This window comes from Rhyacophila brunnea, unplaced genomic scaffold (genome assembly GCF_057557595.1).
Source record: "Rhyacophila brunnea isolate RB1 unplaced genomic scaffold, BYU_Rbru_1.0 scaffold_14, whole genome shotgun sequence".
Classification (NCBI taxonomy): domain Eukaryota; kingdom Metazoa; phylum Arthropoda; class Insecta; order Trichoptera; family Rhyacophilidae; genus Rhyacophila; species Rhyacophila brunnea.
This window is the reverse complement of record NW_028232796.1, coordinates 21,837,808-21,909,896: the sequence shown is the minus strand read 5'-3', so window position 1 is coordinate 21,909,896 and position 72,089 is coordinate 21,837,808. Positions and strand designations below refer to the sequence as shown.

Sequence of the window (72,089 nt, the reverse complement as noted above, 5' to 3'; positions counted from 1 at the left end):
ATTTTTTTCTCGATTTCGACAAAATATGGTTTTATCGCTTTTTGTAACTAGACGCCTCATATATTATATTTAAGCAAAAAATTCTGATTTATATGCGAATGTATGTTTCATCTCAATAGCCATTGTTTGGTCCACTTGGATCTGGAGGATTTATTTCTCTTTTATTAACCAATGAACAAAAGAAAAATGCTTGTGACAAAAACAAATCGTCACTTGACGACATTGCTGCGATTCCGAAAAATGTTTTCACAACGACGACTTCTGTCGTAATGTAATGAGGTTTGCGCAGTTTTACTTGTGCCGTGTGGCCACGCGAGAGTGTTCCGTTTTTTTTGCACAGGCAAAACCGCACGGTAAGTCGCTACCGTGTGGCCGGCGCATATGGGGATGTACAGTTTTTACACCAAATTTTTCCACAAGTTGTTTAATTACCCATAATTGAAATTCGGCCAATATTTTTTTGCTACCTGTTTCAAATTTGAATAAATTGTAAGCATTTAATAAATATAAGTCTATTATGTGGAAAGCCACCTTCTTGTACCAATTAATAGACTTTCGCATGCACGAAAGACTACTGAGCATCATATCCACTTTGTCCAACGTCCCCATATTTTTGTTATAGTCCAACACACACTTAGGTTTCATGATGGGTTCCCCTGTCCTAAAATTAGTTTTTCCTGTTGGTCTAAACGAGTCATCATGAAGCGTGGTTAACATATGGACATCCCTCCTATCGTGCCATTTAAGGGCCAATAATGGGCTTTTTGATATGGCTTCCGTCTCTCCCCTTTTCAAACTTTTAAAGCTTGGCATCTCCTTCCGGTTCTTCCTAACCGTGCCACAAGCATTAGTTTTATTAGTGTGGAGGAATTTAAAAAGAGCTGGGCTGGAATACCAATTATTATCACACCATAAGGTGTGATCTTTTCCTAATCATTTAATAGCGTCGTTACCACCGCACCAGATATACCCAAATTTTGGTCGTCCACTATATCTGTGCCATCGCCACAATATATAATAAAATCAATTATATAGCCGGTCTTGACATCGCAAAATACAACCATTTTTATCCCAAAACGATGCCATTTTGACAGGAGAAATTGTTTAAATATGAGCCTGCCCTTTAACAATGATACTTTCGTCAATATACAAGTTTTGGTGCGGGAGCATTGTCTCTCTAAAAAATTTGCGCGTGTGCTCCAGAAGTAAACGTATTTTGACCAGCCTATCTGTGGTGGTCACATTCGAATCATAAAAATGGAGCATCTGTAGGATTATTTGGTAGCGGTCTCTTGGCATAATTTTACCAAAAACATCAGCATGGAGGTACGGATCGGTGCTCCAATGCTCCTCGATCGTAGTATGTTTATTTCTGGTCATCAGCAAAGAGACAGCAAAAAATGTGTATAGTTCCGGCACTGATGTATCTATCGGTCCAGTTATGTGACCGCGATTTCGGTCCCAGGGCAGTTGTAGTGTAAATATGTGTAAAAAAATTGTTCGTTTGTGTCACTATCTCTGACATTATATCGTCTCTGTTCTGGCAGAACACACTAACTGGAGAATATTAGTTTTGAGTAATTTGACTTTGAAGTTGTTAAAATGTTTGAAATGGTCTATCATGTGAGTTTATTAAGTAATCGTAAAAAGGATGACTTTAAAATAAAGACTGTTTATTTATTAAGAAGAACCTATTTTTTTGAATTCGGTTATAAAATATAAACGTACTTGTGTATCCAAAGTATCCATGCTGCCGGAAGTTTTCGCTCCTCATTTAATACTTCATTGCATCATAGGCAAACCATGAACTCGATTTCAAATCATCCCGTCTGCTACCGGTGGTTTTGGACAATGATATTTTTTTTTTCACGAATAAACTGCGAACGGTGTGTAATTTCGCCTTTACTTCCTTTTCTTGGCAATTTCAACACATTGCCAATGTCCTCCTACGCATCGTTTTTCTTTGTTTTGTTTTTTAGTCGCGGTTTGACGTGTTCCACAACAATGTATGGCGTTAGTATATGACATATCCTCAGGGTATTTATGGCTTAGCTCAGTTGTGGCGACCCGAGGTGTCAAAGTATTTGTTTTCTTTTCGATTCTGATCCTAATGAAAAGGTGTTGGATCCTTCAAGTAGATTTGCACTTCCGTCGTCCTACTTGGGGGACCGGTTTCCGCGAACCTGTCCGCAAAGTCTTCCATGTCCTTAGTCAAGGAAGCTCGGGAAGCTTCAGGGATCCCTGGGTCCAGTTCTGCCAGAGTAATAGGGCCGCACGGTAACGTGTAACGTCCTATTTGTTTGACAATGAATCGTCTGTCGTTTCTGGTCTCCGAAATGTATACACCGACGCTTCAGATCGATGACGGCTTCCTGTTGTGTCAGCCAGTCTAAACCAATTAAAAGGTCTATGTTCAAATCGTCGAGTGCTAAGGCATTCAGTTCCACGGGACTGTCTCGTAAGTGTCCCCTGATTAAAACGTCGCCTCTAGTGTGTAGTGTTTCACCATCCGCCGTGACAATAGTCTGAGGTATCCCCCTTGTTTCGTAGGGTGAGAGTACCAAAACTTTGTTTTACTAGAGAGCGTGTCGCTCCGGTGTAAATGACTGCCTCGTAACTTCCTGTATTCTGAGGTGTTCTCCACTTGGATGTGAAGTGATTCCACCTCCGGTCAGATATATTCCCGCAGCGGGTACGTCACCAATTACCCCACATTTCGGTCGACCTCCGTCTTGCCTATACCTATTAATAACTACACCTACATTTTTATTATTATCATCTATGTTGAAATTATAATTACCCACCCCCTCGTAAATATCTATATATCTACTTTCCTTACAATCTATACATATTTGCTTGCTATTTCTAATCATATCATAGTCATATTCAATGTTCTTACTATCGAATATAATGTTATCCTTAACTTCGTCATCTAGTATAGGAAGTACTCTTTTCCGGCAGAGTATACATCTTCCATTTTTATCCACTATGCCTTCGTAATTTCTACATTTTTTTATCTGATGATTATCTTCACTATTAATTTTGCATCGAATTTAAATTTATAGTTAATTCTAATCCACAACACAAACATTTATCCGAAATATTCTATTATCTTCAGCATTATTATTATTTAATAAAGTTTCATTACTATTATTGGGAATGGTGACCGACTTTGGCAATACATTTTTGCATGCCTCCATTTTATTCGATCCAACATGACCGGCTTTACCCTTGGTATTTAATAATAATTCTTTCCTACGATTACTTGATAAATTCTTACAACTATCATGTACTAATTTTTTATTAACTTTACCATTATTAATTTTATTGTTAATAATAGTTTGTTTATTATACATTTCTACGTCAATATTACCTACTTCATGTGGTAGTGTTTGTTTATCGATATTAGTGATTCGCTTCTCCGATAATGATGTTATGCACAATGTTTGTTTAAATTTCAATCTTGGCTTGGCAATATTTGCATCTAGACATAGCACCTGCGTCTGGCCGGATGTTTGAAGGGACGCAGATTTATTTTTAGAATTGTTATTTGCCAACGCTCCGTCACATTTCCATAATTTTGCCTGCTCTGAATAATTACGATGTAAGTCAGTTACATTATTTTGAATGCCCGCGTTACTAGGCGGTCATATGTTCGTTTAATGCACCTGGGGGCTGTAAAATATCGCAAATTTTTTTCCGGCGCAGTAGTTTGGAACATTTTACTTACAGTATCAAGTTTATAACATACATAATTTATATCTTGTTCAATAATATAAATAATATCATTTTTTATAGGTATATTTATGCTTTTATCATCCCCAGCGATGCTTTCGCCTTCCAAAATGATTCTCTATTTTTTTTATTCATACCTTGAAGAGGTTTACTATATATGCTTGTCGGAAGGACCTCATGGTGATCACTGACTCTAGTTTTTATTTTTTGCTGGAAGAGGCTGTTTAATTATGTATGCCGGAAGGGCTTTTTTATTAATGTAAATATCGCTAGTTTTGGTTATAAGGTCATTACTCACTTTTTTCTCTAAGATCTCTACAGCAGTATTAGCTCTTGTTGAACAATTATAATCACATACATTCCTCGCTTTACATCCCTCATTTAACCCTAGACTATTATCAGATTTACAATTTGCATTTTTATCTACATCGTCGAACAACGTTGAGCCACTACGTTCTTTGGAGAGTGTGATATTTATTATAGGTATTGGCGATATAGCGAGCAGCGGTACCCTTACGTTAATTTTGTCGTGCTGTTTTGAGACTAGTTCGCTATCACTGGCTATGGTTATACTTTGTGTCTCAACGCAGAAAGTTATCACTATCATGATTCACAGACCTGGAAAAGTGTTCTGATTCTTATAATTAATTATCTACACTATAAACAGGCACTAGAAGCGAATTATGATGATTATCACAATCGCTGTCACTCGCAGTTTCCCGTTGATCATCACTGAGCCGAAAGCGATGACAGGTCTCGGCGGCACCCTTTCACTGCGGCCTGGTTTCCTCCTGTTGACGTCTATCATGTCTTTCAGGGCAGTCTGAGTTGTTATGCCAGCCATTGGCACATATCTGACTGCGACGTACCCCTTGGTCATTTCGATACCCTCCGCGGCCTCTATCATGGAAGTTCCATTGGTTGACGAAGCAGCCGCGTCGGCCGACGTAGGCTCCGGCTGGAGATCCGTATTAAGTTCGGCGGGGGTCTCCCTACTAGTTTCGGCCTTTGCGGGGCGGGTTTCTTGAGTCACTTCGCGTTGTCTCTGTTTACAGGGCTGGTACTGGCCTTGGAAGTTGATAGGCCAGTGCAATTGGTCGAACACGCTTTGCCACTTCCAGCAACCCCTCCAAGGACTTCCAGCCGCTCTGACTGACTCGAAGCTGGTCATGAGGGTTAAGGAGATCAAAGAAGATCTCGGCCAGTTCCTCATCACTAGCTGTCGGCATGAGTGATTTAGCTGAAGCCCGTTTGTTCAACAAGAACAGGAATAGATCCTCTAGCTCCTGTCGCCTGGATTTTTGAGCTCGTTTTCTTGTGCCCGTCTTCTGGTTGAAGACTCGAAATACCGAGCCATCCGGATTTTAAATGATTCCCAGTCATCTTCTGGGTCCACCTTCAAGCTCCAGGTTTTTGCTTCTCCTCGCAGCTGACCAATGGCTAGTCATGTCCAGTTTAAAGATGCTAGCCGCCTCGTAATATTTTTCGCATTCTTCCAAAAATTGGGCCACTCTATGTTGAAGTGCCCCACTGTATATTACGTCTAGCTCGGGTTTGTGGTTCCATTCCTTATGCTTCGGCCGCTCTGAAGCCATGGTTTCCTGGCCAACACTTGGGGTGGACGACTCCGTCCTTGGACTATTCACAAACGCGGATGTATTCGGAAACTCCGGTGTGTATACGGTTTCTTCTGTTGTGATCACTGATTCCAGGGCTGGCTCCAGTAGGGGTGGATCGGCCATATTGTCTATAGGTATTGACTGGTTCCTAGTATGCGATCTCGTCCTCATTAACTTTTCCACTTTTAATTAATTCGGAAGACTATATTTTAGAGCTGAGAAGGGTGTGTTTTCGGGAAAACCATGTGTTTTCCAAGCCTGGAGTTGTGGCGCCAACTTGACATATCCTCAGGGTCTTAATGGCTTAGTGAGGGGCCTCCGAATTCCTGGGCTAGCTCTGGAGTTGGAAGTGGAGGTTCATCAGCTGTGGAGGAACAGGCAGTGGTCTCATGGATGTGGAGTAACCAAGAAGTCACAATATTAAAGTCAATAGAAACTCAATGGAAACTTTCAGAACTCATGTATGTCTCTTTTATTAGTTTAGTCTTACGACATCACATATTATAGTTTTATGGTTAAAGTCACATTAATTAAAAAGTCAAAATCGTCAATAAACAAAATCACCATAATTAAAGTTCAATTTATTCAACTTCCGAAATTCATGAAAAGTTATAAAAAGTTCAATTTATTTAAAATCCGAAGTTCACAAAAAGTTATAAAAAGTTCAATTTATTTAAATTCCGAAATTCACAATTAATAAAATAAATTTGATTATTATTAATTAAATAAAATTAGTTTAATTATTATTAATTAATTTCGTAGATGAGGTCGCACGAGTCACGGGGCACTGAAGCGAAAGGTTGGGAGCCAGGTCCAAAAATTTCCGAAAGTCAAAGACAACTTTACTGTCAATACTATACGCGATCGCTAACTGTCAAAGTGACAGATAGGTATTCAGCGACGATTAGGTATCGCCCCCCCACCAATAGGTATATAATATACCAAGAGATATTTGCGCCACGACGGGTGCCTCAAAGGGGGTGGTGATTCTGACCGGCAGAATCCACAGCGCGCGACTTGAAGCTCTTGTATGGAGAAATAGCGAGAAAATCACTCTCCAGAGTGTCGCAGGGACAGGCTCTGAAGACGCAAAAAGACTGGATATCGGATTTTAAAATCCGGCCCTTTTATTCGATATGGGGTGATTGCATTACTTTGTCCGGCGTTTAGGGATGCAGAATTTGCATAACCGTTTCATTATGAAAATTGCGCAAAAATCGTTTGCCAAATTTTTCATCAACAAGATACGACAAAATAAATCATATCAGGCGTTACGCGCCAAGTGGCGTCTCGATACTGTCGGCCCAAAAATTACGTTACGTACATATAATAGGTACCTCTCGGTACAGTGAAGTGTAATGTCAAGTAGCATTGTTTTCTTGGTTAAGGGTTAACCACGTACAGTAGAGTATCTCATGGCTGAGGGAGAGCGGTTACAGAGGTGGCGGCGTAAGGCGGCGTGTAGGTATCTCCCACCCGAAAGCGAGAATGCTTCTGAGCTTGCCTGGATGATAAGGCGTCGTATTCCAGTGGTCAAATTGGAATATCTGCGGCACCAGGCCTGCAATAGCGCATACCAATCCTTCGGCGGGCTCCCGGCAGAGGGTCGTTTTTACAGACCTCTGACGGTCTGGGTACTCCCCGAACGTCGGCCTCCGAATATACAATCTGTAGGTTATGAACCCCCCTATCGAATAAAAGTATTATAATTATCAACCGGGAAAGTTGATCAATATGATTTTACAAATGTACCCGTCGTGCAACCTTTTCTACCCTTATGCCTACGAACACCGATACCGCCATATGTTACACGTTTATATCCGGTTGACGGATGTCATTCTATCAGCCAGACATATAGGTATCAATAATTGCTTTGCATACGCTCATATTCCATCAATCAAGGATTTCTCGTGCCTTATTCGGGCACTCGATCTACATGAAAGACGGATCAACCGCGGATCCGCCGCTTGGCGCGCATGACAGTGATGCCGTCATACGTGCGAGCGAGAGAGGTTCTCCATCGTTCGATACATTCTGCTGTCTTCGAAATCCATTCTGGGCACACGTGACAGAGACGCCGTCATATGTGTGAGCGGAAAAGGTTCCCTATCATATGAATGGGAACGCCGCTCTCGGAGACTATCTCGCGGATTTATTATCGGATCTGATTGTGATTAAAATCAGTCTGGATCATGATTAAAATCGGATCAACGGTTGCCTATGGGTTGCTCAGACTTTGTGATTGCACATAATGTGCAAATCGCAACAGGTTATGAGCATATGTTTATAATTATTACACCGTATGTGTGCAACACATAGTGATATCGAATTACATATGATTAATATTAATATTACCTTAATTACCATATACAATTAACGCCCATCCATATATCCCACTTTATTATTTATCCAACCCATTGCATATTATATTACATTTACCTATTATATTACAAATTACATTACCAATTATATCATACTCGTATGTTTAATCTATTTTAATTAACCCTTTACCTAACATGAATTTACTTGAAATTTTAATTACATTACCTCATTACCTATATATACATGGTCTGTGACCGACTTTTCTCCTCCACAGTTCACCTTGAGAGGTGGTGGGACCTGGCAAGGCAAACTGTGGGACTCATTTACATATTTAATCATGTTTAGCCTTGTCAAGGGGCAACTGTCGTATGTCCAGTGGTAGATTTGGCTATTGAGGTCAGACCAAAATGGTTAGGTCTCCAACTACTCCACCAGGGGGGCTTATGTTAAGAACAGTGAAACATTTCTCACGTAACTTTATTTGCAGGGAATGTAGCGCAGTTTTTGGGTCCATTAAAGGTCTAAACTCACACTTCAGACATCACAGCGATTAAAAACGATAACGCCAAACCTTTGGAATCTACATCCGATGAAAAACGGAATGACATAGTGCTTCACTCGGAGATAACTATAGACGTACAGAATATCAAACAGGAAATTCTATTACGTAATATACCAAAAGATATTGGGATTATGTTAAGTAGGTTGAAACATTTCTCACGTAACTTTATTTGCAGGGAATGTAGCGCAGTTTTTGGGTCCATTAAAGGTCTAAACTCACACTTCAGACATCACAGTGATTAAAAACGATAACGTCAAACCTTTGGAATCTACATCCGATGAAAAACGGAATGAAATAGTGCTTCACTCGGAGATAACTATAGACGTACAGAATATCAAACAGGAAATTCTATTACGTAATATACCAAAAGATATTGGGATTATGTTAAGTAGGTTGAAACATTTCTCACGTAACTTTATTTGCAGGGAATGTAGCGCAGTTTTTGGGTCCATTAAAGGTCTAAACTCACACTTCTTGACTTGACTTTGGATCATCCTTGATGGTTATGGGACTCACATACGTTAAGCATTATCCCCTTCGTCTCTATTTTTTGGTCGCTGGTGAAGGTTTCTCTGAGTTTACGTGTGTGATTTTACTCCGGGTCTTGAGGAGACCCGTTTATTTTTGGGTCTTGAAGAGGCCTATTCGGGTCTTGAGGAGACTCGGGTGAGGTTTTTAGATCCTCTATAGCAAGGGGTGTTGTTTTAATATTGATTTTAGTTAAAAAGAGAAAGTTCTCAACTAAATATAGATATAGTTCCTTTAGACATTCGCACTCGAGCCGCCGCCCGGACCACCGCTATCCCTGTCCGCACTATTCACCCGCCCGCCGATCACCAGCCGCAAAAAGCCTCCGGCGATTTGCCATCTCGTTTGAAGACGTCAGAGGAGGAGGAGTTTGAGTGTAGCATCGGGGCGCCATTTCGGACATCGAGGAATCATGCACGGGGCGGAGTTCATCATTTAGAGTCCGCCGTGTCAGCTCTTCGTCCTGCCAGTTTTGGCAGGCTCGCCAGCACGCCATTTCAAAAGGCCTGTCATGCTAGTCCCAAAGCGTACACCACACCACTCCAAGCAGTCCGATGAAAGAAGAAAGGAACGATAACCATACGTATCGTGACATATTAAGCCCGTTTGCTCATCAAAATTTGAGCCGCGGTGGGGTGAAAAACTCCGGAAGTGTTTGTGAGACACTCTCGGCCAAAAACCCTGCCGCTGTGAGTTTGATCTGTAAACTTTATTTTCAAAAAGAACAGGTTAGTGTTTATTAGGTCTATAGGTTCGTGAGAGTTGCCATCTTTCACGGGTCCTAGGCCGCTTTCCTCCAGTCTTCCGTCTATGTGAGCTGTTGCAACCGTTTATCGCTCGACTCAGAGTTTTGAGGGCGGATTTTGGTAGGCGGGTCGCGGCAGCATGAGACTGTGAACAGAGAGGGGCAGCTTTGGATCTGTAATCAAAGGTGGCAGTTTAGGTTTGTTATTTTTTCCTAGGTCGTAGTTGTTTGTGTTTGTTGGATCCTGCCTTTATTCTCCTAAGGAAGGATCTGGGTCTGTCATGGTCCATGATGGTATTTTCATCGTAGTCATTAAGATTTTTGATTGATGCGTTTGGATGGTTATCCATTGACGCGTAGAATTTTGTGGCTAGCTTTCCAATGTGCTCTTCTAGCGTTTCCATTTCTAGGTCTCTATGTAGTATAGTGTTGCGGACGTAGTTCGGAGCGCCTGTGATCTATCTTAAGACTACATTTTGTACTAATTGCAGCTTCTTGATGAGATTTGTGCTGCCGTGTGCCCATATGGGGCACGCGTATGTCATGATTGGTCTGATTATCGCTGTATGTAATAGCAGTTTGCCTCTCATAGAGACTTTGCTGCGCCTACCTAGCATTGGATTTAGTCTGGCTTTTACTATTCTAGCTTCTCTGTCTTTTGCGTTGACGTGTTTGAAGAATGTAAGATTCTTATCTAAATGTAGTCCTAAATATTTGACCGTGGTTGACCACGGGATTAATTTTTTGCTCATGACGAGTTGATTTCTGTGTTTGCGGAGTCTATCGCATCTATGTCTGAAAATGATTGCCTCGCTTTTGCTGGCATTTAATTTGATGCGCCACTTGTCGCACCATTTAACTATTTCGTTAGCTGCTAGTTGTACTAATTTAGTGCCTGGTTGAGTTGAATAGATCTGGCTAGATGGCGGTGTCGTCTGCGTATTGTGCGACTATGCAGGATCTTGCGGAGGAGTTGGTTGGGATAGGTATGTCTCTAGTGTATAGATTATATAGGATGGGGGCTAGTACCGATCCTTGGGGGACTCCAGCTTTGGTGAGTCTGGTGGAAGATTTGATTCCGTGGTATTTAATTGAAAATTATCTTCTGGTTAGGAAGGAGTTTAGGATCTTGATCATCGGCAGTTCTATTTCTGCTCTGGAGAGTTTTGACGATCAATCCCTCGATCCATACCTTGTCGAAGGCCTTCGCTATGTCTAGGAACAGTCCTGTGGTGAATTGTCGATGGTTGAGTGCATCTTTGATGTACTCTGTGGTACGTAACAGCTGGTGGTTCGTGGAGTGGCCTTTTCTATAACCATGCTGTTCGTCTGGTATGAGTTTTTTCTCATCTATGGTGAATTGAAGTCTTGATTTTATGGCTCTTTCTAGAATTTTACTCATCGTGGGGAGTAAACTAATTGGCCTGTGGTTCTGAGGGAGCTTTAAGTTCTTGCCAGGTTTTGGCAAGAGGATAATATCAGCATTTTTCCATGTGTCAGGGAAGTACTGCTGTTCTAAGCAGGCGTTGAGTATGTTGGTTAGGTACTCTACGCCAGTGTCTGTGAGCTTTTTGAGGGTAAGGTTACTTATCCCATCTATGCCAGGAGCTTTGCGGTTTCTAAGTCGCTTAATTAAGAATTCGGTTTCGTCTATTGTGACGGCTACCATTGGTGACGGTGGAGGACTAGGTGTGGCATTGACTATGGCTCTGGCTTCTCTGTTGATTGATTTTATGTGTCTTCTTTTATCTCTGAGATGAGTGTCTGAGTCTGAATCTGTGTCTGAGTATGAATCTGAATCCGAGTCTGAGTCTGCTATCGGGTTTGGAGTGAATTGGTCTTCTATACTGTCCGCAAACAGTTCGCACTTGTCTTGGGTAGAATAGACTGGGCCTCTTGGGCCGTCTAGTGGCGTAATGGGACATTTTTTGACCCGCAGGATTTTAGTTAGTGACCAGTAAGGGTGGCTGCCCTTCACTAAGTCTTCTAGTTTTTTTACCCAAGTTTCCTCGGAAAAGCGTCTGATCTCTTTTCTGACTTTCTTCTTCAGCTCTTTGGCTTTAGAGATGACAGCAGGATCGCCCGTGTCCTGACCGAGTTTTCTAGTTCTATTTCTCTCCGTTATGAGGAGTCTAATCGGTTTTGGTAAGTCGAGTCTGTGTTTGAGGTCTGGGCTAATAGGGGTTGAGGCTGCTTTAACCCTTTATAGGGCAAAGCATTTTTTTCTTCATTTCAAACCGATCTCTATCATTTTGCATCAGATATTTAATATCTTAAGACAATTGCAATATGAAAATAAAAAATATCTATCAGAAATTTGGAAAAACTATAATTTATGATGGTTTTTTTATCAACCAGTGCCCATTCAGGTGTTTTTTTTTTTGATTTTTTGATATATTTTTTTCAAATAAAACAAATAAATAATGGTTGTACATATTATTTATTTAATCATAAGAAAAGTTACAATTCATTTTTTATTTTTTTACACCCATTTACGTAATACTTTTCAAAACGTAGTATGCAAAGCGGTACGTTACATTGCTTACAAAAATAAGATATGCGTTTTGACTCTCTAGCCATACTACAATAAGCACATCGACAGCTCTTTTTCTTAGATTTACTCATGAACTGAAACAAAAATAAAACATATTATCGTAACAGTACCTACCGACCTAAAACATTACCATATTACGAAATGACCGAGAAAAGTGGAGTATGATGGGGGGGGGGGTCTTCATCCAGCAGTGGATAGACCCCAGCTGATAATGATGTTACTTCTACAGTCATATATAATACAATACAAACCTATGAAAGTTGCGATATTGATAGTAATTTAGTACTTTAGCATTCAATTGATGTCACAACCAACAAATAAACACCATTTTTTCGCGGATATTTTGAAAACTTTTCCGATCCCAAATATTTTGAGTAAAACTAAAATATATTTATGATATTATACTATATTCACAATAAAACATAACTATACACAGCTGCCTAAGCCGCTTTTTTATTTTTAAAATAATTCTAGAAGTCAGCTGTGCGAATTGCAAATTTGAGGTTATGTACTTCTAGCTTGGCAATAGAATGATGAAACAAGTACTCTATCACAATCTATTTGTAAAAAATATAATGTAAATCGATAAATAAATCCACATTAAATACTTATGTACATACCTTTTTTCACAACACATAATATAAATGGGAACAAAATGACTTGCAAAGTCAAGTGTCACTCGCGAATTCGTCGAGTCGCGACCGTAAACGCGCAATGGCTGATACATCGACCAATCGTCGAAATAGTGTTTTGCGAGCGATTGACATACACTTCATATTAGATGGTTTATTTCATAGCTAGAGAGCGTTCTCGACAACGTCTTGACGCACTAAGGTTGATATTTCCATATTTAGTGTATGACTTATAGCTCATAAATGAGGTGGTCGATAAATAAACCGTTTTCGGCCTTTGCCCTATAAAGGGTTAAGAGCCTCCTGTATAGTAGTCGTTAGATCGGCTATTGCGGTGTCTATTTCTATTTCGTTTGTGAGAACTGTGCGGGGTGTGAGATGTTCCTCCATATAAGCACCGAAATCTTCCCATGATACTTTGTATCTGGTGGAGTCGGGCAGTGTGGCAAAAGGGTCTACTGGGTCTCCCAGGTACAGTAGTACGGGTTTGTGGCCTGAGTTAAGCTCGTCTAGTGCTCGGATAATTGGAATGTAGCTAGTGTTCCTGAGGATAGCGAAGTCCAGGACGTTGAAAGGTTGCCAGATTGTACGTATGGTGGTCTCTGAGGGAGCCACTACGATTGATTGGGTGTCCTGAGTGAACTGAAAGATTTTATTGCCTCTATAGTCGCTGCGCGGGCAGTTCCATAACCGGTGCTTGGCGTTGAAGTCCCCTGCTATTATTGATGTGGGAAAGAGTGGGTCTAGTAGGTCGTGGAATTCTTGGGGAGTGGGATTTTTTTTAGGTGGGCAATATATGGAGGTAAATTGGATCAAACTCACACTTCAGACATCACAGTGATTAAAAACGATAACGCCAAACCTTTGGAATCTACATCCGATGAAAAACGGAATGACATAGTGCTTCACTCGGAGATAACTATAGACGTACAGAATATCAAAAAGGAAATTCTATTACGTAATATACCAAAAGATATTGGGATTATGTTAAGTAGGTTGAAACATTTCTCACGTAACTTTATTTGCAGGGAATGTAGCGCAGTTTTTGGGTCCATTAAAGGTCTAAACTCACACTTCAGACATCACAGTGATTAAAAACGATAACGCCAAACCTTTGGAATCTACATCCGATGAAAAACGGAATGAAATAGTGCTTCACTCGGAGATAACTATAGACGTACAGAATATCAAACAGGAAATTCTATTACTTAATATACCAAAAGATATTGGGATTATGTTAAGTAGGTTGAAACATTTCTCACGTAACTTTATTTGCAGGGAATGTAGCGCAGTTTTTGGGTCCATTAAAGGTCTAAGCAGCCACAAGATTATCCACGGTGTTACGATTGCTAGTCAATCCAAAGTAAAAACTGAGCAGCATTTCTCAGGATGTCACAGTGTCGACGAGGAATCATTGGGTAGCAAAACTCACACTTCAAACGTCATAATGACTGTACAGTGTAATAATCAAAATGATCCCATGGAATCTACGAATACAGATAAATCCTGGGAAGATGTGATACCCTATTACGGAATATACCAAAAGATGTACGAATTATGTTGAGAAGGGTAAAGCATTTTCCACGAAACTTTATTTGCAGTGAATGTAGTGCTGTTTTTGTTTTTGATTTAAAGTGTCACAATTTTGATCACAATGATACGATTGCTAGTCAATCGCATAAAAAAACTTCTGTCATTAGACATAAACATAACAAAACAAGTGTAAAATCGCATTTTGGAGGCCGGCGATCGTACGTTCCATCAGATGAATGGTCTGCGATGACCGATCGTAGGGGCGTAATTCATCGTTGAGCCCTAACTCAACGAGGAATGGGGCCGCCGAGTACTGTTTTTGAGTCTCAGCATAGCGGACCCTCGTAATCGATTCCGACGCATTGTGCCCAAGCTCAAAATTCCAAACTCATTACGTTTAATGATGCATCAGCTCGAAAGATGTAAAAAGATTGTCAAAAAATACCACCGAACACGCAGGATCTGGTATTGTTTTGCTCCCATTCCAAGACTTTGTTCATAGTCAGACAATTGAAAGTCCATAAATGTTGTTTCCCCCCCATATAAAATAAAATCGTATACTATTCCTGACACCCCTGATCTAACAAACATTTTGAATCCTCATTTTTTTGGCTTGTTTTGTTACATATTGGCGTCGTGAACCTGCCCTTGTTACTTTGTAGGGTATCATCATTTCGTCTATCGAATACTTGGTCTCCTTTTCTATTGACAAACAATTATGTCATATAATTGTTAGTAAGGGTCTTACTTTACAATATCTATTGCTCAAATCGACTTTTTCGTTGTTCATAAAGTGAACGAACCGTCGTAAAGTCTGATAACGTTTAAGTGGCATTATATTGGCTATTTTATCATACCTCATATCTTGGGACCAGTAATCCGTGTAAGCAGGTAGCTTTACAATCCCCATGTATAGTTCCACAGCCAAGAAGTCTCTAATTTCCAACACATTTGTATTTAAGTACCGGAAATTTGTGTCAAATACAAGTTAGTATTTGCTACTATAGTATCATAAATATTTTCTGTGAAAAACAATTGAAAATATTCCAGAGGTGTTTTTATATCGTCTGGCATGGTAAAACTATTTTTATTAACATCTACTTTTGATTGGAAGTGGTAATCGGCCCATGAAAAGTTCATTTTCTCAGCACGTTTTACAGAACGCCTTTCACGAGCTGTACTTGTTGCAGTTCTTTTGGCTGGTGAAGTTGTTGTTCTCGATTCCTGAACTATTACAAGGTTGGAATTGTCAGCAATAACTGTAATTTCTTGAGCAACTGCTGAATTATTGATAGTTTCAGTTGCAAACTCAAAATTTCTTGGGCATCTCGGTAGGGGATAGGTAAGCAAGGGGAGTGGTAGGTTCGTCATCACTTGTATCACTTTCAATATCAGAATCAGCTCCTAGTATAGGTACTATTGTTATAATTCGTTGAGTTCTTGATGATCGCCAATAAACACGAAATATATAAGTATATAATAATAAGTATAATATAATAATAGTTATACATATATTATAAAAAAAAATTATACCAATTTTTGATACCTTAACTTGGCATTGTATACTCAAGGATACAGGCAAATTCCAATGTAAAAGTTTGATTGCCAGGCAATGTATCCCTGATGATACATACAACTTCACAGCGAAATACAAGTTAGATCTAATTCATATTTTGATTACAAAATGCATTTAGCACATTCCACATAACCTATGTAATTAAATTCATCCCATTTTTTGAAAAAATATCTTATAGTTATGGCTTTCATAAGCAGGAAACGACTTAATGTGTTTTTCAATAGTCTCTGTGATGGCCTCTGGTGTTTTATTTCGAGGAACCTTTTTTCATCTCTTAAAAATATTATTCTGCGAAGTTTGTTCTTCGTAAAACATGTCATTTTTATTTAAAATTATACTTTTTTCTATTTTTGACAAATATTTTTGCGGTATGCCATTTTGTACTCTCGGTGGGGTATAATGGTTTTTAGCTTCACATTTTTATTTCTTTTTTTTTACCATCAGTTATGTAATATTTTGTTATTAAAAAATAGTGTTACTTTACAGTCATGCTCCATTTTTATAATAAATTACGTGTTATGATATTCTTTTTCTGAATAAACTAAACACTATGCGATTTTGTACACCTTTCCTCTAAAAGTAATTTAACTGGTACAGTATACACATTATTAATCGGAGTCAGAATTTATCATACATTTAACACTGTTGTTTGCCTTGTAGCTCTTTTCTTTTTTTATATTCAGTTCGTTGGTAATTTTGTCTAGTTCGTGAATTCGCATAAGTCGAGGACTACTGTATTTAAGTTTTTATGTATTCTTTTTATTCATATAACCATGTAATTTTACTGATTCAAGAAAATTATGTAAGAATGTCTTAAGGGTGTAAATCCCATTGAGTTTATTGTTATTGTCTTTCATTACTGTTTTACCTATGTTTCTACAGTTCTGCTTTTTGCATTATTTATTGTTTTGTTTAGGTATTGTAATTTTTTTCATAAATAAATAATTTAAAAAACAACTCAGCACCTTTTATTTTACTGTCATAATAATGTCACTCCACACAGACCTACCTCTACAATTCCTTTTCAAATATCCTGGGAAATATAGAATATAAATCAGTCTTGTAAAATTCATAAATTCTATGTGGGTAAAAGATTTGATTTTTCTTGAATATACTATATTATATACCTATGTTAAAATCATGGTAATTGTGCCGCAGATGCCTGAATGAGCTTTTATGTATTTTTTTTAACGAAAACAGTTAATTCCATGTAGACAATTATATTGAATATCTTTTTCTTGTTTAAATTGTTGATTTAAAATTCGAAATTTTCATACATTTTGATGCATCATTATCTCAAACTAGGATTAGGTTGGGGTAGGTTAGGTTATGTTAAATTTGGTCTAAAAAGAAAGTTATAAAATCTCATGCGGGCATCTGCGCCATATTTACCAAAATCATAAAGGCTTCTGTCCATCACTTATACATTGATATACGCGCATAAAAATAATGACACAGTTTTGATGGGGTTTTTAGGTACATTATATTAAAAGAGTGTACTGGGGCTATTTTGACCATTTCAAAGTGACCCCTCCAGGTGATTTCTGCAATTAACATGAAGCGATTAGGCTTATCGAAAAAAAAAAATTTAACGGTGCCTGATTCGATCTTGCTAATTCGGTGTTGGCTATTAATAATTATTGTTCCATCAAACTGATAAAGTGACAACTAATAATATTTGACATGTAAACGAGATGTTACCAATTTTGAAACTAATAACCTCATTTATATAGATATGAAAAGAGAGAAAAAATACAATTGAAATGAAGAATCTGCAATATTAGAGGGTACGAAATTAACTCATAAAATAAGTAAGAGTGGCGACATGCCACTGCAATATTATAAATATCAATGGCCTAATATTAATATCCCGTGAGTGACTTCTTACAAATTGTGCAGGAAGCTTAAAAAAACTAAATATTTAACATCCCGTATCCGACTGTTTCACATGTTCACACATTTTGTAACTACATAGCATGCCAATACCCGTAACGTAAAAAGTGGTAAAGTATATTACTTACTGTTTTACCTTTTAAATAATTCGAAAGTGACATTTTGAAGCTGAATTCAACACATGTCATGCAACACGCTTGACAGCTTGAGGCAAGATACGGGGCTATTACAGGTTTATTTCTGTTCAGCGCATCTATTCTATACACAAGACTGCTTTCGGTCGCTATGGCAGCTATCTAGGGTAGGTTTGTATCGAAGTATTAACACTTATTGTAACAATTACAATAATTAAGCCGTCAAAACTGTCTATCTCGCTCTAAAATTTACCACAGCCAAAAGAAGTGCTGTTAAAACATAGTACTTATTGTAATTGCTATAATAAGTGCTAATACTTCGATACAAACCTACCCTAGATAGCGGCTGAAAGCAGTCTTGTGTATAGAATAGATGCCCAGATACAGGGAATTACTAAAATGGCTGTAACATTATTGTATGACAGATATGGGAATTTCAGTCTATGGGCAGTATTTTGGTTGTTTTTAGTACATCGATAAGTCATTTTCGTCATATAGATCAGATACGGGGTATTAACATTAGACCATCAATATACCTACCACATAAAGTGTGATGTTCAATAGTTTTGATAGAAGATACGACATAGTTGGAGAGGACACCGGACACAGAGCTAAATGCAGTAAGGTCTCAAGAAAGAACAGTTGGAAATAGTAGTAACAATGATTAAATTGTTCCACTATAGAATGACATTGACCTCGACCCTTCCTGTATCCTTATGCACAGTCTATCAGTGAGGGAGGCTCCAAACTGAGGGATTATTTGGCATTTACTATTATTAGTGGGACTTAATCTTCTATCGTTGTAACCCTTATGACTGAGGTTTGCATGGATGCATCACTCTGGAAAAGGTACTGTAATATTCTGAATAAGCTTTCCCTATCCACTGCAAGCCTTACGGTAGATGCTATCGAGTTTATAGTGAATTTCTTCACTCGGTCACTCCACCTTGTCAGTGTTTGCCCTCTGCCCCTCTAACAGCCGCATTACTTGAAATAATCCTTCTAGGCTTTCTGGGCCACAGCGAAATAGCATGACCGATGAAACACAAGACACAACATAAGCATGCACTCTTTCACTGATGCGCAGCTCTTACAGTACCGAGGCATCAGTTCTATGTTCTGTCCGGCACATAACAGAAACATCTCGAAAACGTTGAGCATTTTGTTTTCAAAGAAACATTGGCTGGAACAACATTGCGAGTTATCCCTAGCACGAAGTCCTGTTGAGTCATAAAATGTTGACTAGAAATTTACATTAATCTGTCAATAATATTGCAAAGTTATGTCGATTATTTTTTGTAGTTTCAAAATCTAAAATTTAAGAACATTTCAACCTGAACAAAACGTCACGTCCCAACATTGGGGGATAGGGCTAGCACAAGTTCGCGCCACTTCCCTCTATCAGTCGCCAACTCTTGCGCCTCCCGCCATGTCAGACCTGCAGCACGTAGGTTGCTCCTGTAGCACCGCTGCAGGTTGAGGGAGGGCCGGCTACAGCGACGGAACCCTTGAAGCTGTGCCACACACTGAGGCACACGTGTATAACTCAGCAATATGCGTTAGAGTAAGATAGAAGACATCGGTGGCCTAATGTTAATATCCCGTAAGTAACTTTTTACAAATTGTGCAGGAAGCTAAAAAAATCTGGATATTTAATATTCCGTATGACTTAATTTGAGGTGTTCAAGTCAGTCCAACCAGCCGTTGGGCCGTCCGACCTGGTCGCCACAAAGGCCAATTATCTTGTATTTAAAAAATGTACGGTGTCTTACTGTGGGCGTGAAGATCTCTTCACATAAATTTTGCTTTTCGTTTGATTAACATATTTTTTTTGTTATACATATTTTAAATTCATTTTCTTTTTTGTCAGTTCCCTGTGCATTTTCTCTCCCCGGCACTTTGCATTAGATTAAAATCAGTAAACACAGTGAAAGCTCACTTTGAGCGTGGGACAACCAGGTGTAAACAACTGAACCGATGCTTTACATCAAAACGTAGTGCCTCGTGATACGCTCGATTAAGACCGAGTGTTGTGTGGGGCGGGTTTGGTTTGGAGAGCGTTGATACATCTCTGTTACACACGAGCTTCTCCAGGTGTGAAATAATCACTTAGCAATTATAAGCCGAAATGTAACCCTAACCTCTAGAAACGGCTTCATAAAACACGTAATCTGATTCCTTGCTCAACTACTTAAATGTCTTATTCATAGGTAAAGGCCTTCGTCCGGTGTGTGAAAATCACATACTGGGCGGAGGTGCAATAAAGATAAATCTTAAAGTGTAAATGATGATAGACGAAAGCGATAATTTTAAGACTAAATAACAAAATGTACTAGTAATAAGAATTCAAATATTATAATTCGGCCGTGCATTACGCAATGCTGAACTCGTCGCGCGCCGGCGCTGAAGTCTACCTCGTGATTCGCTAAATCAAAAGATCTGATCGGATTTGGCCAATCACGGGAGTTCTTTCGTGAGTCGGCGTGGGTTCGGAAGAATTTTGAAAGAGAACCCTGTAGCGAGGCAGTTAGAGTCGAATTTGATAACTGAAAAGCTCTGAGCTACTCACTTGAAAAATTTAATTACGAAATAGTATCATAAAACGATTGTAACTTTGTAAAAATTATATATGCAAATAAACGTCAATGATATAACACCAAGGGACATCATTTATACCACTCCTGTGGGTCTATTCTATACTTATCGAACACTAAATTGATAAATAGTATCAAACTTAGGGTAGGTTTGTATCAAAATATTAGCACTTATTGTAACAATTACACGAAGCCGGTTTTTATTGTTGCAATAAGTGCGATATTTTAACAGCAGCAAGATAGGTGCTGTTAAAATATAGCACTTATTGCAACAATAAAAACCGGCTTCGTGTAATTGTTACAATAAGTGCTAATATTTTGATACAAACCTACCCTAAGTTTGATAATATTTTTCACTTTATCACTTTAGCGGTCGATAAGCATAGAATAGACCCACTGAGAAGACTAATTTTAACACCACTCCGGACGCACATAACTGAGCTAGCTAAATTTCAACCAAATAGACAAGTATTCATTCCTCAACAAATTTGGCTCAAATTTCAACATTTTGTTTTGACCCTTTTATTTAATTTTTTCACAAGGTAGCCAGCACGCTTCACAATACGCTATAGAAGTGAGGTATTATAAAATTAGTTTCCATATTTTCAGACAGGTTTGCAAAAAACCTTTTATAGGACTGTTTTATGTATTTTATATCTAGCGGCCGTTTTATAAAATAAGCATTTGCAAACTAAACCTGTGGCTACATTAATTGTGTGAAACTTTTCGCGCCTCCCTGTTTGGAAATCGCTGGTGTAAAATATGCTGAAGCATTATTTTGACATGCATATTAGCTGTACAGTCCTACAAACTTATCTAAAGAACGGTCAAAAATGGAACTATGAACTACCATATGTGGGTCTATTCTATACTTATCGAACACTAAATTGATAAATAGTATCAAACTTAGGGTAGGTTTGTATCAAAATATTAGCACTTATTGTAACAATTACACGAAGCCGGTTTTTATTGTTGCAATAAGTGCGATATTTTAACAGCAGCAAGATAGGTGCTGTTAAAATATAGCACTTATTGCAACAATAAAAACCGGCTTCGTGTAATTGTTACAATAAGTGCTAATATTTTGATACAAACCTACCCTAAGTTTGATAATATTTTTCACTTTATCACTTTAGCGGTCGATAAGCATAGAATAGACCCATTGGACACCATTTTGAAATTTGGAAAATGTCAGATTCTGTCCAGTTGCGAGTCTTGATTGGGTAGTTTTCAAGAGTGACTCCCCCATCCATTCTTTAGATAAGTTTGTAGGTCTGTACTCATATTTTCATTCATATTGTATCAGCTGATATAGGCATTTCTGGTGTCATTCAACACACCTGACAGTTTAGAGTAGTGGTTCCTACAAACCACAAATTTGGGGGTACATCGACAACGTCGGGGAGTCCGCTAAAGGTTTAATATAAAATAATATTCGTAACACATTTTCATTATTATGAAAGTTAAAATAAATAGCAGTTCGTTGGTTATCTAAAAGTGCATGTTTGGATCGATTTTATTCACTCTTTTATTCAGTGTTAGAATTCCTGGAAAGTAAATATACAATGATATGTGGCTCAATTTAATCATTTCAAAAAATGACAGCCAATACTGATTTATTTGCCAAATTAAATGAAATTAATAATTTGAAGCTACAGGGTGATCAATTAAATTTAGTCAAAACTAAAAGTATAATACCTGCGTTTATTGCAAAAAAAATCTATACAAACAAAACATGGGGAGAGGAGAATGCTCTCAGTTTCCAAATCTTTCAAGATTGCAAAACCGAGATGATGATTTGCTAGCTTATTACTTAACGCCTCTTCATTCTGACCCCAGCACAAAGATTTGAAGACATTCTTCACTTGGCTACTTGGTTATCCCAGGTTGGGTGTTGGACCCTTTTGCAAGCAGAACTACAAACTCAGATGAATCCATACTAATACAGGAGAAATTTATTGAATTACCCACAAATGAGGAGCTGAAACCAACGGTTGAACAAGGATACCACAAATTCTGGTTACAAAAACAGATACCAATTTTATATTCTGCATTATGGGTAACTGTACAGAGACTATTAATTGCTTTCCCGTCTTCCCTATTTAGTAGAACGTGGATTTAGTGCAGTTATGAACGTCATAATGAAAAAAAGAAGCTGACTGGAAATTAGTGCTCGTGAAAACTTACGAATGTTACTCACAATCATGGAGCCGAACGTAAATAATCTCATATCATCCTATCAGGTTCACCCATCTCATTGAAAAAAAAATGTGTTTTTGTGTTTTAAAATAAAAGTTATAATTTCAATACATAATATCAAAATGTTTTATTTATATTTCATTTTTACATCATCATTTACCATTCAAAACATCAAAATTTAATTTATAACTTTTCTATTATGTAGTTATATCACCGGCCTTCTTCGCTCTTAGGCGGAGATGACAGACCGTGATAATGTCATGGCCAAGAAGCGGGGGTGGGGGACAGAAACGCACGGTGTATTTTGTCAAGGCAGGTTTATTTTTATCGTATTTGCGATTTGGCGAGCTGGGCTACTTGTTGCTTGGGCTGCAGACGTGGTGTCGCGGGCTTGGCTGCTGGGGCTTCGCATCCGAGGCGATGCTCGCTGTCCGGCGTCCGATGGGAGAGAGGATCGGGGCTTGCGGCTTGGCGTGCTGGAGATGCTTGAGAAGTCTGCCGACGCGGTCCTTTTGGCGGGAGATGTATCTTGGCTTCGCGTCCGAGGCGAGCAGAGACGATGCTGGCTGTCCGGCGGCCAATCGAAGAGAGATTTTTTCGTGCGTGTTCAACCGTCAGATTCCGCGTCATCCCGCTCTCTCAATCTCATCTCATCTTAATCTCACAGATTGACCAGTGGCGGCGCTATCGGTAGACCGTGTCTGTTTTGGCGGGAGCGCTGACGAATTTGAATTTTTGAGGAGGCGGGCTCTACTTGGGCGAGGGTTGCGAGAACCGCAAAGAGTGGACATAGGCTGTGGTGTAATGGGAAAGTTGATGGTTCGGTCCGCCCTTTGAGGTGGTCTCCTGTGGGAGACTTCCATCTGGTATCAGCACTTGGGGGTTCATGGTCAGGTTTTTGCTTTAAGAAGGGGTCCATGGGCATAATAAGTTTGGAAAAATATGGCATATTACAGGTTTATTCCTGCAATGTTCAGATACAGGAAATCACTAGCGGTATCATTTTTAGTATATAATGTAAATATTTTAGTTTATTTAGTAAAAGACTGTTATTTAAGTTGTTCGGAAGTACGTGGCAACGCAACGCACAAGACCGAGAGCAGTGGAAGCAGCTTGGAAGAGGCCTTCATCCAGCAGTGGATAGATTCAGGCTGATGATGATGTTTAAGCTGCGTTTAAATGTGATAGCCATATTGAGAAGCAAGATAATGTATGCCGTTTCATAGGTGAGTTAATAATAATAAAATTAAGGTTTCATTGTGTCGTATGTAAAGAAAACGGCTTCGTATAGCCTGACAATAAATACCCTTCCTCTTTAGATTGCTCTAAGGATATTTATTATGTTAATGCCTCCTATAAAGTAACCCAATTGGTACTTGTACGGCGCTGTTCCTGCTGACACTTCATTTGACATTTAGAAGAATTTATTAATCACCATCATAAGAGGTTAACCATCACAACCTAGGGTGAGTCCTAGCCTCTTCTAAGAACTTCTTCCACCTCCCCCTATCCTGAGGTAGATAGATATTAGATACAAAATATTCTATCTATTATGATATGGTTTAGGCAGGGTTTAATGAAATTTTAAAAACCATCTGCAATTTGTATTATTAGTTCAATGAAAACAAATAAATATGACAACAAAGTGTGCATTATTTTCTATGGACTCTACAAAGCCTACTTCTCCTCTACTGTTATGGTTTGATCTAGACAGGGTTTAATTGAATTTAAAAAACTAACCAATACCATTTACAATTTATATTCTTAGTTCTATAAAAACAAAAAAGTGCTATAATATGCTATTCTTCTCCTTCTAGTATGAGCCTATGCACCTTCCTCTCAAATATATCGAGAATTTATTAACTAATTTATTTATTACATGCTATTTAAGATTTGTATTTTAGCACGTTGTCCCCTTAGAATAGAATAAGCCTAACTGATTTTTTGTGAAAATAGTTTTATTGTACAAAAAAATTCCTATTTTTGTTCTCTATATTATGGAGTCAGAACGAGCGTATCTAAATTATGAACATAAAAAAAAGTTATCAGCTTAGATCATTCCAAGCTTAACTTCAATCTTAAAGACATTTTGGAACATAATTATTAACCTATCTGACGTTATCTGATGAAATATGTAACAGAATATACTTTTTATTTTTTTTTCACATAAACAATGCTTTTAACTTAACTAATGCATTATCGTATATTTAAATCAATATTCTAATATTTACAGTATTCCAATTAATAACAAAAAAAGTTTAAAAGTGCTGTACTGTAAGATGTCAAAAAATCAGTTAGGCTTGTTCTGTTCTAAGGGGACAATATTTAAACAATGACATTAATATGATTTCAATGAAATCCGTGGATTATTTCAGCCATCTTTTTTTAAAATTGACTATTCCGGTGTGTGGAGATCCCATATATTGACACAACGAACAAAGGAGTAACTCACTTTTGGTCATTTTTCAGGAGAGCAAAATGAAAGTTTCAAAAATTCTCATATCGAAATGCAAAGAAGAAAATATCTGGTAATAGGATTAAAATACGTAGTTAGTGCTGGTAATTAAGTATATTAATATTTTATCTCTGTAAAACAACCGGAAGTATACTTTTTATAAGTTACGACTTGTCATAAAACAGCATATTTCCAAAGAATAATGTTGTAACACATATTACAACTTTTTTCGTGAGATGATTTAAAATAAAAAATATATATTTTTATGGAATATAATTTTTTTAACTCATAGGATGGTTGTATAGGTACCAATCACAACACAGATTAAGTTTAGCAACCATGTTATTAAACAAAATTGTATTTTATAGAAAGTTTATGACAAAGTTGAATGCAAGGTTGAAGCTTTTATACTATTTCCTATTCAGATTCTGATCATGAATCGTTCTCTTCAGTAATTCCAGTGTTTTCAAGAGTATTATAATATTCATGGTATAACTCAGGAGCGACTTTGTATTTTGCCTTCGTATTAGCCAATCTGCTGTTTTAAGCGAGAGGTATAATAATATCAGTAGGCATTGTTGCTTCATCGATTGATTCTGAACGAGTATTTATTTTTGTTGACCGTGTCACTCTGTTACCTAAAATCTTGGCTTTAGCGGAATTGCTGTCTAAGTTGATATAAACCAATTTATCGGAAAGAAAATCATACTGTAATTGTAACCGTTCCGGGTTATCAATTGTTATTTTAACATGTTTTATTTTGGACCACTTTACTTTCTCCCTGTTCGTATCATATCGACCGTGTTTAGGAAAAAGGGCATAACCCTCACAGAACAAATTTTACAGGAGGGGCAAAAAACGTTTTTTGAATGATTTTAGTTTAATATTTAAAAAAAAATAGGCACAGGCATTGGGTGCATGATGATTGCTGATTTGGTGTAATATATTTTCGATCTAATAATAATTAAAGAAGTTATTACAGAAAAATCATTAAAATTGAGGGTAAATGCTTTTTTCCTTAAATTAAAACTTAATTAATCATTTAAACCTGAATTTAGATAATAATTCGGCATTTGCAGCTTAGTTCTTTTTTATAGAACGTGTATTTAGTTGTATACTTAATATCTAATAAAAGCACTTTTCGAAAAATCGAGGGTTACGCCCTTATTCCTAAACAAAGTCGATATAGTAAATTACGTTTGGTTGGCGAAAGGTGCTTAAAATTATATATATTGCTGTGGTTCATTTCAATCACACAATATGGTTTTCCGTTTGTTTTTGCACATCTGACTAGAGTAACCCATTGTTGCGGCACATATATAATTTGATTTCTTTTTCTCTTTTCAATAAGGGCATGCATTGAATCCCCTTCGTTTTATGTATGGCCAACCTCCAAAAAATTGTGGGTAATATTAACTTTTAAAACCCTCGCAGCTAGGGATTGCAATACCGAAGGAAAATATCAATATCGGTTTTTCAGTATTTCTTATCGAATACCGGTATTCGTTGAAACATAAAAAAAGTACTTATCAGAGAATATGGCTATTAAGATCTCTTTAAAACATTATTTTATAGCAAAAATCTACCTACCTACATTTATTATGTTGACATTTAAAATATGTATTGATCATAATATTGTAGAATTGGTGATTTTTACAAATAATTTGAATAAATTGATAATTTTAACTAAAACCCTCAAAAAGGTTAGTTCAGTAAGACATGCCAAATAAGTACGTTTGCAGGATATGCTTCTTCAATTCAATAGAATAATAATATTGAACATTTGTCATGGATGTTTTCGATATAATATTATGTTAATTTATCGCGACAATTATATAAATATGTATATTTGATGGATTTTGTTTTATTACTCTTTCAACTTTGTTGGGTTCAGTCAATATATTTGCATTTTAGCAGCACATAACTTATACACTAAATGTAATAGGCAATACAGTACAAAGTAACGTAGAAATAACATTCAATTCATTTTCAAAAAACGTAAACGAGTGTGGTTTGTAATACTGAAAATTCCAGTAATTTGGATTTTTAAAATGGGTATTTCAGTATTGGGAATCCCTACTCGCAGCATATGAGTACATACAGAAAACTACTGTATTTTTGTTCTGGCCAATGCAATTATCAGAATAAAATACTATAATAAGATACACCGATGACTTGCGAACATTTTGCCGCAGAATAAAGTTGTAATTCATTATACAACTATTTAACATGTATGCAGTTCAATATTGTGAACTGATAAAATGGAGTAATTCTAGTTACTATTTTCGGCTCTATGTTACGAGAGCTTACCCCGAGGAACGTCAGATTTTTCGAATCTATACCTGAAGCCTTCTAAACGCCACTTTTTGAGCATAGACAACCAAGACAAAACCGCTATGAGGTTTGTATTAACAGATTTTGATTTTTACGAGAAATGGATGTCAGCCACTTGCTCAACCTATTAGGTCCATACCCTGACTCACACACAAATTGAAAAACAATATGTGTACTTACAAGACCCAGGATTCGAACCTGGGACCCACGGCTTGATAGTCCAACGCTTCCGCCGCGCGGCCACCGTGGACCACGTGAAAATTATTGGCAAAATAATCGACCTACAGAGCTTTTTAGTACCCATCAACCCATCCATAATTTAATTGAAAATTTCAAGAAGAATCATTTACAATGAATAAAATTCAAACATTTTAAATTAATAAAATTCGCCGTTTTCATAAATCAGTATAGCATAATAGTTTGCCAATGCATTTCATAAAATTAAAATAAATATAATGTAACCTTTGACACGTGTTTAATCCCTTGTATAAAAAGGCTCTAAACATGAGAAAATAAGTAACATTGTTGAAAATAATGTTATAGATAACAATAATTATATAAAATTTAGCCGTGTTAACTAAATGATATTGTTATTATTTCAGATAATTCCGACTCAAATTTAATCAATAAAATAAGAAATACAAGTGAAAATTATTATTATTATTAAACTGGCGCTAGGGGCCGTTCAGGTCCATGGCCGACTGCACAACGTTTCTCCAGGCATCTCTGTCCAGCGCTCTCTCTTCCCAGTTGACTATCCCCAGCCTTTCCGCATCCCTTTGAATGTTGTCCGCCCATCTCCGTCGAGGGCGGCCAAGAGGTCGAGTGCCAGCTGGTGTGCCTTTGTAAATCCTATAGAGAGTTCTAGATCTTTCAGATCGTACAACGTGGCCCGCCCATCTGAGCCTTCTTGACCTCAGAATATTAGTGATTCTAGGTTGGTATCGGTCGAAGAGCTCAGCGTTTGTGCGGATGCGCCACCGGTGGTTCTCATTGACGGGTCCAAGTATTCTCCGGAGGATTCTTTCAAATACTTGGAGCGCCTTTTCTTGTTTTTCTGTTAAACCCCACGTTTCACATCCATACATGACGATTGGCTTGATGACCACGTTATACACCCGGAATTTCGTTTTGATGGACAGCATTTTGGACCTGAACAGACGACTCAGCGCGAAGTACGCTGCATTTCCACTTCTCAGTCGGTCAGAGAGCTCTAGGGACATTTCATTTTTAGAGGTAATGTTGGAGCCCAAGTACTTGAAGAGAGAGGTTCTCTCGAACGAGGAGTTTCTTATTCCAATGTTTCCAGAGGGTTCAATGCCTCTTGTCATTTTCAAATACTTGGTCTTTCCCACATTTACTCGTAGGTTCAACCTTTTCGCTGTGTCCTCCAGAGGAGTGAAAATATCTCTGACTTCTTCTTCAGATTCTCCGAGCACCACCAAATCATCTGTGCATCATAATACTACACAAGTGAAAATTGCTTTTATTTAATCTTTGATTAGTGATTGTTTTTATAAGATATATCGATACTGTTCGGTTATACGGAATACAACGGAAAACGCTTTTTGAAAATAGCCGATAAACTGGATTATTTGTTAGGTTAACCTAACCAAACCTAAACCAAACTAACAAATAATCCAGTTTATCGGCTATTTTCAAAATGCGTTTTCCGCTGTATTCTTTATAACCGAACAGTACCGATATATCCATAGTCGGTATTCCGTATCCGTATTCATTTAAATGTATTATAAATACAACTGGCTCCAGTTTATTAGCCCCACGAAAACATTTCGCATCCACAAACAAATGGCCCGGTCAATACAGCCTCGATAAAACGGCTCTGAAATTAAACATCAGTGATTTCCATTAAAATGCCACTTTTCCTACTTAAAATTAACGTTTCGGCATAATATTTCATGAAGCGTGTCATCTTTCGTATTAAATATACCAAACTAATATATATTCCAATAATATACCGTATATATAATAAGTATATATACCAAACTAATATATACTCTATAGAGAATATTATACGCAATGTAAACGAGAGGTATTGTTGCCAACGTAATAAGTGCATTGTTAATTATTAAGTTTATTAAAATATTTCAGTGTTCTCTGTGGCCGTAATTATTATCTACGCTTATAATAGCGGTTTTGCCTAGGTTGTCTATGTTCAAAAAGTGGCGTTTAGATGGTTTCAGATAGACTCGAAAAATCCGACGTTTCGGGGTAAGCTCTCGTAACATAGAGCCCTATTTTCTTACAGGTTAAAATGCAAAAAAATAATAATTACAACCTTTTTCGAGTTAATATCTCTGCAACATACACAGAGATACAATGTTGATACAGTCAGAAAGAGTATTTTTTTCTAAGTATGCGTGATGTCGTAACTCAAAACAGCCAAAAAGTGACTTACTGCTTTGTTCGTTGGGGGTGTCAACATGATCTTATTAGAATCTGACATGGTCAAAAAAAATTCAATCCTATGTGGATCGTGCTGACCGCATCATGAAAAGCTTTCACAGTAGATTTTTGTTTTCATCACTTGCTCAACCTATTAGGTTCAAACACATATTGAAAAACAACATGATTTGAACCCGAGACCCACCCCATGACTTTATAATTCAACACATTCCAGTTCAGTCATATTTACTATGTTAAAATGTATGAAACGTGGTGATGACGTCTTAACAGTCACCGAGTTCCTTAGGAATTTGTTAGCGCTTAAATAGTAGTCTTGCTTAGCAACAACTAATATATAGAAGGTTCAATACCCAAAGAAAATTCTAACAGTTACCTATTCAATTAATTAAAAAAATATATACTTACAATAGTTTAAATTCATCCCTCAATTTTATCTCAGTAAACTTCTGAAATTTGATCCCTCCAATAAGTACTTCTCGCGTCGCCGGCCGCTCATCTATTAAATAGACAGCATAGAAAGGTTTACCAGTTTTCTTGTGAATCCTGTGAAGAGAAGAGATCTAGATCTCCCACATCCTGCATGACAGGGTCATGGAGTCTGCGTCCTTATATACCTACAATTATCGTTGTACAAGGCTTAAAAAATGAAATACAGATTCCTCCAAGTCAGATAAATTAATTTTCGAGAACCTAGATGGTTTTACTTGTTTCTCCACAGGGCACTCTTCGCAGAGAATTATAGTTTTATAACTACAATATAAGATTATTTTAATAGCTTTTTATATATTTAATACTCGCGCTACGAGATTCTGAGTGTTTATTTTTGACAAAACAATTTTTAAGCTATTAACAGTGTAGCTGAACAGTATTTTAAGCTGCCAAATTGTTACCTTTGTTTCTCCAAAAATAAACAATTATTGTAGTTCTACACTCAGGGTTGATTTTTTTTTTTTTATTTTTAAATCCTTGCTTTTTCATACAAGGTTAGTAACTTTGAACAATCACAAACACCTAGGCTTTGAGAAAAACACATAAATATTGTGTCCTGACCAAGAATCAAACCCAGAACTTTGGGGAGGCAAGAGCCGCCTTCAATTGTTAATTATATTATTGTTACTACTGATGTGTGTGATTATGTATGTTCAATAAAGAATCTCTCGAAGAAGAAATGAGGGGTGCCAAACCATAACGTTTCAAGTGCCAAAAAAATCAATTGTTCAGGAGAGACTTAAAACTGTTTAAATAAATAAATAATGCATAAATTCATTCAATAAGCAATCAATTAATCGTAGGTAATAGAAAAATAAATTTTAAAAAAACAAGAACGTTTTAAGTGCCATCACGTGTGCAAGTCATAACGTTGTATGTACAACTTTATTTGCACAACAGTAAGGTGAGTGGGATGATTCATAATAATTACTTATGAGCTTTTCATAAAATAGCCTCTCGCCTCTGGATAAATAAGGCAACATGGCAGCAATATCTTTCTTTTTCTCCGCAGACAAAGATATAGGCGTTTCGTTGGCTGGAATTTTCAAGTTTTAGAAACTCAACTCAGTGACCCCTGGTGTCAACACTGAAGTTGTAAGCCATGGACTCATTTCGCTATAAGCCCTTTTTGTTTGAATTTCAACAAAACTCTCAGATGTTACCCTGATAATCGTGGCTGTAGATATCATCAGTTTTTTGGTGTTAATCATCTCTTTAGCAATATCCATCCAGTTAAAGAATGTCGTAGTACTCACTACCAAGAATGGATTTTTCTTTCCAGCATTTGCAACAAGCTCAATTAGGTCTGCCTGAACAATATGAGCTGCACGTCTTTTCTGCTTTTCAATAACCGCAAAATTCCGATCACATGACAGAAAGGTATGCTCTTTCACGGGAAATTTATGAGTGATTTCCGTAAAGTATTTTTTGGCAACTAAAGTTAAGAGCATTGTTAGGACAGCCTGGTTTTTGTTTTGGCCTGCACAATTATCAGACCACAGGACCACTTTTGGTTTGTGAGTAATGTATCCTATCTCATTACACGTGAAAAACTTATACAAACAGAAGCTATTTTTATTTATATTTCATTTATTATAAATCATATATATTTTATATTTCATTGAATCCCCCCCTTTGACCAACAGTCTCATTCCAAAGAAACAATAACTCCCTTTTCTTCCGTCATCCAAATGAATTCCCATATTGATGCAAGCAAGCTGTCGGCTATAATACATTTGGGTATGTGTTAACGTGGGAAGATACATCGGTTGTTGCAGGTCAAATTGTAGCACTCGAACATCTGAGTCGAGCCCTCTTGATTTAATACCACCTCTACTCATTTCATTTCTTGCAGCTTCACCTTGCCGGTGATGAAATTCCAATTCCTGCTCGGTACGGCGCTTTGTTTCCTATGTTGATTTTAAGGGAGTCACATGTTGGACATGTATCAACTCTAGGGGGCTTGAACGAAAGGTTAAATTCAGTCAGAAATATTTCATTGAACCATTAACGAGATACAGGCGGCACATTAGTTCCACCACGGTGCTGTTCCAAGAAACCGCTGTATAATTTGACCATATTAAGTTCTGTCAGAAGATATTTTCTGTTGAGTGAGTTGTTTCGGCAATAATGACTTTCCTGGGCTGGTATTGAGGATATAAAATCCATTATTCTTCGTCTCCATAAGCCAGAGCGCCTTTGTCTTTTTTCACTGCGACAGTGCAACTAATGAGGCACTTACAACGTTATGACTTGCTACTTCAAGTTTCTACCGCTAGGAAGCGGCTTTTCAAAATTATTTTAAAGGTGCAAGTAAAGGCCGGCAGATACACCACAAATCACGAATAAAACGCATTTGAGCCTATGCGGCACTTACAACGTTATGGTTTGGCACATTTCCTTGTGCATTATTCAATTTATTCAAAATGCTCATTCATAATATGACAGGAATATAAAAGATATAGTTTATTTTCATATTATTGTTATAAAAGGTAAAGGAAAAGGAGTGGTCACATAATATAATATGGGTGTAAAAAATAAACCACAAAACTTTCGGGATAATTATTTATTTTATAAGAAAAAAACAACACCATGTAAATTACTACTAAATGAAACATGTAAGGACAAAATTACAATAATAGAAACACTATCTATTACAAATATTTAATAACCAAAACAATGAAACATAATAAAATACAATACATTTTTATAAAATATTTACTAAATGCAATATGCAAACATGAGATACACGTAAATCAAATAATAAATAATTATTTCAAAATTACTCTTTATGTTGTAAAAGAAATGTGTATGCAGTACAAAGAACCCGGAACAGATAAAGATTGAACAAAACCAGTGTGCCAATGTGGGATAAAAAAACATTTGGTTTCGGCAGATAATTGAAATCAGTAAGGCTTCTGAAAAAACAATATATTACGATTTAGCATCTGTTAACGATCTGTGGACTGCTTATAGTCCTTTCTTAAACCGATTTCCGATTATCTGGCATGGACTCCGAATGAGAGCAGCCTGGTTATACCTGACGGGCAACGGACCAACATACTAACTCGGCGAAGAATGCGAAGAAGACCGCACCTCCCGCAAACCACAACAAACCGAACCAGGACACCACGACAAGACCAGTAGTACGAATGGAAAAGATCGCCCCGATCGTACTTCACAATAATAGCGAATATAGAACGATATCCCCCATTCTGAAGGCGGCGGGCGTCAGTATCACTGAAGCCAAGAACCTGAAGACGGGTTCTTCTTCAAATCGCTGATAAGGACTCCTACTGACTCGATGTCGACAAGATTCCCTTCCACAGCTTCAATTTAAATGAAGAAAGTCCACTGAAGGTAGTGCTTCGACGAATCCCAGTAGAAATCACCGCCGAAGAGGTCCACGTAGAGCTGACGGATCTGGGATTCCAAGTCAAAAACACCTACAGGATGACACAGGGAAGCCGAAAAACCCCTATACCGCTCATAATGGCAGACCTGACCAGGGACAATGAGTCCAAAGAAATACACAACCTGGCGAGGATATTCGACCATTCAATAAGGGTCGAACCTCTTCGCAGAAGAGCCTCAGACGGACAGTGTCGCCGCTGTCAAAGATTCGGCCATGCAGCATCATGCTGCCACGCCACCGTTATAGAAAATACGCCTACACCGACGCCGACAAGAGCTAAGACCCGCCTGGGACAAGCAGCAACCATCGCTTCGCCCAGCCTGGATGGACCGACAGAATACGCCAGCAGACCAGCCTCGACCAAATACAAGACACCATCACTACCCTAAAGAAGGCAATAGAACAAGCGATGATTTTGATCGAATAACTCATCAACACAGACCCAAAGAACAAGCAAGACGATCACAAGAAAGCAATGGCCGACACCAATCAACACAGATTCACGTAAATATTGACAAGAAACAAGGACGCAATGACGAATAGCTTATATATACACTAACACCGTTGAACAACGACACTGACAGATCACCCACCAGGAGACACAAAATCCACAGGAGGATACTACCTTAAACGATGTAACTTAGAGATGTAAGGGATAGAGGGCCTGGCCCTGGTGCCCTACCGACACGCATACCTAAAGAAAAGACATAATATGTGGTTTTCTGGTCAATACATCGTCAAAAAAGCTACAATGTAGAAAATGTATTAAGTGTATGAGTAGAGATACAGGCGGACATGAACTGATGAAGTTAAAAAACATAGTTGTACTATTATACCCTTCAAAAGATGTCGATGATATTTGCATTGAAAACAAAATCTGCAATTAGAACGTTTATGTCTGGACTTGGTCGTAAAAAAACTTTTACACCATTAATTGTAGGATATTCCAATCCCTACTCAAGAACACGAGTTTGATAAAATTATTTATTTATGATCCTTATTGGTGATGCTTGGCTCGTTTTGATAAAACAAAAAATCTAATCAGAGTAGATACCTCGCATCCCATTGTACCAAGACTTATTTTGACACCACTAATAAACCTTCAGTAGACAGATTAGCATTAGCATACAGTATTCCTGACAATTATCAAATCTTGCTCAAATCACTCCATGAAACTGATAGAGAAAAGTTGGAACAAATACATGAGCTTTGGAGATCGGATGCTTTTGAGGGTCTCACTGAAGTCAAGGAAAGCGATAGTTTCTACTGTTACTTGAATGCTCCAATGCCTATTACCTTACAGAAATTCCGGTCAAGAATATGTTTCATTAAAAACTGGTAAGACCATCAAAGCGAAAACTATTGGTCCAACCTGTTCAGATAAGTGCGCACTTTCTTGTGCAACTCTAATGAAAAGAGAATTGAACTATTTATTGCTTATTGGAAGCTATTAGGTTCATTTCAAAGACACCGAGGTTCCTGTGTTAGATGATACCTTCATGTTGTGTACCGTCATATAAAGGAAAAAAGAGCGAGGAAATCACCGGAAAACAAATACTTAATTTTATTTGTTTAGCAAAGGAAATGATATTAGGGTTTGCAAAACTTTTCTCATAAATACTTTGGGTACAACAGAAAATATGTTACGAACAGTGAACAGAAGCTAAACATCAAAATGAGAGTGTCGGTATTGTCGCAGAAGACAGAAGAGGCAAACATGAAAAGCAGATTAAACTGGATGATAACGTAACCCAGGTTTTGGTTTGAATCCATTAGATTCGAGGACTGGTTTATAACGATGCATGTGCCCTGGGTTAAAGAACTGAATGGCCCTAAGGTGATAATTGGAGATAACCTATCCAGTCACCTAAATATATCCATCCTGCAGTTATGCAAACAGCATGAAATAAGATTTGTTTTTCTGTCAGCTAATACAACACATGTGACACAACCTTTGGATGTATTATTTTTTGGACCCATGAAAAAAACTTGGATGAATATTCTTTTAAAATATAAAATCGAATATTTGAAAGTTGCCTGTCTTATTAACAAAAATCATTTTCCGATCTTATTAAAATTAATGGAAAAAATTGAAAATATCAAGTTGAAAAATATAGTCAGTGGCTTTAGGGCAACCAGTGTATCCATTCAATCCCAATATTTTTCACAAGACAGCAAAACTAAACACATCATTGATGCAGCGTTATTAACATATTTACAAGAAAACAGATGTCCCAACCAGAGCGTTAGGAATGGGATTTTACCAGGAGCAGGAGCACCGAAAATTTGTAGTGTTTGCATGACAAGTAATGGTACGAATTTGTGGATAATAAGCAACTCATAGGTGATAATGAGAACTCTTTATATGACTCCGATATTGAACTTGAAATCGAAGAAGCATTTTCTGAAGGGTTTTTGGATCAAGATTTTGCCGATAAAACTCATATGGCACCATTTGAAGAAATTCAAATGTATAAAATAAAATAAAACAATATCCTTCCACCAAGTATTGTGTCGGTTGATGCAGAGTATTTTTCCGAAAACACGTTTTTTTCGATATTGAACCGAAGCATTCTTAATTGAAAGAGTAAAAAAATTCAATGCAGAACTATGTTATCTGTACATAGAATAATAATAGAATTATAATAATTAAATAGTTCTGCATAAATTAATTTGGTTCACTTATACTTGCACACTGCTCTGCCATGACACATATCATACTTGGTCACTCAAATTTATCATCGAAACGAACGACGAAATTTGAAAAAAAAAGCATTAGAGCTATTCTTCAGAACTATAAGTAAAGAAGATTTTTTTTTAAATAATACTTAATTAAAACCTTTATAATCCCGGGATTCATTTTCATTTCATATTGAAATAATATTTTTTTCAAAATCTTCTATTTTAGAAGGAATAGTATATAAGATTTTTATTGATGAAGAATTTTTTAATTAAAACCTTTTGGTTAATAATCCTGGGATTCATTTTCATTTCATATTGAAATAATATTTTTTTCAAAATCTTCTATTTTAGAAGGAATAGCATATAAGATTTTTATTGATGAAGAATTTTTGTTTTTTGATTAATTCTTGATCAACACCAAATTCGTCATCATTTCATTATTTGAAATGTCGACAACGAAATTTGAAGAGGAAAAAGCTTTAGAGCTATTCTTTAGAACTATAAGTAAAGAAGATTCTTTTAAATAAAGCTTAATTAAAACCATTAGGTTAATAATCCTGGGATTCATTTTCATTTCATATTGAAATAATATTTGTTTCAAAATCATCTATTTTAGAAGGAATAGCATATAAGATTTTTATTGATGAAGAATTTTTGTTTTTTGATTAATTCTTGATCAACACCAAATTCGTCATCATTTCATTATTTGAAATGTCGACAACAAAATTTGAAGAGGAAAAAGCTTTAGAGCTATTCTTTAAAATTATAAGTAAAGAGGATTTTTTTAAATAAAGCTTAATTAAAACCATTTGGTTAATAATCCTGGGATTCATTTTCATTTCATATTGAAATAATATTTTTTTCAAAATCTTCTATTTTAGAAGGAAAAGCATATAAGATCTTTATTGATGAAGAATTTTTGTTTTTTGATTAATTCTTGATCAACACCAAATTCGTCATCATTTCATTATTTGAAATGTCGACAACGAAATTTGAAGAGGAAAAAGCTTTAGAGCTATTCTTTAGAACTATAAGTAAAGAAGATTTTTTTAAATAAAGCTTAATTAAAACCATTAGGTTAATAATCCTGGGATTCATTTTCATTTCATATTGAAATAATATTTTTTTTCAAAATCATCTATTTTAGAAGGAATAGCATATAAGATTTTTATTGATGAAGAATTTTTGTTTTTTGATTAATTCTTGATCAACACCAAATTCGTCATCATTTCATTATTTGAAATGTCGACAACGAAATTTGAAGAGGAAAAAGCTTTAGAGCTATTCTTTAGAACTATAAGTAAAGAAGATTTTTTTAAATAAAGCTTAATTAAAACCATTAGGTTAATAATCCTGGGATTCATTTTCATTTCATATTGAAATAATATTTTTTTTCAAAATCATCTATTTTAGAAGGAATAGCATATAAGATTTTTATTGATGAAGAATTTTTGTTTTTTGATTAATTCTTGATCAACACCAAATTCGTCATCATTTCATTATTTGAAATGTCGACAACGAAATTTGAAGAGGAAAAAGCTTTAGAGCTATTCTTTAGAACTATAAGTAAAGAAGATTTTTTTAAATAAAGCTTAATTAAAACCATTTGGTTAATAATCCTGGGATTCATTTTCATTTCATATTGAAATAATATTTTTTTCAAAATCTTCTATTTTAGAAGGAAAAGCATATAAGATTTTTATTGATGAAGAATTTTTGTTTTTTGATTAATTCTTGATCAACACCAAATTCGTCATCATTTCATTATTTGAAATGTCGACAACGAAATTTGAAGAGGAAAAAGCTTTAGAGCTATTCTTTAGAACTATAAGTAAAGAAGATTTTTTTAAATAAAGCTTAATTAAAACCATTAGGTTAATAATCCTGGGATTCATTTTCATTTCATATTGAAATAATATTTTTTTCAAAATCTTCTATTTTAGAAGGAAAAGCATATAAGATTTTTATTGATGAAGAATTTTTGTTTTTTGATTAATTCTTGATCAACACCAAATTCGTCATCATTTCATTATTTGAAATGTCGACAACGAAATTTGAAGAGGAAAAAGCTTTAGAGCTATTCTTTAGAACTATAAGTAAAGAAGATTTTTTTAAATAAAGCTTAATTAAAACCATTAGGTTAATAATCCTGGGATTCATTTTCATTTCATATTGAAATAATATTTTTTTTCAAAATCATCTATTTTAGAAGGAATAGCATATAAGATTTTTATTGATGAAGAATTTTTGTTTTTTGATTAATTCTTGATCAACACCAAATTCGTCATCATTTCATTATTTGAAATGTCGACAACGAAATTTGAAGAGGAAAAAGCTTTAGAGCTATTCTTTAGAACTATAAGTAAAGAAGATTTTTTTAAATAAAGCTTAATTAAAACCATTAGGTTAATAATCCTGGGATTCATTTTCATTTCATATTGAAATAATATTTTTTTCAAAATCTTCTATTTTAGAAGGAAAAGCATATAAGATTTTTATTGATGAAGAATTTTTGTTTTTTGATTAATTCTTGATCAACACCAAATTCGTCATCATTTCATTATTTGAAATGTCGACAACGAAATTTGAAGAGGAAAAAGCTTTAGAGCTATTCTTTAGAACTATAAGTAAAGAAGATTTTTTTAAATAAAGCTTAATTAAAACCATTAGGTTAATAATCCTGGGATTCATTTTCATTTCATATTGAAATAATATTTTTTTTCAAAATCATCTATTTTAGAAGGAATAGCATATAAGATTTTTATTGATGAAGAATTTTTGTTTTTTGATTAATTCTTGATCAACACCAAATTCGTCATCATTTCATTATTTGAAATGTCGACAACGAAATTTGAAGAGGAAAAAGCTTTAGAGCTATTCTTTAGAACTATAAGTAAAGAAGATTTTTTTAAATAAAGCTTAATTAAAACCATTAGGTTAATAATCCTGGGATTCATTTTCATTTCATATTGAAATAATATTTTTTTTCAAAATCATCTATTTTAGAAGGAATAGCATATAAGATTTTTATTGATGAAGAATTTTTGTTTTTTGATTAATTCTTGATCAACACCAAATTCGTCATCATTTCATTATTTGAAATGTCGACAACGAAATTTGAAGAGGAAAAAGCTTTAGAGCTATTCTTTAGAACTATAAGTAAAGAAGATTTTTTTAAATAAAGCTTAATTAAAACCATTAGGTTAATAATCCTGGGATTCATTTTCATTTCATATTGAAATAATATTTTTTTTCAAAATCATCTATTTTAGAAGGAATAGCATATAAGATTTTTATTGATGAAGAATTTTTGTTTTTTGATTAATTCTTGATCAACACCAAATTCGTCATCATTTCATTATTTGAAATGTCGACAACGAAATTTGAAGAGGAAAAAGCTTTAGAGCTATTCTTTAGAACTATAAGTAAAGAAGATTTTTTTAAATAAAGCTTAATTAAAACCATTTGGTTAATAATCCTGGGATTCATTTTCATTTCATATTGAAATAATATTTTTTTCAAAATCTTCTATTTTAGAAGGAAAAGCATATAAGATTTTTATTGATGAAGAATTTTTGTTTTTTGATTAATTCTTGATCAACACCAAATTCGTCATCATTTCATTATTTGAAATGTCGACAACGAAATTTGAAGAGGAAAAAGCTTTAGAGCTATTCTTTAGAACTATAAGTAAAGAAGATTTTTTTAAATAAAGCTTAATTAAAACCATTAGGTTAATAATCCTGGGATTCATTTTCATTTCATATTGAAATAATATTTTTTTTCAAAATCATCTATTTTAGAAGGAATAGCATATAAGATTTTTATTGATGAAGAATTTTTGTTTTTTGATTAATTCTTGATCAACACCAAATTCGTCATCATTTCATTATTTGAAATGTCGACAACGAAATTTGAAGAGGAAAAAGCTTTAGAGCTATTCTCTAGAACTATAAGTAAAGAAGATTTTTTTAAATAAAGCTTAATTAAAACCATTAGGTTAATAATCCTGGGATTCATTTTCATTTCATATTGAAATAATATTTTTTTTCAAAATCATCTATTTTAGAAGGAATAGCATATAAGATTTTTATTGATGAAGAATTTTTGTTTTTTGATTAATTCTTGATCAACACCAAATTCGTCATCATTTCATTATTTGAAATGTTGACAACGAAATTTGAAGAGGAAAAAGCTTTAGAGCTATTCTTTAGAACTATAAGTAAAGAAGATTTTTTTAAATAAAGCTTAATTAAAACCATTTGGTTAATAATCCTGGGATTCATTTTCATTTCATATTGAAATAATATTTTTTTCAAAATCTTCTATTTCAGAAGGAATAGCATATAAGATTTTTATTGATGAAGAATTTTTGTTTTTGATTAATTCTTGATCAACACCAAATTCGTCATCATTTCATTATTTGAAATGTCGACAACGAAATTTGAAGAGGAAAAAGCTTTAGAGCTATTCTTTAGAACTATAAGTAAAGAAGATTTTTTTAAATAAAGCTTAATTAAAACCATTAGGTTAATAATCCTGGGATTCATTTTCATTTCATATTGAAATAATATTTTTTTTCAAAATCATCTATTTTAGAAGGAATAGCATATAAGATTTTTATTGATGAAGAATTTTTGTTTTTTGATTAATTCTTGATCAACACCAAATTCGTCATCATTTCATTATTTGAGGCGTAGAGTTACAAAACCCGCTCTAGAGACTTTTTTGAGTTTTGAGTAAATGACGAAAAACTGTTTTGGGCATATCATGATGATTTATGTGTAATTTTAGATAATATATTTCTTCCGTTACATACGGAAAAGTATAATAAAATGTCAAATCCAATGTATAAGCTGTATTTATTCAAATAAATGCATTTTAATTATCCCAAGAGCGGTCTTTGTCAGTCTCTACCTGACAGAGCGGCGTTCGACGCGGAATTTTTTAAAAAGAGCGGAGTTTGTCGCACAATGGTACATTGTCGACAGGAGATGATAGTTTAGTAGCGGTCCGTATTTATTTTAATTATGTAATATATTTTCGAATTTAATTTGTCTAGAAAATATTTTGTAGCCATTCTTACCTAATGGTAGCTGTATATTTTTCGCATTGTACCTACATATTTAGCTGTTATATTGGTATGTAATATTTTTTAAAAATAGTGGTATTTACTTTTCTTGAAAATATTTTTTTTAGATTTAAAAAAATAGTTATTTAGTTGAATATTGCCTACTTTTTACTATGTCAAATTGCCTTTGTGAAACTTTTTAATTTTAATATGTTAATGTCATGTACTTACTTTTATTCTATAATAAACAAAAAAAAACCATTATCAAAAAATGTTACTTTTTCTGGAGACAATTAGTTATTACCTATATACCATGCAAATTATTTGTTTAATAGGTAACTAATCTTTTATCATTATATAAGTGCCCTAATAATTCTTAATAATTTTAATATTAATGACCATATTTTGAATCTGAAAGATATTTTTAAACCCTTAAAAGGTAATTATAAGATAATTTGAAATAACAATAACTATAATATCAATAGCATAAATAAAAAAACCCAGCGGACTTAAGTACCGGCCTTTACCTAGCTAATCCCTGTATTACCTGTGTCCCCAAATTCCATGTCTGTGGGAAACCCACCATTAAGTACCAACCTATTTATTAAATTTAAAAATAAAATGATAATATTTTTAAGCTATATTATTCATAATCTACTTAGGTATATTAGATATTTTATATCATTTAATTCAGAAACCAAATCCGATAAACAAAAGTCGCGAAGTATGAGCTTACTTATTTTCCCACATAAATATTTATTACCTAAATTCTGTTGTTCCTGCTACTTTTTATATACAAATAATAGTAAACGTGGAATTTCTGAAATTTATTGCAAAAACGTATTATAAAAGTAACGGTATTTCTACAAGATAGCACAGCATTGTTAACTATGTGTCGTTATTACAACTAAGCTAATCTACAAATTAATAAACATATTTGAATTAAAATTCATTATCGTTCATATTAACGAATGATACAATTTTATGACGAAAAAAACTTGTCCCGTGGAGATAATGATAAGGAATGTCATTTTTTATCAAGGGAGATGAAAAAACTAACCTAACGTAACATAACCTACTAAATCTATCATTTGTATAGTACAAATTATCAAACAAAAAGCATTTCTCCGACAGAAAATAGTTTTCCTTTAATTATATTTTTGACACAAACCAAATAATGATAAAAACGTGTAAGAACCATATGATATTTTATTATATCACACAGAATATTAAATATAAATGACAACAAAAAATATACGTAAAACTAGAAAATAATATGAGCCACCACTGGGTTATTCATGACAATACAGCAAAATATAGTCAATTTTTAAATACGTTTCTTGGCGTAACAGGCTACATTTCCAAGCAGCTGAATTTTTCAAACGCTTCCTTGATTGTTCTTGTTGAGATTCCGTCACACTAACTATTGAAACATTCATTATTAAAAGTAAAAAATAGTAAAATAATTGAAGCAAAATTATGACGCGCACGAGAAAACGGTTTGACGGTTTGTATGGAGATTAAAGGTTTCGTGAAGAGTCATTATTTAAATCGCGGCGTCTGATTGGCCGGTTACGCAGAGAGGGTTTTACCAGAACAAATTTATTTTAAGAGCGGGTTTAGTCAGTCTCCTCGATATTTATTTTGATTTTTTGAAGAAACAGAGAAGAATTTAAAACTCTCACCTAGAACAGAAGATAGGTCTTACGAAAGAGCTCATGCGTACATTCATAACTATTTTTTTTGAAAAATCGCCCAGAGCGGGTTTTGTAACTCTACGCCTCATTTGAAATGTCGACAACGAAATTTGAAGAGGAAAAAGCTTTAGAGCTATTCTTTAGAACTATAAGTAAAGAAGATTTTTTTTAAATAATACTTAATTAAAACCTTTGGGTTAAGAATCCCGGGATTCATTTTCATTTCATATTGAAATAATATTTTTTTCAAAATCTTGTATTTTAGAAGGTATGGTATGTGTGGAGGTCTGACCAGCAACAATAACTATCATACTGTTGTCTATGCCCATATGCTGGCGTATAGACAACAGAGAAACGGATACCCCGAATGACAAGGCACTAATCACTCTCTTCAGTCAGTGGAGTGACGCTTGGACTCACCTGTCCACAAAAATGTTACGCGCGAAAGTATTGTAAAACATTATAATACAAGATGTAAAATATATTCGTAATTAAAAATATGTGACCGTGTGATAAAATACACATACTACGAAACGACAAATCGAGTGTTTTCTTAATGTTACCGATAATCCCATGTCACGCACACGCGCAAGAAAGAACCTTCTGCTTAACAATATAATAGATGTTGTATTCTTGCCACCAAGAAACATCAAATACATCTATGATTTTTATTAATGAAGAATTATTGTTTTTGAATAATTCTTCATCAATACCAAATTCGTCATCATTTCGTTATTCGATCTGTCAACGATGAAATTTGAAGAGGAAAAAGCTTAGAGCAATGCTTTAGAACTATAAGTAAAGATTTTTTAAATAATGCTTAATTAAAACCTTTTGGTTAAGAATTTCAGGATTCATTTTCATTTCATATTGAAATAATATTTTTTCCAAAAAATGAGCACAACTGAAGTCTGCATAACATGGAAATAAAAGATTAACACACTGTTATGTACCCATAACCTCAATCTATTACTTACTGAATCACGTAGACAATCACGTGTGGCTTACATATCAATAACAAATCGAAAGCTAAACACTTTCTTGCACTAACAAAAGTAAAGGGTTACGTGCTAACGAAGTATGACTATCGTCAACTTAATTAATTTATTATCGTAATATATAAAGCCCCTTGATTATACAAATTATCAGAGCGAGTTCAGTTGCGAATCCTTACACATCACGTGCGCGTCGGTTTTCGGTTTGTCAGTTTAGTGTCCTCCTGTGTTCGAATTTAAATAATTATTTTAATCTATTTTGTTATAATATTGTATTCTAAATTGATAATTAATTACAAATAAAGAAAATAAGTCGCTCAATCGATAACTGAGAACAGTCGTCGATTGTGCGGCCCTTTTTAAAAATAAACATCTTACTCAATACGTAACAGAATAATTTTGGTGATAGCAGTGGGATTGCTTCACTTTTCAATTAGTAGACGTACTAAAAGAAATTCAAGAGAAGTTAAACGTTGCGAACAATCGATACCAAGTAAATTCTCACTGGGTTTAATCACTCATCGCAAAATTAAAACTCAGAGCCTTCAGGATGACGATTTATCGCCCGCGAAGTTTCATCCTCGCGTTGATGAGAATTACGCATTCCGTTGGCATCGTGAATAAGCAGCGTCACTACCTCTTGCGGCTAACAACGTCGAGATTCAGGACAACAAATCAAGAGTCAAGAACAGTGGATTCTACATCCTTTAAGGCAGCCAAGAACCTTCCCAAAAAACAACAGACACGACATCCTAGATAAGTTATCCCGGACGAGACCTTACAAGAAGATATCTACAACACACTACACACACACTGGAGAGATGAAGATGCAGGTGGCAGCGTCTACTTTAATCCTGTAAGTGCATTTGTCAGCTTATATTGCCAAAACATTATTACACATCGCATTACTGCTCCTCTCACTAACACTTTAATTGTTAAATAATTGTGAATATAAATTAATTTAAAAAAATCAATCTAAGATGACGGAACCATCCACCCTATCTACTTCGAGAATATATATAAGTAAAGATGTTGTTTATGTGTACCCTCCGAACAACATAAGCTTCCTTGTAAAATTTATTGAACCATTTCATGGAGATAGAGATAAACTAGATTCCTTCATTGCTGGGTGCGAACAAGCATTATTGTTGGCTTCAAAAGAACAGCAGACGAGCTTTCTTAATTATATAATAAATCAAATAAAAGGTAGAGCATATCGAGCATGTAAACCTAAATCTATCTCATCATTCGTACAGCTCAGGGAAGTTTTATACATAAATTTCGGAGATAGACAACAATACGCTCAACTATCATTAGAGCTTCAGCTTTGTAAGCTGGAAAGGAATGAAACCGTTACAGATTTTTCCAATAAAATAGAAGCGTGTGTACAATCGATTAATCAAACTTCTAAATCTGAATTGAGAGACGGATAGATTGAGAGCATCCGAAAATTAGGGTTACAACTATTCACGTACAAGCTCCCACAAACAATAGGCTTGCTAGTAAGAGCTATGCATACCGCTAATTTAAATGAAGCGTGTAAAATCGCTCTAGAAGAGGAAAAGATTTACGAAATGAATAAAAGACAAGACCATAAACGATTTTGCACACATTTGAATTATTTAGAAATTGCTACATTGGTTTGCTACAATATGTAGAAAGGCGGGACACGAATCATCAAATTGCTATCGGAAAAATGATAGAAAATCTAACTTTGACAGACGCATTCACGCCGTAGAAGCAAGAAATCCGAATAATTATAATAACGGTGGTAGAAACAATAACGGAGATAACAATAATAATGGTTATAACAATAATAACTATTTTAATAGAAACGCTAATGCGAAGTATAACGGAAATAATAATAATAAAAATTATTCCCAAAATGTCAAAATATGTAGCTATTGTAAGAAGAAGGGTCACCTTATTAACGAATGTTGTACAAAGAAAAATAACGATGGAAAAAGAGTACAAGAAAAATCATCGCACATAAATCATTTAAACGGGCTACAGTCTGTCAAGGGACGCCTCGACATGACAGATTGCTAATAAGTGACAAATTAAAATCCTGTTTAATATATCACATCAATTCGGACACTATGCGATACATTAAATTGCAAATTAAATATAAAGCAAAATTTGTAACTCGGAAATTTTTAATGGACACCGGTGCGGGAATATCCCTTATAAAAAATCATTGCCTAGACCCGGAAATGAAAATACATGTCAACGATATAATCGAAATGAAAGGCATAGATAAAGAAAAAACTGCAGAAACTATTGGAAGTATAATAATAAATTTTAACTTCTATGACGAATGTGAAGGCCACACATTTTATGTAATTAAAGATGATGACTTGAATCTTCACTATGACGGAATTATAGGCGGAGATTTCTTGAAAAATTACAGCGCTAGAATAGACTACAAGACAGAAAAGTTAATAATAAACGATAAAATATCGATTAAATTACAAAATGAGTCCGCAGAGACCAATGATTATGAAAATTGTAACTATGTAATTAAACCTCGTAGTGAAACAGTTATAAATATTAAAATATTAAATCCTGAAATAAAAAATGGATTAATAAATATGGAATTAAATATACCAGGAGTATATTTATCAAATGCAATTGTAAAGGTGAATGAAAACAATGAATCTATATCGTCGTTGAAACTAGAAAATTGTGTAACACCGTTTTAACCGAAAATCGACTTTGAATGCCATGAACGATGAAAAAAAAGAGTTGTCTACGCCTGTAGATAGTGTTTCCCCGGAACCACTCAAACCAAATAATTGTTCGCCAGAAAAGATTAAGATACAAGAAAATATATTATTGAATGACATCCAAATATTAATACTTCAAGAAATATCCGCCGGGCCTCCAACTGATTCTTCACAATTTTATGGTTACCACAATGAACATACTGAAGAATCGCAGATAATTGATTTCAATATGACGTTACCGACTGCTATCAATAATTCGGAGGAGATCGAACTGAGTTATACAAATAGTATTCAATGTACTATTTCGACCAGTGACAATGATATTGAAAATAATCCCAATAACGGTGAACACACTAATATCCAAATCGAGGTGAAACAAAAAAAGACGTGAACTTGGATTATCATATGAAGGAAAGAAAAAACTTAACGATGGTATCTGGGATTATAAAATAAACAAGACAGGAAAGTTTTTAATTCATCCATGTTCGTGCAAATTAGGAACATCGAACACTGCATTGCAGTGTCAAAAACTAACAGAAAATCAACGCCATCAATTATTCAAATTATTTTGGAAAAAAACCTGGCCAGAAAAACGCGAATATATACGGGGCCTAGCAAAAATAGATACAGTTTCTAGAAGACGGGGTCAAATGATATTAGTAGGAGAGAGTTCTCTGTCAAATATCATTTAAAATTTGACATGACTATGTACAGAGTATGTAAGAAGATGTTTATTGGTACATTGGGAACCAATCAAAACTCTGTATTGAACGGGATCAAAAAAGATTAGGCTTTTCCGGATACTGAAGAAAGTAATCATACAAATATAAAATTAAGCCCTAGTCAAGCCAGACAAAAATTTTGCAAAAAAAAGAATGATAAATTACAAGCATTTTTAGTCACTTCCTAAAATGGAATCGCATTATTGTCGTACATCCTCCGAACGACTCTACCTTGAACCAATTTGGCAATCTAAAAAAGCTTTATATAACTTTTACAGTCAAAACTTTTGTATTTCAGAATGTATTAAGCCTGTATCATCCACTAAATTCAACGAATCACTTGAAAATGAAAAAATATCATTATATCGTCCAAAGAAGGATGAATGTGATACGTGTGCATCATATAAATTGAAAAATATAACAGATAACGATTACACGAATCACGTAAATTTAAAAGAAGAAGCAAGATGCGAAAAAAAGCAACGATAAAGTATCTGAACTTCTAGACTTTGTATTTACAATCTGTGCTTTTGGCGCCAAAGTCTAAAGTGTCAGCAATGTACTACAAAACAAAATGAATAGTACATAACTTTACAATTTACAATATAAAAACAAAAGAAGGTTACTGTTTTTTGTGGAATGAAACTGAAGGTGCAGTCACAGCTAATGAGTTTGCTTCAATACTTGTATATTTCATTGAAAATGAAATTATTCCAAAAATAACGGATGTTTCATCTAAGACAATATGTTTTTGGAGTGACGGTTGTTCCGCACAAAATAGAAACAATACACTTTCAAATGCTCTATTAAACGTGGCAGTTAAAAACAACATAACCATTCTTCAAAAGTATCTCCTTAAAGGACATACACAAATGGAAGCAGACTCAATGCACTCGACTATTGAGAAACGTATTCGTCACCATAACATCAACGTACCTGCTGATTATGTTGATTACTGAAAAACTGCTCGATATCCGCCATACAAAGTTGAATATCTTAACTACACTTTTTTCAAAGATTGTTCCAAAATAAAACATTACTCGCCGATAAGACCTGGCCGGAAAGTGGGTGACCCGCAATTAACCCATTTGAAAGCTCTCAATTATAGTCCGAATGGAACAATAACATATAAACTAAGACACACTGAAGAATGGCAACATTACGAAACCAGAAGAACATTGAATAATATCCAGGCTATGGACATTTTACCACCACTGTATAGTCAAAGACGGAAGATAAAAACAGCAAAGTTTCAAGATTTGCAAACACTAAAACAAAGTTTGCACTCTGATTATTATGATTTTTATGATAAACTACCTCACGAATGATTATTATACATATTATTAATTTTAACAACTTATTATTTCATTGCAGTATTATATTTTTAGTTTTTAGCTGTTAATTTGAGTAAATAACTACCTACTGTTAAATTTTATTTTAAAGACTTTCGTAAATGTTAAGTATGCATCATTTTTAAACGTAATAGCGTCAGTTTCGTAATAAAAAATCTTTTAAGAAGTTTATGTTTAATAATGTACCCACTATAAGAAATATGTGTATCTCCTTAGAAATACGCATTTTAAGTTGCGAGAAATGTATATCTTCAGTTTTAATGACATTTTGAGTATTTTTTAAAAATTTTATATTCGTTATATGTTTCTACAACTATTTGTAATATTCTCTGTATGTTTTATTTTATTTAAATATATTATTGACAGAAATAAACTGTTTTTTGTCTCTCCTGTAAAGTAGCGTTTTTGGAGTTACACAATTTTCTAGTTTCAACGACGATATGTACTATCTTAAACACTACTGATGAAAGTTTGAGAATAAATAAATTAACAACGATACTTGAACCAATACCAGAAAATATATATGCGTTTAACTATAAGATAAAGAATATGAATGATAGAATATATCAACTTAAACAATCAATAAGATTAGATCATCTCAATGATGAAGAAGCGTCATCATTATTGGAATTATGTAACGAATATAACCATGTTTTTCATTTAGAAGGAGATGAATTAAGCTTTACTAACGCGGTCCAACATGAAATAAATAAAGAGTCAAATAAACCAATACACGTAAAGAATTATAAACATCCTATGATACATCAAGAGGAAGTAGATAGCAGATTGATCAAATGCTTAAAGATAAAATAATTAAACCTTCGACATCTCCATGGTCTAGCCCCTATGGGTCGTGCCCAAGAAAATTGACGCCTCGGGAAAACCAAAATGGCGAATAGTTATTGATTATAGACAATTAAATAATATAACAATAGGAGACACATATCCTTTGCCTAATATTACCGAAATATTAGATCAATTACGAGATTGTAATTATTTTACAATCCTAGACTTAGCAAATTGTTTTCATCAAATACCAGTTAAACAAGAAGACAAAGCAAAAACTGCTTTTACAACTACAAGCGGTCATTACGAGTACAATCGTATGCCATTTCGCCTTAAAACGGCTCCTGCTAGTTTCCAGAGATTAATGAATAACGTATTGATAGGACTAAATGGTACATCTTGCTTTGTATATCTCGATGACATTGTAATCTATGCAACTAACCTGACAGAACATAATGAAAAATTAGAAAAGGTATTTAAACGATTAGACTCGAACAACCTTAAATTACAACCAGATAAATGTGAATTTATGAGAAAGGAAGTAGCCTATTTAGGACACGTAATAAGTAATGAAGGAGTTTTACCCAATCCAGATAAAATATCAGCAGTAAAAAATTATCCTAGACCAAAATGCCCAAAAGACATTAAAGCTTTTATGGGATTAGCAGGTTATTATAGAAGATTCATAAAAGATTTCAGTAAAACAATTAAACCTCTAACAAACTTATTAAAAAATGATACAAAATTCGATTGGATAATGTTCAAGAGATTTTTTTTTAAAATTGAAAGAACATTTAACTACAGCACCTTTGTTACAATACCCTGATTTTACTAAAGAATTTATATTAACTACTGATGCATCAAATTATGCAATAGGAAGTATTTTGAGCCAAGGTATAATTGGAAAAGATCTCCCAATATCATACGCTTCAAGAACGTTAAACAAAGCTGAAATAAATTATAGCACAATAGAGAAGGAATTATTAGCTATTTACTGGGGAGTTACCCATTTCAGACCATATCTATACGGTAGAAAGTTTAAAATAATCACTGATCATAAACCATTAGTTTATCTTTTTAATATTAAACAACCAGGATCTTCCAGATTAGTAAAATGGAGACTTAAACTTGAGGAATACGATTATGAAATAATATATAAACCAGGTAAAATAAATAATAATGCAGATTGTTTATCCAGAATTAAATTACATGATACTTACGAAGATTTTCTAGAGAACGACATGAACGAAGTAAAATACGAATTACTAGAGAAAAACGATAATATATTAAATTGCAAATCAGATCTTGCGCATTGTATATCTAAAGATGTAAAAATGTCAGCTGGTTTAGCAGCACAAATTAACCACTTGACTGTTTATCCCGAGTGCGACTCGGGCACGCGTTTACTTCGCACACTGACTATAGCCCGAGTCTCAGTCCGGCATTTTTTTTATCAACTTGACAGGAATGTTTATCAAGAGCTACATTCGGGAAGATCGTATTTCAACTTGTCACACAGTTTATTATTTGTTTTGACTGGTATTTGAGTGATATATGAGCCATATGACATCATAAAAGCTTTATTTACTGCCGGGCAGAGCAGGCCTGATTAGTCAATGAGTTCACTGTTCATTCATAGTTATTTTTGTGTTAGGTATGTCGCATGTTATTGTAATTTGAATTTAGTTACTTTTGTTATTTTTGAGCACATTTTAGAAGTTCGTAAAAAATAAGTATATATTATTTATACTTATTAGCTTCATTTTAGTTACCAACCAATACCATCTACGGCGATTAAAAAAAGGCCTACTAGACGTGCAAAGTATGCTGCTCACATATGAATGAAAACGACAAACGAATACGGAAGGAGACGAGATTGTGATGTAGGGTTGTGTATTGAATTTTTAAAAATTTACCATACCAAAAAGACTTATTATATGAATTTAAAACATAAACCTACATATCTGTTGTGATAAAATGTAGAAAAACATTAAAAAAATTTGACATTTTTCATAAAATTTCAAATATTGTAAAAAAGTGTTAATTTAATGTGAAAAAAGTAAAACAAACGTAAAAATAAAATTTTTAATAAATTGTTTAAAAAAATATCTGACAATTTTTAGACACTCTTTCTCACCAAAATATAACTGGGAAGTGGTTAAAGAGAAAATAAATAACTATCAAGAATTAAGAAAACATAGGAAAGAAATAACTGATTTTATAACTTCAAAAATAGACAACAAAATCATCTATCATTTAATAACGAAAGAAAACTATTTTCATAAACCAACTTACGAAAATCTATATTACGCAATAAAAACCTTACGAGATCACTTAATAAAGAATAACATTAAAAAATTAGCATTACCTAAATTAGCAACATGATTAGACGGATTAGAGTTAAACAAATGATAACATTTTTATTTAACATAACAGGTATTATTATTATATTCGATGATGATTTCATAATACCAAGTATAGAATAGCAAAATAATGAGGAAAGTGCAATATTAGATAATAATACAGATGATTACGAATCATATGTAAAATACATGAAAGAAAATACTTTTATAGCATATGATAATTTATATGAGTGCGACGATTTGTTAACACAAAACAATCGAAATATCGCATATTCAACATCTCTCGATTTCGACCATTCAAACCAATTTGTTTTAGAAATAACAGAAGATAATGAAATAGACTTAAAGACCCGAGAAAAGGAACAACATGAAGTAATAGCGACAATGTCACGTAACGGAAAAACGAAATATTACCATTGCTTAACTTAAATTCATTATTATGACAAAGCAACATTGAAAGTCATATTCTTAACACTTAAAAAACTTACGCGAAATACTTATTAAAGACGAGATAAAGGAATTAGCTATATCTAATTTTAAGAACGGTTATGATAATATAATCTTTGGAAAAATTAAAATGCTTATCCAATATATGTTAAGAAATACTAATATACAAATAATAATTTGTCAAAATAAATTAATAGAATCAAGTAGAGACCAGATTCCGATAATATTAAATGAATGTCACAATTCACCGACCTCAGGATATCATAGAACTTTAGCACGAATTAAAAGCAAATATCGTTGGCCAAATATGAAAGGCGAAATATTAAAATACGTTAAAAATTGTAGGGGTTGTCAAACTAATAAAACAGACAGATGTAAATTCAAGGCACCAATGGAAATAACAACTACATCATCGACTTCTTTCGAAAGAGTAGCGATAGATCTTGTAGGACCTTTAAACGAAACTAATAACGGAAATAAATATATTTTAACATTACAGGATGACTTAACTAAATTTTCTCAAGCATATCCAATACAGGTAACGAACGCAGAAAAAGTTGCAGAAACCTTAATATCATTCTTTTCACACTACGCAGTACCAAATTCGATTTTATCAGATTTAGGTACGCAATTCACAAATAATATCATGAAAGAGTTTACAAAATTATTTAAAATAAAACATCTTAAAACTACAGCTTATCATCCAAAAACAAACGGAGCTTTAGAAAGATCACACTCAACCATTAAGGATTATTTATCACACTTTGTGAATGACTCACATACTGTTTGGGATAAATACTTACCATATGCCATGTTTTGCTATAATACAAGTGAACATTCGACAACTAAATTTACTCCTTATGAATTAGTATTCGGAGTTAAAGCAAACTTACCAAGTTCAATAGAAAACAGCGAACCAAATATTACATATGGACAATATATAAACAATATAAAAACACGATTAGCTAATATAAGACTAACAGCTAAAGAACACATATTACGCTCAAAAATGAGATCGAAAAGAAATTATGATAAGAACGCATCTAATTACGTGTATGAAATCAACGACTGGGTGTGGTACAAGGTATCGATAACACCGAGGTCATTAAACAAAAAATTGACCCCAAATTGGAAAGGACCATATCGCATAAAAGAAATTCACGATTTCCAGAATATTACGATACAAATCGAAAATAATAAATTGAAAAGAGTACATTATAATTTACTAAAACCATTTAATGGATAATTTCAGATTGTTTATTCATCAAGTCTATGTACAAAATACACCAATCACACAAGGAAATGGAATATATTTCGACCAGATAGGAGTCCTTAAACTCAGTGAAGAGACATGGCCAACTATCACATATGTTAATTTAAGTATAATTCCACAGGAATTAAGCATGCTTACTAACAATATAAATAATAAAACGATAAAATTTAACATAGCAATTAAGATATATGGTAGATTAGAATGTAAAAGGTTACTAACACCATTAAATAACGACATTGAAGACATTACAAATCAATATGAAAATATTATTCATTAAACTAATAGCAGAAGAAATTAACGTGGATTGATTGATGGATTAAGATCAATATAAAACAGTCTTCGGCACATTAGACGCCGACGACGCGACTTTTTATGATAAGTCAATTGATAAAATTAACATAAACGAACAACACCTGATGGAACTTATGAAAGACCAGGTGCACGTGACTAAAGACGCATTAGAAAAATTCAACCAGACAATGACTAAATTAAAACTAAATGAATACCTTTTGACTAATGGAATGAACCGAATAGACGAATCAATTAATGCAACCGAAAGCGAATTAGAATATACTGAAACACTATTACTGATAACAGTACAAACTGAATTAATAGCGTTAACTCTAGAAAGATTAACAGATCATTTAAGTACAATAATAAATTCAATTTTAATGGCTAAACAGAATATATTACATCCAAGTATCTTATCGCTAGCAACATTATACAAAGAATTAAACGAAAGATCAAATTTACTAGCAGATGGCATAAATTTCCCATTACCTCTACTACTGGAAAATATGCATCTAATTATAGAAATTTCGAAATTGACAGTATACTACAAAAATAATAAATTAGTGTATTTATTGAAAATACCTTTAACATTACCTAATGAATTTAAATTATACAAAACCTATCCATTACCTATTCCCCATACAAATGACACTAATACATACTCATTAATTTTACCAACACATACTTACATGGCAATATCTACAGACGAGCTGACATAAATACCAATTAATAACTGAGGAGCAAACATTCAAAACGTGATTTGTCACACAGATGTTGAGCTGAGATAATCAAGAAAAACATATTGTACTCAAAATGGTTTTTTTATTATAAAACTGTTTAAGGAAAGAATTTTAAACCTGGTATTTTGTATAATCCAAAATTCGCGGAAGTGGTTCATTTTTTGATTTGAAATTTGGACAAAACACGATTTGCATGAAACTTGTGGGCAAAACACTATTTGAATGAAAATCAAGGCATTATATTTTTTTATAGGATAAAAGGTTCTTTGAACACTGATTCTGGTTTCCTTTCATAGATTTAAATATGGACTATCAGAATTGACAATAAACGGCATTTTTCAAAATGTGTGACAAATCACTTTTTGAATGTTTGCTCCTCAACTGTCACTAAAGAGGATGTTTTACAGTCAGTTATAACTGGCTAATTTAATTAAAAATCATTAGCAAGTTTCTTAAGGAGGAGGGTGTTATGTAGCCATGACCTCAATCTATTACTTACTGAATGACGTAGACAATAACGTGTGGCTTACATATCAAGACTATCGTCAACTTAATTGACTTATTATCGTAATATATAAGCCCCTTGATTATACAAATTATTAGAGCGAGTTCAGTTGCGAATCCTTATACATCACGTGCGCGTCGGTTTTCGGTTTGTCAGTTTAGTGTCCTCCTGTGGTCGAATTTAAATAATTATTTTATTCTATTTTGTTATAATATTGTATTCTAAATTGATAATTAATTACAAATAAAGAAAATAAGTCGCTCAATCGATAACTGGGAACAGTCGTCGATTGTGCGGCCCTTTTTAAAAATAAACATCTTACTCAATACGTAACAACACTAATAAACTTTAAAATATATAGTAGGTATAGATATGTTGAAATGTTATTGAAAATGTTCGTAATTTTTACCATGTCAGTTAATCCAAAATTCAGTCAGTGCGACCCTGGATAATAAATTGAGAGTTTACTGTATTTCAAAAGTGTTACGTAAAAATAACAACACACCAGTAAAAATATAAATGCCTAAAACCTACAGACTAGTCATACAACTATCATTCGAAAAACTGACTTTACCGAAAGAGTTGTACATAATCATTGTAAGAAAACTTACATTTTCGTAAAAACAAAAAACAACTATTAGGAGCCAGATATTATGAAATTTAGAAAAAAAAATGTTTATTGCGTCATAATCTATTTTTATGAAATAAATATTCTAAAATCATGTTGTTTTCAGTGGAAAAAAGATCTATACTGATAAAATATTTCGATCAAATACACGTTTAGTTTCATTAATAAAATATTAACAAAATGTATCGCCCCAATGAATGAATGAATGAATAGCAGGTGGCCATTGTGCCTCAACAATATTGTATATTCATAAAAAAATAATAATGAAAGTGAGCTCCTTCCAGTGGACGCACATTTGTCGATTCGCTGAAAGGAAAGGACGCAGGATTGGTACCTGGATGTATATATATATAAGTACTCCATGTCGTCATTTTGGTATTTTGTAAGGTGTTAGACCAAAAACCTCACATAACCTACTTATTATAGGGTTACAGTACGACGTAGGTTGTGTTTGGTTTTTGATCTCAAAAGACCTCAATCACAAATACGATATGTAGTAGGTACAACCTGCTATAAATATTGAGCGAAGAAACTTGTTTTGTCCAGTTCCGACCATGTATATATATATAAGTACTCCATGTCGTCATTTTGGTATTTTGTAAGGTGTTAGACCAAAAACCTCACATAACCTACTTATTATAGGGTTACAGTAGGACGTAGGTTGTGTTTGGTTTTTGATCTCAAAAGACCTCAATCACAAATACGATATGTAGTAGGTACAACCTGCTATAAATATTGAGCGAAGAAACTTGTTTTGTCCAGTTCAGACCGCGGACCAAGATATATCTACATGGTTCATGTAACTTGTAACATGAACAATGGTTTCTGTTTCAGAATAATTTGTATAAAAACATTTAAAACTTAATAGAGATGTTCATAAACGTTCATGTAATATTATGTAGGTATATATATCTTGGTCTGGATTAGGCAATAAGATTAATAATTTTATATGCATGTAAATATAAAGGTACATAATGATGTATTACCATCATGAATACCTGAATGATGTTAATATACCTAGGCATGCTTTGTGATGAATTTAATTTTAGTGAAGATCTTCAACCTTTCAACATACAATGCACCAGAAGAAATTAAAAATGAAACCCCTAGCATTGCCCGGATTAAAATAATATTTCATCATCATCAGTCGGGGTCAATCCACGGCTAGATAGATGAAGCCCTCTGCTAGCTCCTTCCACTCTTTTCGGTCCCTGGTTCTTCGCTGCTACGTACTTTTATTGAACTTCACATGAACTAAGAGACTAGCTAAGTGAAAGTGTCAGACCATCAACAAAAGTGGCGTTTATGCACAATGTTAGTGAATTTTCTAAAACATTAAGTACAATAATATACAAGGATGAATAAGGCGTGGGCGAGGGCCAAGACCCATTTTATGATTCCTCTATTGATGTACCTATATTTATTAAGAAAAACGAATAGACCCTTTTTTCCATTTCTATCTTCCTGGTCCACATTATTCAGACAAACATCAATGACTTAAAACCTGTTTCCATGAACATAAACATACTACATACCTGAAGATGCATATCACCCTGCGCTCTCAATAGATTTGCCAATAAATATTTTACAGTTCACAAATAGTCGTATTCAACATCATAATGTTGGAAATGGAGACAGTGAATGCACTGAATCGAAGTATATTAATAATAATTTGTGGAACTTCTTTAAGGGCGACCTATTGCACATGTATTATGAATTTCAGAATGTTGACTGGGAAATTTTATACTCGAGCAAAGATGAAAAGCGTTTTTACATATATTTTCGGATGATCATCGAATGTTTTGACGAAATTTTGAATGTCATCACAAATGACATTCGAAAATGTGATACAAATTATTGTGAAGCAATCTCGCCTGAAGAACGACTAAGTATTGCATTGAGGTAAAAAAAAAGATAATGTATAATAATATAATTAAGTTTTATTATCAACATGACTAAATAGAATCACAAAGATAATGGGGATTATTGGGGGGGATTATCGGAAATGGATGATATTCACAAATCAACTACAACTGTCAAATGATCGATTTGCATTAAGGAAAAAGTAGTCTTCACATATCAATATACTATTGTAACCAATTAATCGTACATGGAACAATTACATAAACACACTAGCTTCGAGAAAATCACAATGCATTAAGATCTTACCGGGAATCATACCCGGACTCCGTTGATGAATGCTTACGCACTTTATGAACAATATATCGTGTATAGTCATGCTGTGTTTCTGTCATGCCTGCCAAACTCGCTTCACCAGTGAAAGGTCAGTGACAACCTCATTCAATACAGAGTCATGTTACTCTATTCAGCCGTTTCAGTAGACATTGAATAGATGCAGCCAAATTGAATGCTGAATTAATGAATGAGTAGAGTGGCATTTAAAGTATTTATAATGAAACATTATACCAAATTGCATTTTTATTTTGACCTAGTCCCTTTAGTAGTACAGAACTTGAGGTAAGTATAATAAATAACATCAGAATGAAGGGCCTAGACATTTTAAATTGGATATTTTTACCTGCATGAAACATATTTTACTTTTAATTTAATCTCTAATTTATAAAAGAAGAGTCAGTCAAATTCTTGATTTCAGTGTGACTTGAGTTTTGTATCACTATAGCTATGACATTTTGTCTTATTGCCATTCTATTTACACAAAATGTCTAGTGGTAAAAAACGAAAAGTTCCCTTTTTGTTTACTTATTAAAAAAACTAATAATTTTTATTCAAAAAGCTATGTTGTAATACTTGAATCGAATTCTACAAAGATCGATTAATTTCATGAAGTTGTTAGATTCATAAATAATGGTTTAGGTTGCTTTATAGAAAGGAAAGAACTTCCTCTTTTTTTAGTAAAAGTCAATTATCTCAGAACAAGGTTTTTTGACTTAAAGCTTTCTTCCACCAAGTCCACGAGATTTAAAGCTAAAACAAACCCTACATTTCAAGCTTATGCTTTTGATTATCAAAAAAATTTACCTTTGATAAACGTTACTACATACAAGTAGAGTTGAGTTTCGGGAATTTCCCAACAGGAATTCTCGAGAAATTTACGAGATTTTCAATCCCGAATCTCGAGAATTGAGATTTTAAACATTTCGGGAAATCCCAGATCCCGAGAATCTTTTCTCTAGATTCGGGATTTCTTTATTATCAAATATTAATTGAAAAAACGATTTTTCTATATGAAAAAAGTACACATAAAACATTCAAAGACTTAGTGCCCATACGCACTTGCGGCAAGGCCGCATGTCGTTTTTTGTATGCAAAGTGCCTATACCATGCGCACTTATGCGGCTACCGCAGCGGTTGTCATGCACAGCGCGGCCCGTCCGCGGTCTGCCGCACCGCGGAGAGCTACGCACTAGGCGATTAGTCTGCGGCTGACCGCATGAGTGATTACACGTACCTACCTAGTGTTTTGTTCACTGCAGATCCACGTGACAGCGCGATCGCCCGCCTTGATATTGTCGTTTTATTAATCCTTGCTCTATACTTTATCGTATCACACTTCTTTTTATTCCTATTGCAACTTCTTTCACTGTGACAAATTATGAATTTCGATACGGAAAAATTTATAAATGATATTGAAAAACGGCCTTGCATATGGAATATGAAATGTGCCGAATATGCCAACAGACAGTTAAAAATTCGGAGTTGGGAAGAACTGGTTATTATTTATGGAGAAGAAATTTCAGACGAAGAAAAGAAAAAGATGGGTAAGTGAAAATATTTTTTTATTACTTAAACATATCTGTTCTGCCATTCAACTTGTCCATCGGTTACAAAATATTGAGCAAATAAATCGCGGTATTGCATTGCACTTCTGTTGTTTCTTATCTCACCGTTTGCTTGAATCCCATCAGTTAAAGGACAGCATAATGATTCTTCAAAGTTGTAACCATCCCTATCTCTAACATAATTATGTAAAATGCAACACATGATGAAGTAGGGAAAGAGCTAATCGGAATTTTAAACAAAAATTTGGAAAATCATAATCTCGAGCAGGATGAAGTCCGGTTATTTTTTTTATCGCTGGTTAAGGATTTTAAGAAAATACCGGAACACCTGCAGTTGGACACCAAGTTTGAGATCATGAAAGTAATAAAAAATGCTCAATACCCTACTGCGTTCTCGCAAACACCGTATTATTATCAGGTAGATCAGAGAATAAATTTTCCTTCGAGATATTCCACAAACCCGCATACAACTCAAATGGAACCTCAGTCGTCTATACCAGTCCAGTCTCTCGTACCATCTCCTAGTTCAGTACATTCTTTTATTACTATAGAATCACCCTCCCAAATGTCGGAGCAATCTGATGTTTTGGAACTTTTTGAATAAATTAACAACCATGTAATCTGTGTTTTATTTTTCTCACTGAAATTTCTTTTGCGTTTGTGATTTAATAAAAATGTAATACATATAATTTACTGACCTTAGGGCTACCACTAATTTTTCCTCTGGCGAAATACAAGGACGAAATTTTGTCTCTGTTCCACGTAGTGAATCGCCCAACGTCATTAATAATTCTTCAAATGATTTATTGCTCATTCTTAAAAACTGGAAAAACTTGTCGTCATATTTTTTCAATTCAGCAAAAAATGTAACGAATAGTCCGTTGTTGTAGCGAGTTTGTAGTAATGGATGCACCCAATATAGTTTTTTCTTTTTTTTTCCGTTTCAACCGAGAATACAAATAAACAACAGTAGCGACTGCCTCGACGTTCATTTTGAAACTGACTACAGCTAGCCGCAACGTAACCGCTGTCCCCCGCATTGCGGATAACCGCGAATACAACCGTGACTCGCGGTTAGCCGCAAGTGCGTATGGGCACTTATCGGGGCATTCAACACATAAGCCAACTTCACCAAATTAGCGCAATTTTTCAACATCAGGGAATTTTGTTTCTCAAAAACGTATGCGATTGTCAGCTGCAGCGATTAACAGTCTGTGTTTTTCGTATTATTTTATGTTTTCCTACTTTTATTTGTTTGGTCTTCTTACATAAATAAAAAAAACATATTTTTATGGAATTTGTCTGTTTTTACACTGATTTTAGGATTTTTTACAGTTTTTTTTAAATTTCCCAATATCTTGAGAATTCTTTTCTGGAAATCCCGAATCTCGAGATTTCGAGAACTCTACATACAAGGCTTATTAATTATTGTCATCAGTTATCATTTTATTCGTTCAATATCCACCAGTTGTCCACAGGTTCTTCGTGCTTTTATTTAAATGATGAAACAAGAGGCAAAAAGGGGTCCGAGGAAGTAGTATCCATGCTCAGTAATTTTATAACCCATTTTGTGTCTGATTACATAAAAACGGTTGTCTTTTTTTGCAACAGTTGCAGTGGGCAAAATAAACATTATACAATGTATCATTATTTGTCCTATCTTTATCTTGTCCACATCATAAAAAGATTTAACCAATTAGTATCCATGATATTTCCAATCCGACGGCATACGTACTTAGAATGTGATAAAAGCATGGCACTTATACAACAAAAAACAACTACATCCATGGTGACAGTTGAACCACACCCGTTGACTTTAATCATAATTTTAATCAGAAGCACAAAGTCCTTCCTTGATCATATTTCCCCGATCCCACAAACCAGAAAAAGAACATCCAATAAAGGCGTAAATCTACGGTTTCAACCATACAAAACACATCTAATGGATGCAAATGAAAACAACACTGCTAAGAAAAAGTTTACACCCAAGAGTACAAATAACGAGATAAAGAAAAAGACTTACAACGATAATGCTACAGAGTTTGATTCTTTGAATCAGAAATAATTGATTATGACAGTTCTTCTGACTTAGTCATCCCTCCTGGAACTGAGAAACCAAGTGATGAAGATGCAGTGTGCTTTTTCTGCCATGGTCCTTTCAGTCAGGACGTAAGGGAATAACACCAACATAAACTACAGCTTAAATATCTATGATAATATCCGTACCAATATGGCAGAAGCATATAAGTCGTGTTTTGGCGATTTTGAGATTTGAATGCCAATATGTCAAAAAATGCCTACTTTATGTTATGGCAAAAGCATATATCTCTAAAACCTATAGATTTCTCGTAAAACGACTTGGAAAAACAATACATGTCATATAAATTCAAGCTCTAACAAGCCAAAAGCATATATGTCTGACATATGCGCTTTTGGCATAATATAAAATTTCAATATCTAACAAGGCAAAAGCATATGTCTGACATATACGCTTTTGGCATAATATAAAATTACGCATGCGCAGACTTATCTATGGTGTTCAGCATTTTTGGCAGCTGTTAAAATTGTGATTTTTTGTGCTTGTGTTAATAACCTCTTTTACAATGTATCAAAACCCTAGAACTTTACTAATTTTGCAAAATGCTCGAATATTGAATAATGCAAACAATAATATCCATGGAGTTGAAGGTAAGCAATAATAAACTAATCTTTTGTTTAATTCATATTGTTACAAAATTATAACCTCAAAATGTGTACAATATACTCCTAAGAAGATTTTAAATGAATCTCTGATGTATTTTAACACTTTTATGTCAAAATATTATGTGTTGATGGCAATATATGTATGGTTCCGATTGCAAATAGTAACCGACAATACATTTTGTGGGTCATGTGCTTAAAATTTCTGCATATTTTTGGTTCAGTATACTTAATAGATATTACTTTCAGGCACACCAGTATTGGAAAATAGTTATTTGAATCCAGAATCTGAAGTATGCCCAGTACAATTTGAAGGTGGGGCTTATACACAAGGTCCAAATTTCCATACTGAAGGTGAAGAAATAATTGTCACTGACTATCACAACTTTTCTGAAATTACAGATGGTAAGTAATGCAATATAATGTTGGTCAATCGATATCAGTATTTTTAGTTCTTTATAGTATCAATATAGTTAATTCTATTCAATTTGTTGATTTGTTGGTATCCTAATTAATATTATTTTTTAGATGCAGCATTGTTGGAAAATATTAATACCGATAATATTACAATACAAGTAGTGGAAGAAGAAGCTTATGGACATGATCAGATCTGTGTTATCGAGGAACAAACTGAGGTTGAAAATAGTGTTATTGAAAATCATTTAAGCAGACCTGATATCCTTCCAGATGATAACCAGCTTATAAACTTTGTTGAGCCACATATTACTGAAAGACTGGAGAAAAATACTAAAAAGAAAACGTGTAACAGAAAAGAAATGAAAAAACGTAAGAGTTTAGGCCTAGATTATACCACAAGGCAAGGAATTAAAAAACCTAGAAAAGACATATTTTTCCTGCAAAACTGTTGTCGGCTAAAATGTCATGAACAGGTGGATGAAGAGCTTCAAATAAAATTATTGAAAGATTTTAATGAATTATCTCATCGCGATGATCAATCGCTATCAAACTGCATTCACATTGTAGGAAAAAAAAACGAACGAAAGAGGAGAAACCCCTCAGGCCAGATTAAAAACCGCCAAATCAGTATAATTTATAAAATTATCAATACAGAGGGACTGGAATATAAAGTATGCAAAAAAATGTTTCAACATGTCTTTGGAATCACTGCAAACAAAATAAATTTTATCATATCAAAAAAACGATTTTCCGATACAGGATTTATTGGTAATGATAATCGTGGAAAACACGAACCCATAAACAAAAAAACAAATGAAAGGGAAGAAGTTACTGCACACATAAATAGCTTTCCTAAACATGAAAGTCATTATTCACGTCGTCGCACATCCAAAGAATACCTGTCCGGGCAGCTAAACATATCAAAAATGTTTGAAATGTATTGTGATATGCAAATGGAAAAAAATATGATTCCTGTGTCATATTGTATGTATGCTACAATTTTTAGAAGCACCGGATATAAATTTAAAGTACCTAGCAAAGACACATGCAAAACTTGTGATACATATAATATTCAATTAAAATGTGCTACAGATTTACAAATAAAACAAAAATTGGAAATTGACAAGATTGCCCATCAGCAAGTGGCAGATGAAGGCTATGAATTAAAAAAAAACGATAAGACCAAAGCTCTCCAATCTCAAGGTAAAATTGCTTTTTTAGCATTCGACCTGCAGCAGTGTTTGCCAACGCCTTCTCTTAACTCAAATATTGTGTACTATAAAAGGCAATTGTACACATATAATTTGACCGTAAGAAATTGCACATCGAACCAAACCTCATGTTATATGTGGCACGAGGGAATCGCTGCAAGGGGAGCTAACGAAATAGCGTCTTGTGTGATAAGTCATCTGAATACCTTAACTCCAACTGTTGAAAGTGTTATTGCATTCTCTGATTCTTGTCCAGGACAAAATAAAAATAACATAATAACTGCAGCTCTATCTTACTTTGTAAGTACATCACCAACTATTCAGGTCATGGATCATAAATATTTGCTCCCAGGCCATACGCGACTTGAATGTGACACTGACCATTCACGTATTGAAAAAGCCAAGAAAACTTCCAACATAGAAATTAATATTCCCCATGATTGGTATCAGTTTGTTAGAACAGTAAGGGGCAAGAAATCTTTTATTGTTAAAGAGATGTCTCAGGATGCGATTTACAATTATTCAAGCCTACTTTCTAATCAACTGGTGAAGCGAAAAATTAATACAGTTGGAGAAAATGTCGTTTGGAACAAAATTAGATGGTTCAGTGGGTCTATTCTATGCTTATCGACCGCTAAAGTGATAAAGTGAAAAATATTATCAAACTTAGGGTAGGTTTGTATCAAAATATTAGCACTTATTGTAACAATTACACGAAGCCGGTTTTTATTGTTGCAATAAGTGTTCGTGTAATTGTTACAATAAGTGCTAATATTTTGATACAAACCTACCCTAAGTTTGATACTATTTATCAATTAAGTGTTCGATAAGTATAGAATAGACCCACAGGTATGAGAAGGAGTTTGGTTTAATAAAATATAAATATTCGTTACATGAAGATGACCCATTTCTTCAACTTGATTTACGCCGTACGACAAGAGGAAGAAGGAACATTGTTAACATTAAGCAATGCTATAACAGTCCTCTGCCAATAAATCAATCTAAGAAAGATGATCTCATCAGTTTATTGCCATTGATAGATCCGGTTTATCATCCATTTTATATAAATTTAAATACCTGTTAATTTTTTATATAAATACTATAAGTAATACTCATAAACAACTGTTTACTATCTATTATTATCACTGTTAGTTTAATTTTATCATGTTTTCATTTAATTTCCATGCCCTTGTTTTAGTTTTTCTATAAAAAAACATCTATTATTGTAAATGATATGTCAAAATGTTGAAAATATTTTTATGCCAAAACCCCATATGTCATTAAATGCTCAATAACTCATGTAATTACTTAATTTTCTTTTTTTAATAAATATATTTTTAAAATATATTAGTTTTTACCAACTATTATTAATCTGTTAGTTTCATTTTATCGTGTGTTCATTTAATTTCCAAGATCTTGTTTTAATTTTATAAGTTTTCTATAATAAAACATATATTATTGTAAATGATATGTCAAAATGTTGAAAATATTTTTATGCCAAAACCTCATATGTCATTAAATGCTCAATAACTCATTGAATTACTTGATTTTCTTATTTTATTAAATATATTTCAAAACTATACTAGTTATTTTATAATAATAACATTAAACAATCCAATTTCCTTCATATCCTGATTTGTGACACTTCTTTAAACCTTAAAAACCTTCTCCTGTAAAATGCGAAAAAATGACTTATATGCTTCTGCCATATAGGTACGGATATATATATATATATTTGATGGCCCAAACATTGTCACCTAATCTTTACCCCGCCGGCTTTATAAAACTCGTAACTAAAATCCTTTGGACAATCGTCAAACTTTCTTTCTATTTCAGTTTCAGTTTCATTCAAGTCCTCGCCCTGGGTATGCACTGGTGTACACTAGGCGGGAAGAAATTGGTAAAAGAAACAAGTATGCGAGGTGACGAATGGAATCAATAGATTAAGTAAATATTTAAATTGTTTAATTATGTTTCAGAATAATATGGTATGTACCTAGCACGTAAGTTTTAAATAAAGAAATATCTAAATAATAATTATGTATACTGGTATGTGAGGAAGATGTAAAATTGATATACTATAAAGGAGATGAATGCCGGAGAAAATGAGAAATGCGATAAATAAATGTAAGCATTCATTAAAATATAATAACATGTATAGCAAAATTACCGGACCAAGGGCCGTGAAGCCTGAACTAGAGGTATTTTACACCGGGAATCCAAAATACCAAATGGCAGGTTTTATTAAAGGATGTGAGGAGTACTTTACATTGGCTAAAAACTCGCCCGAAAGCTGGACGGGACTAGCTCTGAATCGTCTTCGGGAGGAAGCGAAGATATGGGGCAAGACTACCTCGTCACACGATTCGTTTACGTATCGAGTGAAGTTACACTTCGAATCACCTATGAGACGTCGTGAACAGCAAGACGACCTCAAACGACTGGAGCAGCGAGCTGATGAAGACACTTTCAGCTTCTTGCTCAATAAAAAAAATTTGGCGACGGTTCTTTTACCCAAAGAATCGAGCGAAGAGCTGGCCGAACTCTTTTTCGAGCTCTTGAACGAAAGGGACCAGTTGCGAGTGGGCCAATTAGGTTGGTCCGATCTCGAAGGACTTATGGAGATTACGAAGCGACTGAAGCCGACGAAAACAAAGACACAGATAGTAGTGGCAGGGCAACGACCAAAAGAAAAGGAATGCGAATGTCCATGTAACTGCAGCGGAAACCAGGAGCGAACCAATACGCACGCTTCAGTATGGCGACAAGCCCCTAAAATTGACGTACGCCGTGAACCACCTCCGCCATTTGAAATGCCTATAAATAACGGCCCAAGAAATACACCGGAAGGAGGTTATGGTCGAGGCCCAGCAACACGAGGAAGGGGATTCTTAAATGGCAGACCTCGAATGCCTTACGAGTATGGAACCCGGCCATGCCAAATCTGCAGGAACGGGTACCACGAGAATTACACATGCCCGGACTATCCAGCCTGGAACAGCATAGCACGTGCAACAAGTTTCAATAGAGTTTCCCAATTTTACAAAAAGCTTGGTGATGTTTTTGGCAGATATAACTTTAAGCCATCAAAAATTTATAACGTAGATGTGACCGGACTCTCCACAGTCCTAAGACCAAACAAAATTGTAGCAAACTAAAGGAACCAAACAGGTCAGCAAGATAGCACCGGCAGAATGAAGAGAGTCAATAAGTCTTTCTGTCAACCCTCACTTCTTGGCCATTAGCAGTGACGAGGCCTCCACTTTTAGACAGAGAAAGGCTGGTACATATCAACAATCACGCATCTTTTCAGGGTGTATACAAATATTCATACTGCTTGTGGCTAACTTGTGGTAACTTTTGATTTACAAAAGGTGCTCGAGATACCACCGTCACAAGCTATACTTGTTTATTATTTAAGAAAATTAAATATGTTATTCCTTGTCTTATGTCCTTCATACACGGTTAGAAACCGTGTATGAAGGTGCCCACCCAAATAGAGCATTTTGCTACGCGTCGAGTGAGGTTGACAGGAAACGAGGAATATGTGATATCGGCTCATGTTTAGCAATATACATCAGAAAAGAAGTACCAATCACGGCTAAGCATTTATTTAGTATTATATTCAGATACTTGAGATCGGCAAAATAGAAAAGTGCATGTAGCTGCATTATTATTGAGCACAAATTTTTAGAAAGTGCCCACACATACATGGAAGTCGACAGTATGCACAGTACAATTGAACACAAACACATGCATTACTTAATTCAAAGAGACTCATTCAAAAATAATTCATTATTTGTAGGTATGTATTCTGAATGAGCGCTTTCGGTCTGCATTTTGAATTATATTTTCGAGTATGTGTATTTTCAATTAGAACACATGTGTGCGCGACAAGAGGCCGACTCCCGCAGACGACTGAGCAGACGGAGCAACGCTGCAGCGGGCTCACACCAATTTTACATATTATGTTACAGGTTTAAAAATAATCGCAATAACAGTATGTGATCAAAGCACAACGAAAACTGCTGAATATTCGAATATTCTGCGTATAAGAACAAAATAGTTTACAGCGAAAACCGGATATGAATGTACATATCTATTGTATCTCAAATTAATTTTATTACTTTACACAGCAGTTTTGTATGCCTTTTACATTTGTTCAATCTATTTTCTGGTATAACAATAGAATAATTGAAGGGAAAGAGGTTGTTGTTTTTTTTGATTTGCCTCATTTATGAAAGGGATAAGAAATAACTTAATGACAAAAGATCTCAGATATTCCGATGGTAATACATATGAATACGTGTATTAATTAAGGGGCTTAGTACCAAAAAAATAAAAACTGACATTTTTATAGAAAAATGTTCTACATACCAACGCCAATAACTTCAACTATGGTCTAAGTGCCTCAAGCAAGTCAAAAAAATACAGCAAAATATTTCAACCTTTTGACGTTGTAAGTCCGTTGGCGTGTTTTATTTATAATGGTGTAAGTACCACTGCAGTGGTCAATGGCATTCAATATAAAATGACTGACGATGGTGTGTTGACACTTGCGAGTTCTTAATACCTAAAATTATAGAAGCTGCCGTGATTGTTTCACACTGTGAAACCACATTTTTCAAAAGGTCTGCTTCATGCAATTTTACTGCAATGACTCGGTATTTTGTAACTACAGGCAACTATAATTTGTAACTACTTTTTGGTACTTAGAGCCTTAATTAATACACGTATTCATATAGATATTGATACCACTTTAACTACCACCCCTACCAAATACCTATATATTTTGAGCCTAGATTTATTTTATAGCTTGAAATATTAGTTCAATATCAATATTATCCAAAACACTATACTAACCAGTCTCATCTATAAATACAAAGGATGTCTTATGGAATTAGTTCATCCAATATCAGCTCTGGCCAATATAACACATTTAATTCCCCAAATCCAACATTGGATTCGGAAGATTCTAGTATCATTTCAGTGATTAGTAATGAATGAGGTCAATAAATCTTGAAATCACTAAATATGTGTTAATACAAAATAGTTTGAAATCAATATACAGTAAAACCTCGGTATTTCGAACGCCGTTAAATTGAAATTCGCTCTAAAACGTATATTTTCCTGATTTTTACCCCCCAAAATTGTTTAATCATACAAAGAGTTCGTTATCAATCGAAATATTCGTTATTTCGTAATTCGAAATGAATTTGGTTGGTCCGCACAAGCAATTATTATTCGTGTAAATCGAAGTTTATTTTTGTTTACTCAAAATATTTTGAAATTCATACATATTCCCGCCAGCTGCGGGCGAATCGGCGATTAGTTATTATTATTATACATCTACCGTTATAGCGATGACGCATCGGCGCGCGAGTAACAGGCACACACAGCTGAGCATCAGCTGAGTTCGTTTCATTCAACTCACGGCCACCCGCTGTACCGCGTGCAGTACATACTATTAATATTATTATCATACTAAATTATCGATACAATAGAAAACAAATAAACGTGTGTATTCGTAATACCCGTGTATTTATATTAGCAGTTAGTCTCGTTGTTTTTATATGTGGCTACAGACATTTTTTTATATTGTATACCTGTGTTTATTGTTTAGTGTTTCGGACTGGCGTTTTTTCTCATATTTTACTTATTTACAACATTTATTTATCAATAGTGTTTCAGATTGGCGTTTTTGTGACTTGTGTTTTTCTCGTGTGTCCTCATTTATGACATTTGTTTATCGATAGTGTTTCGGACTGGCGTTCCTGTGACTGTGTTTTTCACGTATTTTGTTTATTTACGACATTAATTTTATGTGTTATTAACTCAAGACAGACTTTATTATTTTATATTTGTAACAATGGCTGATGTAGTTAAAAAAACATATAAGGCTCTTACGATCGCCGAAAAAATGAATTTGATTCGTGATGTCGACAATAAAGTTGACAGCAAAGGAAAGCTGGCAATTAAATACGGCATACCGAACTCATCGTTGTCCACCATCTTGAAAAATCGGGAAAAGGTAGAAATGGCATTTCACCAATTCAAGATGAATGGTGATAATTTTCGATTGCGAGTCACGAAGAATTAGAGTCAAAGCTATTTAAATATTTTTCAATTGATATACGATCGGCTAATATTCCGATATCGGGCCCGTTATTATTTGAAAAGGTGAAATCGTTAGCCAATCATATGAATATTGTCGACTTTAAGGCGTCATTTGGTTGGTTGACTCGATTTAAAAAACGTTTCAACATTGTATGTTTGGCTGTGTGTGGCGATGCTCAGAAGGTCGACGAGACAGAGGTCTCAAATTGGATGCAGACCAACAAACATGTCAATGACGGATATCAGCCAAGAGACGTATATAATATGGATGAGTCGGTTTTTTTTTATAATTTGTTACCAGACCGGACGTTGGCTATAAAAGGCGAAAAATGCCACGGAGGCAAAAGAAGTAAGGAGAGACTGACAGTTTTGTGTACAAACATGGACGGATCCGAAAAGACGAAATTAACTATAATTGGCAAATACAAGCAACCGAGATGCTTTAAAGGTGTTAATATGGCTAGTTTATCAATACACTATGAGTACAATGGAAAAGCATGGATGACGAGGGAAATTTTTAAATTATTCGTGATACGACTACAGAGAAACATGGCCGCATTGAATCGGAAAATTTTATTACTGCTCGACAACTGTACAGCTCACTTTGTGTCTGAGCTAAATACGCCAAATGTACAGTTTTTATTTTTTCCTCCGAATACCACTAGTATTTTACAGCCACTCGACCAGCCCCCTATTCTAACGTATCCAAACGTATGTGTTAAAAGGTTAAAACGGCTAATTATGATAAAATTCTCACAATTAGCATATTAGCTATTCCGGCGGTCATTTGCGTAAGAAAGTTAACCAACATTCCTGTCAAAGTTAACGGCAGCTCGATTTGCCGTGCTACTGCGAGAACGAAAGAAAATATGTCAATTTTACATATTGAAAATTGAGATGCAAGACATATGCAAAGTTTCAAACCACAATTTGTGGTTCGGTTCTACGGATTCTATGGTTAGAATCATAGATACTAATAATGTTCGTTTCGCGGATGTCGAATAACTATTCGTAATATTGTTTTATCATTTTTATTATCCATCTACATTCTACTGCAATGGCATTCATTCTTGCGATCACTTTGCACGCCGACGAAGTAAGAAGACAGCGTGTACAAGAGATACACGCGCTGAATATAGAGCGAAGGAGGCTTCCCGATAGCCAGGATCCTTTTGATGTCACGGAAACGTTCTTTTGACAATTGTACAGACTGTCGAAAGAAATGGTGATCGAGATAGTGACCAAATTGGACTCCGTGATGATGAGAGGCATACCCAAAGGAATTCCTGTCCAAATTCAGGTAATTAAAGTCACAAATTACTTCGACATTTAGTAGCTATACTTAACCCTACTTTATGACAGCGCAAGATAACATCATGGGTAAGATACATTTACTCAGTTTGACAACAGCACATGTAAATACCTACCTACTTCATCTTTAAGCATTCACCACGACAGATTAACAAGATTTGAATATTATGATATTGAAATAACTTGTTTCCTTTACTTGAATTTGGCTACTTTGCGTTTTTACACAGAGGGAGGCTACCTAAAAGGGGTTGGCCAAGACTTCTTCTGCGCAATGAGCCAGCCATCAGTGAGCAGATGCATTGGAAATGTATCCGATGCTATAATGTCAGTGCTTGGCAGTACTTACCTGAAGTTTCCAAACAGTGCTGACTCTCGTGACAGAATTCAAAGAAGGTACTTACCAACCAATGCATTATTTTTAGTGTCGTGTTGATACCCCCTGACCAATTTATACAATTTTACATATAACTAGAGTACCAACAACATACACATGATGAGTAAAAAAGCAAATAATGATTGAACTGCAATAACGCTAAATAATTCAAAAT

The 72,089-nt window shown here is 34.5% G+C and overlaps 3 long non-coding RNA genes across 3 annotated transcripts; 2 read left to right on the top strand and 1 right to left on the bottom strand.

Moving 5' to 3' along the window:
• Window positions 1–19,698: 19,698 nt before the first annotated feature.
• LOC147075713 (uncharacterized) lies at window positions 19,699–22,733 on the top strand. Its single transcript, XR_015069922.1, has 3 exons — window positions 19,699–20,516; window positions 20,819–21,282; window positions 21,585–22,733. It is a non-coding gene; the product is annotated as an uncharacterized LOC147075713 (long non-coding RNA).
• Window positions 22,734–60,421: 37,688 nt separating this feature from the next.
• On the bottom strand, window positions 60,422–68,307 carry LOC147075711 (uncharacterized). Its single transcript, XR_015069961.1, has 3 exons — window positions 65,831–68,307; window positions 61,195–61,993; window positions 60,422–61,142 (listed from the first exon to the last, which is right to left on the bottom strand). It is a non-coding gene; the product is annotated as an uncharacterized LOC147075711 (long non-coding RNA).
• Window positions 62,002–63,249, top strand: LOC147075712 (uncharacterized). Its single transcript, XR_015069962.1, has 3 exons — window positions 62,002–62,473; window positions 62,735–62,890; window positions 63,014–63,249. It is a non-coding gene; the product is annotated as an uncharacterized LOC147075712 (long non-coding RNA).
• Window positions 68,308–72,089: the final 3,782 nt, after the last annotated feature.